The sequence below is a fragment of the Phyllostomus discolor genome, chromosome 6, assembly GCF_004126475.2.
Source record: "Phyllostomus discolor isolate MPI-MPIP mPhyDis1 chromosome 6, mPhyDis1.pri.v3, whole genome shotgun sequence".
Lineage (NCBI taxonomy): Eukaryota > Metazoa > Chordata > Mammalia > Chiroptera > Phyllostomidae > Phyllostomus > Phyllostomus discolor.
Window position 1 is genome coordinate 22,490,310 of NC_040908.2, and position 72,089 is coordinate 22,562,398.

General features: G+C 39.1%; 1 protein-coding gene across 4 annotated transcripts; it reads right to left on the minus strand.

The window, feature by feature from the left end:
* Window positions 1-9,929: 9,929 nt before the first annotated feature.
* ATL2 (atlastin GTPase 2) lies at window positions 9,930-58,739 on the minus strand. Of its 4 annotated transcripts, none has more exons than XM_028517561.2 (14): window positions 58,590-58,739; window positions 35,782-36,026; window positions 26,141-26,275; window positions 25,608-25,712; window positions 22,850-22,900; window positions 22,489-22,545; window positions 20,995-21,087; window positions 18,280-18,418; window positions 17,370-17,497; window positions 16,243-16,299; window positions 15,164-15,235; window positions 14,068-14,499; window positions 12,534-12,548; window positions 9,930-11,958 (listed from the first exon to the last, which is right to left on the minus strand). In XM_028517561.2, exons 1-14 carry the CDS (start codon window positions 58,705-58,707, stop codon window positions 11,839-11,841), a joined length of 1,767 nt encoding a protein of 588 aa, XP_028373362.1. In that variant the 5' UTR covers window positions 58,708-58,739; the 3' UTR covers window positions 9,930-11,838. The 4 variants fall into 4 exon arrangements, with proteins under 4 accessions (XP_028373362.1, XP_028373364.1, XP_035883769.1 ...); XM_036027876.1 differs by lacking the exon at window positions 58,590-58,739 and adding an exon at window positions 58,068-58,326 and having other exon boundaries at window positions 11,832-11,958; XM_028517562.2 differs by lacking the exon at window positions 9,930-11,958 and adding an exon at window positions 11,989-12,452.
* Window positions 58,740-72,089: the final 13,350 nt, after the last annotated feature.

Sequence of the window (72,089 nt, forward strand, 5' to 3'; positions counted from 1 at the left end):
TTACATATGGGAAACAAACGTATTAATTGACTTTCATTCTTTTTATAACTTTCTACTGAATTTTGCTTAGTATTTTAGCTTCCACACATTCATAAGTGAAGTCGTCCAATTTTCTTTTTCTTATCGTTATCAAGTTTTAATATTAATATTACTTGAGTGCTATTTCTACCCTTTTCTGTGGCCTCACATAGTTGTTTTTATTATTGTTTTTATTTATTGATTTCAGAGAAACAGAGGAAGGAAGAGAGATCAATTTGTTGTTCTACTTATCGATGCAATCATTGGTTGATTCTTGTCTGTGCCCCAACTGGGGATGGACCCCAAAATCTTGGTGTATCAGGACAACACTCTAACCCACTGCACTACATGGCCAGAGCTTACCTAGCACAGTTATAATAATAGCCTGTCACACTCTTATGGATGCTGGCACAATACCCGTGGTTCAGAGACAAAAGACAGTGCACTACAGTAATAACAGTAATGAGAGATCATCATTTTTGTGCCAATTTCCGAAGCCCAGTTCCCACAGGGCAATGTGAAGAGGTCCCACGACACCTGCACGGGCAGTGGCAGGAGTAGGAGAGGAGCCGTGAGTTGAAGGAACCTGATCATTTCACAGTGGTCACTGAGCACACCTGTTCTTTGCTCTGGAGCGAGACACACTCCCTGTCTTCCAAGGTTGCAAAAACCCTGTGCTTAACTCTGAAGGGAATCACTACACCTACACTCCACAGTTGTTCACTCCACACACATCCTTGAAAAGATAGTCCAGAGCAAGGAAGTATCGGCAGCTCACTCCAGATGTGCAAAAAGGTAAGAGACGCATGGAGAATTATTTCCCAACAATAGCTGAGGCAAAAAGGATGAAACGTTAGTACTTGGTAATTCTTAGGTAGTGAGCATATAATGTTACTACATTTTCCCCTGTCTTCTTTTATATTTTTAAAATATCTGTACTCTCTAACCCCCACAGAAAGAGGGAGAGGGGAGGGAGGGAGGGAAGGAGGGAGGGAGGGAGGGAGGGAGGGAGGGAGGGAGGGAGAGAAACAAGAGCTGTCTTCCCCTTAGGGGATGCTGTGGAATTCCTGAATTGGATGGTGGGGCAGACAGGGGAGGGCCCTTCTAATTCAAAGAATTTACAACATTGAATGGTCAAATATGAAGGCATTTGAGTTCCTTAGCTATTCCTCCTTATTACCACTGTGTTTGAGCAGGTTCATAGGTGGACCAGGAAATCACACACACACACAATTCCCCAACGACTCATGGCTAGGATTATCCACATCTCTTAATCTCTTTGGTCTTTTTTTTTTTTTTTTAATGAGGTCCACAGAAGGACCGTTACTTATGCTCTGAAAGTATCCGTATATTAAAAATGTCATGGGCACAGGAAAGACAATAGGGAGCAAGGGAAACATGACCCTGTTCCACAGAACTGACTATCTCCTGGGAAAGATAAATAAATTCAACCAAATAATAAAATGCGATTGCCTCACAGATTCACTAGAAACTGATTTAGCCCTTCCCCTTCCACATCTATTGATACTTGACCACTAACTCGCTCTTCAGGGAGCCCTAGCCGGACAGAGTGGACACGACTTCCTGTCTGTCCCCCGAGGAGGAAGGAAACGGGGCGCGGGGAACGGGCTGATTCCCAAAAGATCCTACAAAGCACTGGGTGATGAAGCATCTGCTCGAGGAACTCTCTTCGCTCCTGCTCAGATTTTCCCTTTCATAGGAAATTCCAACATCCAGCTTCATAATACGTACAGCATACTTACTGCTTCAAAGCACCCAGAAAATCTAACACAGCATTAAACAATCCAAAATTAGAATATTCTCTTGAGGTCTTCGCCCCAAATACAACACCCTACATTCCTGGCCCCTTCCGATGCCATTCTTGTGCCCATAATAACATGTAACACACACGCGCACACACAGCATTTGCTTTCTCGACATTTCTAAAAAGTTCCTCTTGTTCTTTCTGAAAGGCTAAGGATGTAGGAGGCAATCCTCTGTGAAGGGGAAACAAGATTAGCTAATGAGCATAAGGGTCTCTTTTCCCCATTCTCCCAACAGCAATAAAAACACAGCTACTGTTCAGTTTAAGCAAACACCTAAATGAAAATTCAGATTCATAGAAAACATTAAATTAACATTCAATCCATTGAATAGTCTTTCTTTCTGAAAGTATTCAGAGTAGACTCCCTTTACTTAACAAGCTCCCCTCACAACTATTCCAGAAAATGTTTGGGCCGGGCGGGCGGGGCGGAGGGTTCACAGATTTTTAAAGCAATGAGCAAAATGCAAAACCAGACTCCAGTTTCCTTCAAAAGCTGAAGTAGGTAATAACAATTTCCCTTCGCTACATCTGAAATGCTAAACGGCCACAAACGATTTTGAAAAATGGACACCATCTGCCCCCTGCTGTATTCTAGGTAAATGACAGGGTTTTCTCGTTTATTCTCAGGAAATGGAGCCAAGTTTGGCCCATACTACTGGCATCCTTTTCTAGAATATAAAGGCTGTGGCAAAAGGGATGGTGTTTGTGGCTCACCATTGTGTCTTGGCAAGTAGCATAGTCGGAATATAGCAGGTGTCTGCGTGCCAGATGAGTGAGCACACAGGTGAGGAAGGTATGCTTACATAATGTGTTTGCTTAGGCACGGCGCCAAGAACACGTGGGCCCAGGAAAGAAAACACTGCAAATATCGGGCTATTCTCTGTAAGTGTTTGAGATAAACTGGTGGCAATCAAGCATGCCTGGTGTTCTCTAACAATTCCACTGGCTAAACAAAATAAAATCAAAGTATTCAGACTTAAGGATAAAGGTAGATTTTCTAAATGTTACTTACGGCCAAGAAACAAATCTTTGAGAATTTAGGATCTAAAAGACATGAGATAAAAGACAAAAATGTATGACTGTCTCCACAGTGGCAGAACTAGTTGAGAGATCGTCACGTTCTCCATGCCACCTTTCATCCCTTTCTCCAGAGACCCCTGCTGCTACCGGCCCTCCAGGGACCATCTGCCCTCTCCCCAGGATTCGGGAAGCAAGGATGGGACAGGCCGGCCTTGTCTTCAGTTGGGGGTGGATTTACTGAATACGAAAGAAGTCACATTATAGCAAAGATTTCGACATTTGATATGTGTATGTGCCTACCCGAGCAGCTTAGGCTTTATTAAGGAGTCAACAAATAAGTATATGCAAAACAGTTCTAAAGGGAATATAATTAAGTGCCGATGGATGTGAGACAGAAAATGTCCCAGAGGAAAATGTTTCCACCCGGGAAATCTTTTAACCAGTTGAGACTGGCGGTCTCTTAACCCCGAAACTCAACAAGCAAATAAAATGGGGGAAGAGGGGGGGTTCAGGGAGAGCATTTACCATCTGAGCTGAGGTCGTTGTTGGCCCTGGGTAAGAAGGGAAAAGAGGATTGGTGCATACGAGACAGGCAGGCAGGAACGCACTGTCCCATTTAATGGTGGAAGTTAACAGAGAACCGGAGCAACCCCGAGAAGCAGAGGGCCACCTCCCGCTCAAGTCCCACAGGGATAAAGGGTTGGGTCCCTGCCCCAGGTAAAGCCAGACAGAGCCCTGGCCTAGGGCAAAGGGAACAGGGAATGGGTAAACATCAGCTGAGACCTCATTTGTTCCTTTGTTGGTGAATTGCATGAATACACATGCTAATGCTCTTTTTCTTTGCCTCTCCCTTCCCCAACTCTTTTACATAGCCTCTGTTGATTCATTTTACAGTTCATTCACCCATAGTTTCCGGGGCGTTAAGGCAGCATTGTGTTTAAATTAGAATGAACACCACACCAAAATCCTGAATCGAAAGAGAGGAACGTGATGAGCTGAAGCTTTGGGCTTCCCCTGTGGAGGACAGGTAAGGGGTAGTCGCACTGTGCTGGGCAGATGGAGATGTAACAATGGAAGAAGGGCATGTGTGGATGCTGGGTGGCCAGAGAGTGGACATCTGTCCATCTCCTGATCTTTTAAACACCCTCTCCTTGCCGTGATAATCCCTCACGTATTGATCCTCCCTCCCTCCTATAGAATAACTTTAAGTGCATTGAAATTTGTTAATTAATGCAACAGGTATCATAGATTCTGCCAATCAGATACACATGTGAGACTTTGTTTCGAAGGCAAGTTTTCTGAGAAAACAGAACCGGCAGCCCCAGCAGACCTCTGGCTGGCCTGGAGGCGGCCAAGGCAGTCTGGTTGCAAAGTCGGTGGCGACAGCTGTTCCCACCACCCACCCCCAGCCCGGGCCACGCATGGCTGCTGCTCCACTGTACAGTCAGGTCTGAGGTGTGGTCTGGGACTTGTTGCTAGGAGCCCAGCCTAGCCTCTCCAAAAATTCCGCAAAGTTGGAATAGCGTTTGTGAAGCCCTTCCTACTTAAATTAGCTAGAGAGGATTCTGTTGTTAGGACGGAGAAGTCTGGTTAGGACAGAAAAAGTAGAGCTACAGGCCTATGGACAGTTGGCTTTGCTTCTGTCAGCCTCACCTTTGTCATCTCTGAAAACCTCTGGGCCTTGCGGTGAAGATTGGAAATAATACACGATACCTTCTCTCTAGGAAATACTCATATCATGGCTTACATAGTCATCAAAATATATCCAAAATCTATTTCCTTTCATCTGACGGAGGGTCATCACCCCTGGGTTGTTTCAGTGACGCCCCCCACCCCCCACTGATCGTGCTTTTTCACTCTGCCCGTCTGCCTGAAATCTGTTCTCACAGCAAAAACCAGAGTGACCGCGTCAAAATGGAAGTGAGCTCCTATTACCCATCTGCTCACAATACCCTAATAGTTCCCAGCTTTCCTCCTACTCGACATTCCTTTCAACAGCCTGTGAGACCTGCATGGCCTGGCCCTCTCGCCACCTCAGGGACCCCACAATCCCAGGCAAACTTGCCTCTCTATCCCTTTAACGTGACCATCACACCCACTCTTCCAGCCTCAGCACTACCTGCCTGTTCCTTTTGTCTGGAATATTCTTCCCTAACACAAGGTAGGATGAAAGGAGGCTTACAGCTGTGAGTACATGAAACGCAGTTTATTCTTATTACCTATTATTGTATTATTTTTCATACAAACAACTGTAAACCTTTTTCCGCACCCTGTATATCTGCATAGCTCATTCTCCCATTTCCTCCAGGTCTTTGCTCAAACATCACCCCGAGAAAGGCTACCTACCCTCACCGCCCCGCTTGAAACAGTAAACCTCCCACCCCACACAGGCCTCATCCTGATCCTTTTTTTCCTGGAGCACTTACCACCTTCTAACAAACCATATGATTTACTGGGTCACATTAATTTTTGTCTGACTTGCCTACAAAGGCTGACATGTTTGTCTCTTTTGTTCACTGACATTTCTCTCATGCCCATAACTGGGTCTAACATATGATACCCAAGAAATATTTGTGGAATAAACAGCTATGAAATAAATGAATGGATGAATCACTTCTTCAACTGTTCTACTACCTCCCTGCAGTCCCCGTTTATCTGTGGGGAGTATTCCCAGACCCCCAGTGGATGCCTGAAACTGTGGGCAGTACCAAACCCTATATAGACCATACTTCTTCCTACACATCCATACCTATGATAAAGCTTAATTTATAAGTTAGGTGCAGTGAAATATTAACTTTAACAAAGTAGAACACTGCAAGGTCCACTGTAATGAAAATAATGTGGCCTCCCTCTCTAAATACCTTTCTGCACTGTTGTCACCCTTCATGTGAGATGACAAAACACCGACATGATGAGGGGAAGTGAGAATGATGCAGGCGTCATGATGCAGCCTTAGGCTACTGCTGGCCTTCTCACGGTGTCAGGAGGTCATCAAGCTATGACGACACCGATGGTTGAATGTCAGAAGCACACGATGTCGATAACTGGGGACACTGAGTATTTGTGGAGTGTCGCTGACCCAAGTAACTGAAACTTCAGAAGTGAAAACGAGGCCAACAGGAGACCGCTGGACACCTGCTGCCGCCCCGTCGTGGCCCTTCTCAGGCCACTTGCTGTATTCACCTTACAACACGCACGGGCAGAAAGTGAAAACCAAAGCCACAGCACGTTCCTCAGGTTCCTACATCTGTAATTACAACTCTATGAAGAATAAAAAGCAATTGGTTCTCAAATGCAATTTCATTTTGGGGGGCAGGAAGAAGGGAAGGGTTTTCATTTGTCGATGCTGAAAGTGCCCTGACTGATGAAACCTGGAGACTCTTTCTGGTTGGGCAATGCTGAAATGCATTTCTCATCTACCATGCAAATGTAAGCCCCGTAAAATATGTTCAGGACATCCACCAGGATTTTGGTCCACATTTTCGCCCCATTCTCCTAACTCCAGACAAGGATGTCCCTTTAAAGACAAAGCTAAGGCTTACCTGTTACATGGGCTTAGCCAAGTTCAAAGGCTTAGAAATGGTAGTGCTGGGATCAAACTTCAGTTTAAACTTCAAAGCCCATCTCCTTTTCCTGGCACTGAAATTGAAGTATTCTCACAGTTCAAAATTATACAAATGTTTAGGTAGTCTTCACATGAAGTTTGTGACAGGGAAGTCTGAACTACTATCTTGATGACCTTTCTTGCTCTGTGGGTAGCTATGGACTCATTTTCCTCCAGAATGATGTTATTTAGTATATAAACTTACTTCTTAAAATGCTACAATTCTTAAATAACCGTCCAAGTGAATGCACCCCCCTCTACCACATTTCCCCTATAGCTACAGCCTGCCTTCAGCATCGTCATCAGACCACTGGCCAAACAGACCCAGCGGATGGAACCGTAAGGCTGGCAGCATGGAGTACAAATGTTCCAATCCTGTACCTATTTCCTAACCACCTTCACAGTTTACTACTTGATTCTCTCACCACTACTGTGGTAGAGGGAAAAAATGTCATAAAAAGTAGAAAATAGCTGTCAACAACCCAAGGTTGAGTGACCACTCCTCAAAATCTCACCTCCCCTCAGAAGAATCAAAGCAACCACATGAGCACCAAAGAACTACATGAAAAATTATCATGTACAAGGTAGTTCTATTTTTGTGTAAAATAAAAAATCAAGAGTATGTCTTGTGCACACAGACATGGCAGTGAGCACAAGAAAGGTTTCAGTAGCACATAGGCCAAATAAGGTGCCCATGGGGTGTACATCGAAAGGACAGGAAAAACTTCACTTCTTGCTTAATGTTTGTTTTTTAATGCATTACAGGCAATTTTCATCTACAGTATTAACAAAATCTTGTCTCCACCTTTTAGTACTTTAGAGCACAGCCAAAACAGAGCTTTCATCTTGCTCTAGGGACATTACTCATCTGCATCTGTAAGTTTTATTGATTCAAACCCCAGCAGGTATGTAGCTGAGTTCAGGGTTTGCGAGCCTGAGATGCCCCAGACACCTTCTCTACACCTCACAGTACTGTTGAGTGTAGAAAGTACTGATACATGTGGAAGTGCGTTATTGAGCCATACAAAGGCTGTGGTCCCCTTCCTAAGCTCTTTTACACACACCTTTAGGTACTTTCACCTGGTCAACAGCTAGCTTGAGCTCTGATGAACCCAAGTCACAAAGCTACAAGAAACATAATATTGGGTTGGCCAAAAACTGTGTCGTTTTTTCCGTAAAGTAAGACAAATTTTTCATTGTCACCAATAACTTGATTGATTTGAGTATTTTGAGTATGTCAGCTATCTCCCAAATGGTGGAACATTGATTGTTCTCAATTACCGTATTTTTCGGACCATAAGATGCACTTAGGTTTTAGAGGAAAATAGGGAAAAAATTTTTGAAGCAAATATGATAAAATATTTAATAACATAAATAACATAATATTTCACCAATGTAAATGTAAAGCTGCATTCAAACCATAAGACACATCCTCCCAAATTTGGGGGGAGTGCGTCTTACAGTCTGAAAAATACGGTAATGTCTCACTTTGATCCCTATCAACTTCAACTGGTCTACCTAACCACCGTGGAGCATCATTGTCCAGGGAGAAATCTGCAGCACGAAACTTCACAAACCACTTTCAACAGGTTCAATCAGTCACAGAACCTTTTCCATACACTGCACAAATCTTTTGTTTTTTGCATTTCAGTTATTACCGTTCTTGAAATAATAAAATAGTATGCCAAAAATGTTGTATAGTTTCTTTCACCTTCAGTATTAAAATGGCTGCATGAAAATTCACCAATCTTGGTGGTTTTTTAAATGCAGATATGACCACTGTCACAATACAATCTAACAAAATTGTTTCAAGTGAAGTTAAAGACAACTAAGCAATCCCAGAGCCATCGTAAGAAAAAACTAAACTTTTTGGACAACCCAATAGTTGCATTAACCTAAAATATGCCAATGGTAGATCAATTCCTCAGGCTGAACTCCAGCAAACTGCAAATGTGAAGGGAAAACACCCTGGGGTCTAACAGAAGACTTAGCCACAGGCAGTGTCAATTCTGTTCTGCTTGTTGGGAGAGCCCTAATTTAGCTTTGTTTTCCCAGAAGCCAGCTGCAAATTCTATGATTGAGGCTCCCACTGAATGTGAGTGAGACAGAACTGGACTGGTATACCCTGGCCAGGCAAGGGACGGCGGGGGGAGTGGGGATGGTGCTGCCAGGAGCACAGCTGCCTGCCTTCCAAGCTGATTTTCATCACCACCCCCAACTATTACACAAATGGAAAAACACTCAGGTGTGCAGAACAATTCTGGTCCAAGCACAGGAATCCAGGCCATGAATGAAACTGCTGAGACCCAAAGTGCCTGCAACGGACACAGCAACCTGTGCTGGCAGACAAGCAGCTGGTCAACGAGCTGATTCCCCAGTCAAAAGACTGAACTGCAGAAACGACTTTCTGAAAGGCCATTTTGAATGCTTACATAGTGCCCACTAACAGCATCAGTGTTTTCTCAAGTTTTATAGTATATTTTAATAGGTTCTTAACCAAGTTAAGACAAACTTTTTTTCTTAATCCCGTAATAATAAAACAATGCAATTAACACCAACAGCACTCATACCTACAAGGGTAAAGTCCCTCCTGTCCAATTCTGAAGTACTGGGTTGGCCAAAAAGTCCATTACATTTTTTCTGTATAATGGCTTTAAATTCATCCGAGACAATTTTGTTAAGACTGTATTATGACAGCTATAATATTTGTGTGCATTTTTAAAAAATCTAATCAAAACTGGTGAATTTTTGTGCAGCTATTTTAATATTGAAGATGGAAGATACTCAACATGTTCTGCATATTACACTTTATTATTTCAAGAAAGGTAAAAATGCAACTGAAACACAAAAAAAGATTTGTGCAGTGTATGGAGAAGGTGCTGTGACTGATTGAACATGTCAGAAGAGGTTTGTGAAGTTTCTCGGTAGTGTTGACATTTTGGCCAAATTCTTTGCTGTGGGGCTGTCTCATGCGATGGAAGATGGTTAGCAGCACCCCTGGCCTCCACCCATTAGATGCCAACAGAGGGAGATAGCCTACATACTCAGAATATCCAAATCAATAACGTTATTGGTGATAAAGAAAAGTATAATTTATTTTATGGAAAAAACCACATGGACTTTTTGGCCAATCCTAGAAATAACTAAAGCAAGCCCAGCTCAGGGTTCTCTGAAAATACAACCCTCAAAAGTGAAATACACTGTTCAACTCTGCAACACACAGTTCACTGAAGCGACGACTAGCGATCTTTGAGAAATACATACACAAGGCATGCTCAACAGCAGGGTCACAAATGAACTGTCCCTTCCACAAAAGTAAATTGCTTGTCTTAACTAGGAAGATAAATCATTTGTCATAAAGTATTTCTTTGCAAAAAGCTACCATGTAATGTAGATTACTAAAAAATTATACCACAGAAATATACACCAAAGTTATTTTCAGTCAACAGTTTTGAGTTTGTCTTTAATCCCTTTTATTGTTTCTTGCTTAACAATGTTCAGAATCTTCCAGCTGAAACCAAAGTGCTTTCTGGGAATTCTTTATAAAAGCATATCTTCTTTGGAGAAAACACTCTTTCCAACAAGAAATACTAAGAAATCCAATGGTCTAGATTTCACAACTCTTTAAAAAGAAAGAAAAAAGCTATGTGTCTTTAATTTCATTAAGAATTGCTATTATACAACAAGCTTTTTATTTTTTCATTCATAAAAACAGTCCACAGCATTCATAAAACAGGGTGGTAGAAGAAATAACGAGAGACACTTTTCAGGTGGATTCTTTATGTTTAAGAACAGATGAGTTGGTAGCAATTGAATACAGATGGAAACAAGTACAATCCATACAAAAACAGCAGTTGGAAGGGGGAGAAGAGTTATCAACCAAGGTAAATTCAGAGCTTTCAGGCATGCAACTCAACATCTGAATTTTCTTCACTTAAAAACCAAAGTTGGTGCTTTATTATGTGTTTATAAAGAGGCTACAAAAGTATTGCAAAAATGTTAGCCTTACATATACCACAAAAAAAAAAAAGAAAGAAAGAAAGAAATGAATAAATCCCCAGCTACACCCAGGCTAATCACAAATTCTCCCTAACCAAGACAGACACAGAAAAATAGCTTTTTACAAGCTGGGCTTCAAGGTACAATGCCTTTGAGCTCTCACTTGGGTGTTTCCTGCTCATGCTCTTTTCAATATAAACAAGTATGATTTATGTAATGGAATACATACTTGAAGAATTCCTTAAAAAAGAATCACAAGTTTCATTTTATATATACAACAAACTTTTAATTATGTACTGAAAATAAATTACAGGAAATAACCTTAAAATGCAACAGAGGACGAAGTCACGATAAACATTCCCATTGAATTCCCTTGGGGGGGGGGGGGGGGGGTTGAGACTGCAGTGCTCAAGGAAGATAAATATCACAAATATATCAAAAACCTCAAATAGTCTATGCATTCACACACTGACGTGAGCCACAAACATTCCTTCACAGGGACTGTACTTATTAGCCTACCACAGAACCAGGTTTTGCCATAAACTACAAAACTTTTAATACAAAATTGCTATTTATATATTTATAATTCATATACATGCCCTATCTGTGAGTTTAGAAAATAAAAGCTACCCACTGTACAGACACTCTTAACTCATAGCTGTAGGCAACATTTTTGGATGGAATTTCTCCCCCAATAAGATTAATGGCATATTTTATGTACATGAAGACTAAACCGCATAATGACAGTTCAGTTTCCCAGATATGCATCTCCTTTTAGGGCAGGTTTAAAAATTTAAAAAGGCAAGAAGAATGTACACCTCAAAATCACTTTGTTAGCTACAAGAGTTGTCATGTAATTTCCGGGGAGTTTCTGATACATGCATGTATGTAATACTGGTATCGAAGGCAGTAAAGCAGTATGTACTTTTAATGTAGTGGCTCAAGAAAGGCTTCATTGTCATTCCGATCTGATTCTTGATAGTGATTCATAACTTCTCTAAAAATTAAAATTCAATGGGACACTGTGTTAAAAGACTCTAAATAGATTTCTTAAAATATTTTCCCTGAAATATCCTTTTACATAAGACAAAATTCACTGACGTCAGATTAAGTAAAAAGGAAAAGAATTAAAAACATGGCACAAATGTGCGTGATAAACCACTGCTCCTCAGCCAATCTCCACGCCTCAGGAGCCACGAACAGAATGCTTAAAACCAACCAACAATTTTCACACTCTGTGGCAGCCATCTGTGAAGCCGGTTGTACTAAACTACTTCTACAGTTGATTGTAAACTTTGGTTTATTCGTATCTGAGTTCTCATTGTACAGCAAGCATGAGAAGGGGAGAGTGGAGTCCATGAGGAGATGACTGTCAGTCTGTCTTTAATCTGGCTTGATGAGACACCTGGTCAGTCAGGCCTGCTTTGATAGAGTTTGTTACAGACTGCCTTATGTTTTCCTCCATCAAATTATCACCCAGGGGCTTCAACACCTGTGGTATGAGAAATGTGCAAAACAAATAAAAACATGAGGTAAAAAAAGAGTTACATATAAAAATAGATATAAAAATTCAATTCAAAGCAATGAAGAAAATAACCAGGAATGTGGGAAATAAAAAGATGCTTCTCCCAAAAAAACAAAAGTCATGATGCTACAAATAATGCAGTTAGACATTTTATAACACAACAAAAACCACTTTCCTCTTAGTCAAACCATTCACACTCCCTATGAGATGGATGTGCAATTCCATACCCTATGTGCAGCATCAAATCTGGTATGTATACAGCATTTATGCAGACCGGCCCAGGCGGTCCTGCTTATTGTCCTACATGTGTAAGTGTGAACACTTCAGAGAGAGAAAAAAGTGTAAAATACTGTCTAATTTTTCTTCTTGTTATTGTTGGACGACAGTCTCTGTCGCTGTGCTGATGAAAGAGCACGGTGGACCATTCGACGTCTAGTAACTTCAAACACTTTGGAAAACACCTAAAACATGGAGTGATTTGTTAGGAGAATGGCTCAGAGAGTTTAAGACTACAAGAATTTGAGACTTTGTAGGTTTCTCACCTTCCTGGGACTCCTCTGAAGCAAAAGAGAATGCAAAAAAAAAAATTTAGACAAAGTTTGTTGACACAGCACAGACCTTCTCTGACTAGTGATCACCTTACCTCAACTACACTGAAAATATTGTACATACTTTAGATTCTCCCATTTAACTGTCTTGTAATGCTGGCACCTCTAAAGTCCTAGAATCTGTGCTGTACAGGAGATGACTGGATTTCACAGGAAGACATTATACAATTACTGAAATTCATGTTGCAGAAAATGAGTAATGGTGCAAAGTTTTAAGGTGGACAATACTTTTTTAAAAAGTGACGTTGTAATAGCCTTTAATCCATCTTCTACTAGAAGATACCAAAGGAATGTGAAAAGTGACATTTTTGAGATAAAAATTTAAATATAACAAATAGCCAAACACAAACTTCCAAATTAAATCTGAATAAAACTGAGCATTTTTCTAAAGAATACAAAATTCAAATTAATATGTGGGTCACTTTATAAAGTAATAATGGCATTATTACAAGAAAAGCCAACATTCAACTAAACTTCCAAACTTTCTTAAAAAATGGTTTGCTTCCTCAGTCTTTGAATTTAAAGCCAAAACCAACATAGACCTGCATATTCTAGATCTTCAAATAAGCCCAATACTTCAACAGCCCAAAAATGGTATCTGAAAATGCCTATTTTACTGTCCATCAGTAATAACTGTAGCTTTCACCCTGGTCCTTGATACAATGCTCAAATATTTCATGACGACCACTTTAATGATCACATCCTTAAGTGGAATTTTCCGTACACAGGCAATTCCAACCCACAGTTGGCCAATAAACAACACGGCTTTCCTTAGCAGATATTTGTCAGGCTCGATTCTGATTTCTGGTTTGAGGTAAAAAAAAATTATGATGTGAATTCTGGTTGAAATAAAGGTTATGATTAAGAGTTGGATCTCTGTAGTGCTTTGCTTTGTTCACTAGTATTTCCATAGTACACAGATCAAAGCAAGTTTTTTGGTGTAAGAAACCCCTACTGGATTGTTCCTTGTAGTACACCAGTAACTTGCTGCCATCTTCCTGGGAGGCAGTGAAGACCTAAATACCATCTACTATTTTTCCTGCAAAACAAGCTTGCATTGCTTCTTGATGGTATTTGTAAGAAACTTTTCTTGCTTTCCTAAAGCACTGAACTTCCAAACTTCTTTTCCTTACCTTCATAACTCTTTCACCAATTATATTTTCTTCTCTTAGGAAGAAATGCTTAGAGATGTGCCCTGCCCACTGTTTGGTAGAGTCACCTCTATGATTAAGAATCTGTGCAAAGGATATTAGAGCTTTCAGCCAACCAAAGCACGCTGTAGTTACGACTTTAAGGGAAAAAAACACTCTCCTGTTCACACTTTATATTCAGATTATACATCCAAACGAAACAGAAAACCCCTTTTGATAGTCCTCATGACAAGGAAAAGTGGGTATGCAAATACTGTGCAGGGAGGAGGGGGAATCATAGAGATTAGTCACTGAAAAACCAAGAGATAGATACCAACCTGTTCCCACAGTATCTCAGCAATCTGATCAATCATTGTTCCAATCTCTCTGAACTCCCCAGAGTATTTAACATATGCCCAAGTACAAAGAGAGGTCAGTGCCAGCCCCATGACCAGGTTACACAGGACGGCTATAGAGGTCAGGCCAATGAATCCAGTCAGTCCTGAGATTATATACATAGCAAACATGACCGCAAACAGTGTGGCAGGGGTACGAGCAGCATAGAAGATATTTTTCCCATCGTTGTGCTTTATAAAATTTGCATAGGTTTCTTCGATTTCGGCCTCAAGCTGGTCCTGATAACGACGGCAGAATTCATCTCCACCCATTTTTTTTACTGAACGAAACTGTTTAATCGCCACTTGCTTAAGATCCAGGTGTTTTCTCTCCAGATCTGAAGGTGCAATGTAAGGCTTGTCGCCACCACATACCTGTACAGACACAAGTACAGTACGGCACATTACACGCCAGCAATAAGTAACACTTGAAAGTTCCCTTCTCATAGTGTTTAGTCTCAAAAAGTCAAACCACCTATATGGTTCAGTTTTAAACTTGTTCATAATACCGCAACACATAACCATAACCTATCTACTGATAACCTATATCTTTAACAGATGCAGGCAAAATAAGTTTTCCAATAATGACTAATACAAGTAAAGACCAAAACAAATTACACTGCAATCTGTACCTGACTTCACTTAACCCACCTATTAGCATAAAAGTTCAAAAGACTGCTGGCAAGAGTGGGTAAAAGATAATAAATAAAAAGGTACTTTAATGCTCAAGTTAGCAAGCTTAGCATAGACATTGCTACTGTCCTTAAGCTAATATTAATTACATCAGAAGCTACTAATAAAGCACCTGAATCATATGCCAGAAAATATTTCAGTATGGTTTGTAAAAAAACTTACTACCCATATCCCATACTCTATGTGAATTATTTTCTTAGTTTACTTCTAGCAGAGATGATAACAGGGAATTAAGAAATGACGTAACATAAAAATGCATAAGGAGTACAAATTATTTCAATTATTTTAAATAATAAAAACCTTCTATATCTCACTCTAATGTCAAATTTAAATTTTAGTTACAAACCTGTTCCATACTTTTAGAATAAATCTCTCTTGCTCCTGCTACTGCAGCAAGATTATTAGCTTCAGCTGTTGCCTAAAAAATAAAATGTGTGCCAATTTTATGCAAAAAAATAACTGACGATTCTGTAAATCCTGATTAACACAGTAAGTTATATACAATGAACAAGTCAGAAATGAACCAGAGAAAATATTACCAACTTTCAGTTTTCCCTTCCAATGGAAGGAAATACCAGTATAAAAGATAATAGCATTTTTTTCTAGTAAGACTGCCTGCCTAATTTTGTTTTGCTTAGGTTTGTTAAAATGGGTTTATAGAAAATACCACATTTGCTCAGGAAATTAAACAGAATTAAATAGATATAACACTAAAATATGTGAAGTCTCCAGATGTAAAGAATGAAGTATTACCTATGCAGTTCTTTTTTTTTTATTTTTATTTTAATTGTTGTTCAAGTACCTATATGGTTCTTTATCAATATTACATGAGACATTTTTAAATGTACAACATTGCCTATTGGGTATTAAGAAAATACTGTTTAACATACTATAAAACTGAGAAACTGCCCCTAGTAGCATTAGAAGCAGCTCTAAATCACTAATACAAAGAGAAAATCAGCCTTATTTCAGACAACGTTCACTGTCAAAGATTCAGCGATACAGAAACACTTGGCTCCAAGAGGCCCATTTTCAGCTGTCTCCTGCAACAGAAATTCTGCTGCGCTTTCTGAGCAACTGAAGAGAAGGCACTGCGGACTCTCATTTCTGGCGGCCTGTGTGTAAGCAAGGTCTACAATCTGTGGTTACAAATAAGTCACATAAAACCTTCAGGACCCAGTGTACAGATGATGTGTTGTAGAACTGTGCACCAGAAACCCCTATAACTTTGTTAACCAGTGTCACCCCAATATACTCAACAAAAAGGAGATTTAAAAAAACTTCAGGAACCATGACATGTATTGCCTTAAATATCTAAAATTTATGTGCATGCAAAAAAGCACCACCCCATTTCCAGCTTTTATCTCTAAAGCAAAGGTTTTTTTCCTCCTTCATGAATAAATACGTGTACAACGCACACAGTACCTGAAGCATGGACTTTGGATGTGGAAGTTCCTCTCCTTGATAAATTTTAATGTAAGCCTGAAAATACAGAAGGCTCATTGTATTGGTAAATTATGCAACTTGTTTCTATAATCTCAAAGAAAAGAAAAAGTATTAAATATAAAATTACTCACTCTATTAAAAGAAAAATCTAGGCTTTAAAAATCACCTACTCTCATCCCAACAAAATTAACCCCATGCTCAACATTATTAAATACACAGGTTGCTAAATAATATCCTAGAGAAATATTTCTAAATATAATTCTAATTTGCATTAAAGTTTTATCTCATATTTAAAAGTTATATATCAAATGTCATTTACTTTATGAAAAAAAATCCATAATTCTCCTTTACTGCCAATGTTTCAACTAGATATGTTGAAAACATTATAATTCAGTATTTTACTTTACCAGCCCTAATTATATTTCAGTTTAAGAAAAAATTATAAATTGTGGTTTAAGAGTAAGAAGGCAAGATCAGAGTTTTACTAAGTCCTCATAGGAATCTTTCTACTGACTCTAAATTAATTTCATAACTAAACAAAGACAGGAGATGTAAAAATGATCAAGTGCCCATAAAATGGTCACAAATACACTCTCACTTAACTGTTTTCCCTCCCACCTATCCATAACTACTATGAATAAATACAACCCTTTGAAAATGGTCTTGCTTTGCCAATCAAGCTATAAAGAGGAAAAGAGGAGAGAAAAAAATCTATGAATAATTTATTTAAGCCCAGAAATCAGTTTTGATACTTTCAGCTGCTCTTATCAAGTCCTCAGAACTCTGGAGGAGGCTTTTGTGAGCACTCAAGGTGGAGAATCACGCTCCTGATCCCTACCACAGAGGTGTTACAACAATGTGGTGAGTGGCTCTTGTCTCCGTGTCAGAACGAGTCAGGTAATTCTATACCAAAATCACTGTCTAGAAGATGTAAGTTGTCTGCTAGAATCTTAAATGTCCTTAAGTACTGGCACACTCAATTCAAGGCAGAAAAATAAATTATAAATGTTACGCTTTTGCTTTAAAATAATTTCTTGTACACACAGATGAGTGTTAAGTGAGCTACATTTCTAACTTAAAGTTACTTAATGTAGGAGTTTTCCTACCTTAAAGTATTCCACCAGAGCTCTACAAGTGACTTTAGATCCACTTATCTCTTTTTCTACCAAATTTTCAGGGGCAAGCAGCAATGGAACCAAGTTCCGAAGTTCTCGTTTAAAGTCTTCATCAATATCTAGGAGACATGAAATTAGGCAACGCATTAGTCCAAAAAAAGTGATGAAATCCCCATTGGTAAGAGTTCATAAATTCTGTTTCGTGAAACAAGAGTTCACAGTATCTATTACCTAAGTAGATGCATTTTAAAAACTCATCCAAACATGTCATTATCTCCCAAAAATAAATATAATCCCTCATCCCCCCCAAGAATTCTTTCAGCTCAAATAATAAATGAAACAAATTGTGGACTACCGAAACTAATTCCACATTAAGTATTAACTAAACTATCCCCTTCAAAAGGCAAATAATTCACGAAATTATATTAAATTGTAATATTAGATTGTTTTTCCAGCTATACATTAAAAGTTTCACCTATCCTCAAGCCTTTTACCATCCTTCTCAAAATAATCCAAAAACAAACACAAAAAAGTATACTATCACCACAAAACAGAGAGGCTTAAATCTGATTGCACCAATATAATATGCTGGGTAAAGCTTTTTAGCAGAGAGTAATCAGATAAAATACTGAAATGTTCTTTGTCTTCAGAATTTTTAGGACATCAGTGCTGAGCAACAAACAGACCACATTATAAAATGCTAATCAATATGCTGGCTGTTTGCAAAAACCAATGGGAAGCTAGAAAAACCACAGACAGCACTGTAGTCAATCACATCGTTAAGAATGCCACCAAAATGTCCTGTAGTAGAAGACGCAAATTTAAAGCACCATGTATTTTTTAAAAGCTTTCAGCCCCTAAAAAAATAAGTTCTGATTTTAGCAAGAATGGGAATTCCCACCTTTCAATCTCCCATCAAAATTAGGATTAGTTGCAACTTTAAGACCAGGATGTGGCAAAAGGAAGCAACCAAGATTTGAGAAACAACTGTGAATGTGCTTCCTTACATTCTGCAGCTCTTCGTGCTGATTCTGTTTTACCTGAGGGCAGAAGGAGACAGAGTGAAGATGCAAACGGGAGAGAAAAAAACCTTTAAAGAAAACACACACATACTCACATGCATGCACACTTAACTCAGATGCTATTCCGATAGGTGTCTAACAATATAAAATTTTACTAGACCCATTTCTGACCACTTTGGTAGGATCCCACTTTATCTTAAACCAGAAAAGATGTTTTTCCCCTACGTTAGTTGCCAAAGATATGAAAAAATAAATACTAATAACTAATTGTGGTATCTAACACCAGAATAACAAGTCATGATTGTGATTTACAAGTCAGTTAATAAATTAAGAATTTGCCTTTAAAGTACTTATAATGGCAAAGAGACAAAGTATTAACCTTCCCACAAATAAAAAGGTCAGCCCCTGAGCAAAATAAGAGGTGAGGTGAACGGCTCCAGTGCAATCCAAAGAACCCTAGAAATTTGTCAGGATTTCAGCATTCACTCCCAATGATGATGATTAATGCTAATGCTAAATTGCATTATTGGGGAAAAGAGATTGCTGTGTATTTTCTGGAAGAAAACCTTAACTTCAGATTTTTAATAACTACTTATCCCAATATAACTGATATACTCTCCCAAAGACTCTTCCCAAAAATCATTCTTAAAAAAACATACCAAAAGTACACCATTCACAATCAACAAAACCTGGAAACTGCCTAAATCTCCATTTAGAGTAGAACTGAAAAATCGTTGCCTATTCATAAATGGAATAAATGCATAGCAGTGAGAATAAATGAAATAAACTACATGCAACATTATGGATTAATCTCAAACATAATACTGGACAAAAGAAGCTAGGCACAAACAAATACATACTGTATAATTCTTTTCATAAAAAGTACAAAAACAAAGCCAGTTAGAGGTCAGGATAATAGTAGCGAGGTTGGGTGGGGTGGTCAGTGGATGGAGTGGGTGTTTCTGGAAGCTGGGTCACATGGCTATGTTTAATTCGCACAAACTCATCAAACTGCACACTTATAATCGGGCACTTTTCTATATCACATCAATAAGACATTAAAAATCCTTGCTGGCTTCAAAATATGTAGTTCTGAGTTTTGGTAATATGCCTGATGTGCTTGCTATATGTTAATTCCTTCTAAAGAGCAGGGTCTGAAAATGCCTTTCAAATACTCAAGATTGAGGAACTGGTTTTAATCTCATTTTAGGAATGTTGTACTTGAAGTTTTTGAATGCAGTTGGGAAACTAAATGCGTCATTGAATAGGCAAACAAAATTTTATTAACAAAGAGAGAGAAGAAAATACTCCTACTTATGAATAACAAGACCTTGATGTATCTTTTGTGTGTGTGAGTAGATGAGTAGTAGCTGACCAGAGGGTTTCCCAAGTAATTCCATGGGAATGAAGGATCGTGTTGGTGCAATTATTTTCCAGGAAAGCCTTAGTGTGGCACAGTGCATGGGCCAGGAGTCTGGATATTTGGGTTCTAGCCCAGTTACCAATAATTAGTTAAGGGACTAAAGGCAAGTCACTTTTATGGGTTCCAGTCTATGTTACACATAACTTAAAAAAAAAAAAGACTGAACTAGATGGTATTTAAAATCCCTTTTCTAGCTCTATATGCTCTCTACGAGATAGTATTCCTCGGAGACAGAACCTTACATCCTCTGTGCTCAATGAGTGCACATTATACGAGGGGTACCCTAAAAAAACAGTATTATTTTCTGCAGGGCAGGCCCCTTGTAGTACAGGCTTCCCCCACTAGGTGGGTGTTCTAGGAACCCATCTGTATCACTGTACCAGCTGGCATTGTTGTGAGAAGCTGTGTTCGACTTCAGCGAGTTGTTTTTTGAAGACTCTTTCTACACGTTTGTCCATTTCAAGATGGGTGATTTACTAGTGCACCTGCCCACACCGCACTGAGTATTCAGCAGTTTTTGAACAAAAATGGCATAACACCCCCCTCATGCCCCTCCCTCCCTATACACCCAATTTCACCCCCAGGAGACTCTTTTTGTTTCCCCAGATGAAAAAAGTCCTCAAAGGGAAATGTTTTGCCGTTGTGGAAAAGGTGAAACAAAAAACAGCAGAAGCACTGAAAAACATCAAAATCAATGAGTTCAAAAACTGTTATAAGCAATGGAAAAAACATCTCAATAGGTATACTGCATCATATGGAGAATACTTTGAAGGTGACTAAAATTTAAAGATGTAAGAATACACACACATTTTATAAATAAATTCCATTTTTTCAGGGGGTCCCCCCTAAGTTTAGAAGCTCAGCTGGGCCAGAGAGGAACATGCATTCAACCTCAGCAGATCAAAAGGTCTCCTTCAAACTTTTAGCCTTTGAATATTGATTGACTGAGGGGGCAGTTGACTCTGAAGAGAAATGTTTGCTCCTTAATTTCCATTTGTGGTCACTGTCCTCTGTTCATAAATCACACATGGAGCCATCTGGGCTAACTGGGGTGCTCAGTTTAGTCCAATGACACCCAGAGATCAGCAGTCTAAGTAAGCAGCTGTCCAGGCAGCCCACCCTTTATCCAGCGTGACACTCACACTCTCCTCTCTAAGAAATAGGGGCTTACCTGCAATCTCTTCTCAAGGAATTGTTTTCCACCTTCCAAACCATATGAATGCTCATAAGGATAACTCCAATCTCGAATCAAAAACATTAACGTCTATATACAGGGGGAAAAAGAAATCATTTCTTACAAAATTTTACCCAAAAAGTCACTACTCTAACAATTAAAGCCTCCCTTACACCCTTTAACAATCCTTATCAAAAGTTATAGTAACAAAATGATTAATACCATTCATAGTTAATAGCAAGGACATACCTAAACCAATACTCCAGCCCCTATACCAAGCAACTGACTCCATGTGAGAACCTCGCTATATACAAAGAGTCACCACAAGCAATAATACAGGATTTCTAAAATTAACAAAAGGCATATCATACCATATAGATCATAATATTAAGTCAAGGCTGTTTAACTAGAAGACCAGCGAACCTAATTCTAGACCAACTAATTCTTTTCACAGAAATTTTGAATATTCGCGCACACTTAGGTTTCTCAACCTCAACACTATTGACATTTAGAGCCAGATAACTCCTAGCTGTGCACAGTTGTTCTGTGCACTGCAGGACGATACACAGCATTTCTGGCCTCTATGCACAAGATGCCAAGAGCATTAACCTCCTCCCCCGCAAAATGTGATGACAAAAAAATGTCTCCAGACACTGGTAAATGTCCTGTTGTTGGCAAAATTACCCCAGTTCAGAAAAAATAAACCAACCAAATAGAGTGTATTTCAACCATACACACAAAATGAGGCCATAACCTACCCAAATATTTCATAAAAGTGATCACTTGAGCCAGACAAGACTGAGGCAGAATCAACATAAACCCACTAAGAATCAACAGTAATGCTACCAACACAGGAAGGACTTCACACGCTGATGAGCAAGCGGGTGGAGTCATTCTCACCTCCTGTAACACGACTGACCAAAGAGTACTAATGCCAACTTATAAATTACCTTTGTTTTTAATTAACCTCTCATTTTTTAATTAACTCAACCAAGGTTCTATCCTGACTTACTATTCTGTACCTAGCATTTAAAAAACATGGCGATATAGGAGCTGGAGATGAGGCAGAGATATAATAAATTGTATATGAAACCAAAATAAAGAATTAACAGGACTAACCTCAACTTGTAATGTAACACACAGAAGAAAACTATAATATTTTGTAGTAGTTTATAATGTTAAAAAAAATTTAGGTGAGGATCATAAATCTTGGAATTAAATAATATCTAATTAAAAGAAACATTAATCTCGTAATCTAGGTAAAAGTATTAAGAATCAACCTATAGTCATTTGTTCTATTTCCTATCAAGTTATCCTACTACTGATGAGTTGGTGGTAACATTACCATAAGTCAGCATCAATTCTGCTGCATCTACTGCTAACAATGAGTTTGTTGTCATATCCTCATGTTTTCAGAGCTACAAGATGAGATGGCTCAATAGCTGTTTGGCTCATGGGTAACTTTTAAGAAATAATAAAATATTTATTTACCTGAAATGGTTTCTGGTAGATTTCTTCCATTGCAAGTCTACCGTACTCTGTAAATAACTATTAAATCAAGTTATTTAAAATAATGCCTCCAAAGAGATTGAAAGAAGACTTCTGTAAAGTTGTTCTACATCAGATCACTAGATGTCAAAGCCTTTAAAATCATTTGAAAGTCCAGCATTTAAATTTCTAACAGATTGGATATACATTAAAATTTAATCAATAAAAAGTTTAATATATAAGAAGTCAAGAAGTCATACTTCAGTTTAAAGTCACACAGTATTCAATCTTCTAGAGGTAAAGTCACAATAAAGTAGGCATTAAATTTTCAATACTTGGCATGCATCCTTTAAGACATACGTACTTGCAAGTGCTGAAGATCGTCTTCTTGAATATTCTGAGACAAATTATATACCTATTAAAAAAATTGTTTTTATTAGTGCTTTATTTTGAACACCCAGCTGTGTAGAGCTTTACTTGTGGAAATGAAGGCTATTTTGTCCCTCACACAAATGAATCACCGAGTCACTGTTACCCAGTGGCACATGAGAAGGATACTCTCTCTGTTCCTAATGGTCAGGATAGAAGATTAAGAGGGAAGCAGTGACCCTGGCTGGCGTAGCTCAGTGGATTGAGCATGGGCTGGGAACCAAAGTGTCCCAGGTTCGATTCCCAGCCAGGGTACATTCTTGGGTTGCAGGCCATAACCCCCAGCAACCACACATTGATGTGTCTCTCTCTCCCTCCCTCTCTCTCTCTCTCTCTCTCTCTCTCTCTCTCTCTCTCCCTCTCTCTCTCTCTCCCTCTCTAAAAATAAACAAATAAAATCTTAAAAAAAAAAAAGAGGGAAGCAGTGATGGTAAACTATAAAAGCCATGAATACATGCATAAAGGGCCTAAAAAATGCAGACATTTTAAAAAATGTATTATATAGTAAGTTTCTTTTTCTCTTTCTCAAAGTTACTTTAACGTTATGAAATAGTCTTTTTTTCTTTTTAGTAAAGAATGTTTCCACAATTATTTTTCTAAGTTAATAAAGGTGAGGGGCATAGTTCTACAAAGATAAATTCCCCCCGATACAATCATAGTACATAGTTTATAGTTATTCAGTGGGTATTCCAACCACCATCAATTCTAGCATGGTTCTCTTTTTACTTAAGTAAACTCATCAGCCTAAATAACATGAAAATTTTACCAGTCTATGGTAAGGGAAAAAAAAAACAGTAGGTGGCACTCTTGCCCTTTCTACAATGTTTAAGGAGGCTGTCCAAGGCACAGAGACCAGAGCTAGTAATGGAAGATCTACGTACTCTCAAGGGAGAGAAACTGCAGAAAAGATTCGCTAGGTCCAGTCCTTCTAACTCAGGTTTTTAAAAGGTGACCTAAGCCACCACAGGAAAAAAATGGATATCCACAGATGTCACCTCTGCTAAGTAGTTATGTCTGAGAAAATAGGGTTACTCCAAAGACAGAAAGAACACTTTGTTCCAACAGCAAATGAGTGATAATCTGGCTGAATCACTTGGAGGTCAAAAATATACACAGCCCTGGACGGGCAGCTGAAACAGTTGGAGCATCACCCTGTACACCAAAAGGCTGTGGATCCGATTTCCAGTCAGGGAACACACCTAGGGGGCAGGCTGATCCCCAGCTGTGGAGTGTACAGGAGGCAAAAAATCGACATTTGTTTCTCTCTCGAATCAATAAACATATCCTCTGGTGAAGATTTGAAATACACACACACACACACACACACGTGTGTGTGTGTGTGTGTATTGCCAATATAGGTCAGCAAAATTAAAATAATTTTCTCAGCTGACTAACTTTAGAGTATTTAAAAAGTCATTAATGACAGAGGTGATTAAACCCTAGATTTAAACTTAGAACTGAAAACACAACCAACCTATTTTTACCCATACTGACCTTAGCATTTAGATAAGAGGTGTAGATCCTCTCACTGTCAGAGCCAGGATGCAAAGAGCAATGAAAAAGCGGATTTGCTTATTCAGATCAGTACTTAACATAGTGTATTGTACTTCATAGGTGCTCACTAATTATTTGTTGAAAGAATAAATGACCAGAGGATCAATCTGTCATTGATCTATCAGCCAGACAGCTTACGTAAGGAAGGTCAGAATTCTAACCTCAAAGGCAGCGAAGAAAGCAATAATAAAAAATAACTTTGATCTTCCTGAATATTGATAGTTTACAAAGCACTTTCTTACACACCGTCTCATTCGGATCTCCTAGCTGACTGTACACAACCACAGGTGAGACAGGCAAGATGGGTAAAACCCTCGTTTTACAGATAAGAAAGCAGGTGAGTGGCCGTAAGTGGTTGGTTGTCCAAAACCTGGCCAAGTAAAGTTGAATAAATAAACAAGAGAACACCAAGGTACAAGTTTTCGGACAGAGAAGTCCCCCATTATAATTTAAGGTAAGCCACAAAGCCAGCTGATCTGAAAGGGTATAACGCGGTACTACAAACCAAACACGTGGCTTCTGCTTACCACAGGGATCAGTTCTGCCAGCTTGCAAGATCAGAGAAAAAGAGGCTGAACGAAATGAAAACAAAAGACCCAGGAGGCTCCCCAACAGCAGCACTTGGTTGACAGTGACAGACATCCCCAGCCCCACAATAAACAGAAGCCAGGCTGAAAAGCACTCCTCTTTTATCTCATAGTACCCAAGACTTCTTCCACTCTGACAACTCGGTACTTCAAACTGAGGAAGGCTAGAAATGGGAACTTAGAGACTGACTTGTCACATGTCCAGACTTCACTGGAAAGCAGAACAAAAATTCCAAGACAGTGTGACAGCGTCACCTACCACCCAGTGCTGAGAAGAAACATTTCTTGCATGAGGAAGAATACATTATCTGGCAGCCATCTGACTGAATCCAACTAAGAATAACATATGATGAAAAATCAAAGGGACTGGCTATCGGTTATTACTTCCTTGGTAAGTACTCCAAGTACAAAATTTCACATTGTGAGCCAGAACAACAAGCATGAAATGTAACAGCTCTCATTTCAGTCTTTTTTTCTCCAACCAAAGGCATCTGGAAGAAGAGCGAAGGTTCGTGGGAACTAATCACCCCACAGGCCTCGTGTCCCTCTCACCTGGACGGAGCTCGTCATGGTGCTCAGAGCGAACACCGTCGCGCAGTCTTTGATGGTTGACTGGCTATCGAAGGCACCCTGAGTGTCCATTAGCAGCACAGCCACCTGGGAATTTAAAAGTTTGAAATGCTAAGTAAAATATTTTACAAAGTTTAAATACTTAGTAAGAATTTGAAATACTAATAAGTAAAATACTAACTAAAACACCAAACAAAGAATGTTAAATGCCAAAATCAGTAATTACATCAAGAAAAGTGCTCTAAATATCTCAGTTGTGGCCTAATAATCCATATACAGGGTAGGGCAAAAAAGTAGGTTTCCAGGCGAGAGTATGTGAAACAGAGTTGTTCTTGTATTATTATTTAATTATTGTATTATTTTCCATATGAACACCTTGTAAACCTACTTTTGTCCCACACTTTATGTTAAAATTATCAGACATTAATAGCTTTGTGTTGTTCTGACCTGTAATACCAGAAAATAAGAGAGAATACAGGAGAAACACATAGTAAAAAGAATAACTAGACTTTTACTTTTGTTCCATTAGGTCTGTCGATCACAAACACCTCATTCCAGACTTGTATGCCTGTGGTTTCTCTTTCGCAACCACCTCGCCATGTAAAGCCAGTCAATGGTTCGTTGTTTCCACCAATCCAATTTTGAGATTCCTGTTAAAGTCAAGCATAAGCATAAAATAAAGCACAAATAATTAAGAACCAAACAGAAATGTAAGAAATCACTCATTCTTTATTTTTCCAGCTGAGGAAGGTAACCCAGCGAGAGTAAGACACTCTGGAACACCACACAAGCAGTTACAAAGCAGTGTCACATCTCATCTGAGTGTCCGTCTGAGAGAGAGGTGGTCTCTCCCACACCTGAACTTTCTCACATCTGCTCCCATGTTCACTCTCCATGCTTCCAGACAAATGGGGTCACAACCACTTCTGCCCACTTTGGGAAGATTTCCTGTGTTTAGAAATCATAAAAAATAGCGACCATCTATTTCAACATTTCTTATACAGATAAGCAAGACTAAGTTCCAGACAGAATGAGTGTCAAAAATAGTATTGTTCTCTGAGAATAGCTTATACTAAAATGTTTTCACACTGTCTTTTCTCTTTAAGAAAATAGCAACTTTAAAAATAACCACAAGACTTGTTTGGAACCCAATTCAAACAATCCAACTGTAAATGGCTTTTTTCAAATCCTCAAGGGAAATCTGAAACCAGAGTGGGTATTATTTTAGATGGTTTTAAATCAGGATAAAGTTGATTGCTTGGTGTGATAATGGTATTAGGGTTGTGTTAATAATGATAATAGAGTCTTTATCTGTTAAATATGCAAGTATTTATGGTGAAAGGATATGCATGCCATTTGCCTTAAAGTGTTACAACAAAAATAAAAAAGAGTAAAAGAGCAGGTTATCATTAGATAACAAATGAAACAAGACCAGTAAAGTATTGACTGGTACACTGGGGTTCACTATATGTATATTCTATTATATGGTATTAAAATTATCCATAATAAAATGTTTTAACTAAAACCATAAGGCTAAACTGTCACAATTAAATATTATGAAATAATTTAAAAGTTAATATAGCATAAGGTAACTGATCTAGAAAATTAAACCTGGAACATAATAAGTGAGTAACTTTGACAAATATCAAGATCCCTATACTTTAGTATACTTAAAGCCCACATACCCTTTACTCAGAGCATCCCATAGGAAAAATTCCTTTGTTTCATAAAAACATTTCATGAGCTTGGATACACAGTCCCAAACAGATAACAAAGCTCAAATTAGGCGTGGGGAAAAGATGCCAAGGTAGGGTCAGTGAGGGATGAAGCCACTATGGAAAGCAGTATGGAACTTCCTCAGAAAACTAAAAATGGATCTGCCTTTTGACCCTGCAATTCCCCTGCTGGGACTATATCCTAAGAACATTAAAACACCAATACAAAAGAACCTTTGCACCCCGATGTTCATAGCAGCACAATTTACAATAGCTAGGTGCTGGAAGCAACCTAGATGCCCATCAGTAAATGAATGGATCAAAAAATTATGGTTCATTTACACAATGGAATTCTATGCAGCAGAAAGAAAGAAGGAGCTCCTACCCTTTGCAACAGCATGGATGGAGCTGGAGAGCATTATGCTAAGCGAAACAAGCCAGGCAGTGAAAGACAAATACCACATGATACCACCTTTGACAGGAACCTAAACAACAAAACAAAGAAACAAGCAAAATATAACCAAAGACACTGAAATAGGGGACAGACTGACAGTGACCAGAGGGGAGAGAAGAAGGAATTTCAGGGGAGAATGGGTATGGTTTACAGGAACAAATTTAAAGAACACATGGTCAAAAACTAGGGTTGGGTGGTAATGGGAGGGATGTAGGGAGGGTTGGGTGGGTGGGCTGGAATGGGAGTAAAAGGAAGAAAACTGTACTTGATTAAAATAAAATTAAAAAAAAAAAGAAAAGAAAAGCAGATAGAAGGGGGGGGGCAGTGTTAAATAGGCCATCACCTAAAGTGAAGATCAGCTTTAAACCTCAAATTACCTACAATCATTTTATTCCACAAAACTCCCAACCCCAGGTTACCAATCCTATCAAGCACAAATGTCTTGGACACTCCTCTTCACTTCTCAGTATCTTCAACTTAAGGCCCTCATCTCTCTCTCTCGGTCACAAGGCTGACACATGACACAAATCCATTCATTCACACTATATATACTGCTATATGGGCTTGTGCTTCATAGGCACCCCTCACAGAGATGAAAAAGATTAATAGTACCACCTAGAAAAGCCCAACAGTGGCCCTGCCCCAGAATTATAATTTAGATTCTCCAAATAGGCCCCTCCATTCCTTCCTTCCCATACTCAATTTTATCAACAAGGAATGTAATCATGCCACTGTCCTGCTAGAAAGTCATCTGTGGCACCCCATTACCTACAGGACCATCCGGAGAGGTTTCATATAATTCACCTTCAATTTACTTGTCCTTCCTCTGCCCCTGATACTCCCCATTGGATCTCCCCAACACCCATACCCACACACCCACACCTTCTTGTTTCTACCACACTAAAAAAAGTCACTATTCCCCCATATGTATGGGGTCGGTCCAGAAAGAGTCCAGCCATTGTTAATATAATGAGAACAATATGCATCACAACAGTGTAACCCAGCAGCCACAAGACTAGGCTGGAATGCGCATGTGTGAACAATAACAACTTCACTGTACTAGTCAGTTAAGGGCAATAGATGTCATTGAGTGAGCATGTGTATTGTGTGGCCATTGCATTCAAAATGACTGAGCAAAGCAACATATCTGCATCAAATTTTGCGTTAAGCTTCAACATTCCTCCACAAAAACTATTTGGATGATTCAGAAGGCCACAGCCGTGGGCAACTGGTGACTGGCAGCTTCATCATGACATGACGTCTGCCCATGGGTTATGTATTGTGCAGAGTTTTTTTAGCAAAACGTCAAATCACCCAGGTGACTCAGCCCCCCTACAGCCCAGATTTGGTGCCCTGTGACTTCTGGCTTTTCCCAAAACTAAAATCACCTTTGAAAGGAAAGAGATTTCAGACCATCAATGAGATTCGGGAAAATAAGATGGGGTAACTGATGGCGACTGAGAGAACTGTGTGAGGTTCCAGGGTGCCTACACTGAAAGTGAGGAGGCATCATTGTCCTGTGTACAACGTTTCTCATATCTTCTTCAATAAATGCCTCTATTTTTCATAGCACATGGCTGGATACTTTCTGGACAGACCTTGTGTGTTGTTTAGCATTATCAATATCTGTATCTTTGTTCCACCTGTTCTCTGCCTACGCTGAGCCAACAGTCAAGCAGACTCCCACTTTTCTGGACTCTTAAAGCATATTACTGACGCTGCAGGCGGTCATCTTCACATGGTTTTGCATGGTAGTTCTTGTGTGAGTCTTGCCAGCAGGGGCTGCACACTCCTCCCCCGTCTGCCCCGGGGCTCCTACCACAGCACCGTGCCGTGTTCTAGGCTGCGCGTGCGGCACCCCACTCCACAACCACGTCAAAGTGGTATTAATGAACTCATTATTTTTGAACGGCCCAACCTACAGAAATAATTTTTAAAAACCTACCCTTAGACAAATTTATTTTTATTCTACATTTTATTTATTTACCTTGTTTCTCTATCTTCTTTTAAGTTCTATGAAGTTGTTTTGTCCATTTTGGGGTGTTTTTTTTTTCAAGAATATAGAACAGTGCTTGGCTTTCAGTAGATACTCAAAATTTATTTTCTCAATAAATAAGTACCTTTAAAATTTTTATTATGAAGCTTCAAGGTGTCCCCTTTTTTGCACAGGCAAGAGATATGGGGGGGGGTCCTTTTTATTATTCCTAGAAATAATACAATTATATAAATAAGACAGTAAAAATAAAATTTAAAAAGTATAGATGACTGAAATCATAAGCTAGCATGTTTGTTAACATTAACCTCTCCAAATTGTATCATTTTTTAAAAATCTACTGACTATATATCATGTCTTCCTAGTTTGCCATTTCCTTAGTAATGGAAATGTTTAAATAACATTAAATTTATTAGTAAATAAAAGGACAAAAAAGTATACTTGAGAAGGTAGCTAATCAAAATTAGTAAGTTTTGGTATCTCAAAAACTTAAGTCCGCTCTTTTTCTAATATATTGAATACTGACTAACTTTCATAAAATACATTCATATTCATTCAACACATGCACTGAGCCCTACCATCTGCCAGTCACTGTTCTAGGTTCTAAGGACAGAGCAGTGAACAAGAACATTCCTGCCCTCAAAGAGCATTCTAGTGAATTCTAAAAGCAGCCTCACCATAGCAGATACTGTCTGCTGTGTTAATTTTCTAAAAGCAAACCTAGAACTTGAAAAACAGTAATCTGGTGCCATTTACTACTGGGGAGACCCAAAACAGCCTTAAAATTTGAAATTCCAAAAATAACCTTATTCCTCTAGTCAAAGAAAACAAGAGAAGATTCTTACAAAATAAATCTCAATTTCAAAAAGCAATCTGAAAACACCTGTACTTTAAATGTAGTCAAATCCTGTAGTATAAGCTTCCCAATGTAATATAATTAGCAAAAATGAAGAATCCCTACCTATTCTAAATAATAAACAAATTTATTTCACCACAGAAAAGATAATATTCCCTAGCAACAAAGTGAAACAACAGCTAGGCAAACTTTAAAACACAGAGTTGGTGGCCCAGTCAGGTCTCCATGTATCAAAGCATCAAGACCTCCCTGCTCTGCAGGCCCACCAACCCCAAAAACGGGAAGGCTGGAAGAATAAAGGCCCATCCAGAAGCTGTAACAACGCACCACAGATAGGAGAAAGAGACAAGAAGTAGGAAATTAAAGGCCCAATAACACTACAATAAAAGGAGAGCCCCCACAACAACACAGCTGAAACTCTTATCCTATTTAAAACCAGGACCTAAGGCAGGAGACAGATTAACACTCAAAACCCAAATTCGTGGACAGAATGAAGAATAAGTGGTATACACACTCTGATCACCAAGCATCATTCAGTGTTTTCATCTGAGTATGTAAATATACTCTACAGCCCTACCACCCTGAACTTGCCCAATCTCATCTGAATACGTAAATACTCTCTCTACAAGTCCCTGAACACATTAAGAGACATTAGACTCTTAAAAACAGTTTAAAATTGTCTAACATCTTAACCACCCCCCTGTCCAACTCCTCCCTTTTGGGGTTGGACAAAGAGATGACATTATGTGTAACCCAACTCACAAGTTCAGACAGAGGACAACTATGAACTTAGGTACAAACTAACAAAGAATAATTTTTAAAAATATGTTCTAGTTAAAAGGTGTCCCTGACCTCAAAGACATTAAGCTAAATGAAATAAGCCAGACACAACAAATATTGTATGATTCTACTTATATGAAGTACCTAGAGTATAAGTCAGAAACTCAGACAAATATAAAGAAAGTGTCAGAGAAGGATTAGAAGGTGAAAATAAAATCTTTTATTCTTTATATAATTCTTAATGGATCTAACAGACAATTGTGTGTTCAAAGTACTAATAGCAAAAATGAATTGGGTAGAAGAAATGAATGGCAGCAATGTGATGAAGGACAGGAGGGATGCACTGGGAATACTGTCATAAGGTACCTGCACTAGTATTTTAGAATAGCATTATTCTAAAGTAAGCTTAGATTAGTTGTAAATGTATACTGCAAACTTCAGGTAACCAGTACAAAAAACATTTAAGAAGTATAATGGATATCCTAAGGGACAAAAGAAAGTGGAATCATAAAATGTTTGATTAAAACTATCCCTGACTGGCATAGCTCAGTGGGTTGAGGGTCATCTCACCAACTTCGATTCCCAGTGAGAGCACATGCCCGGGTTGCAGGCCATGTCCCTGGTGGGGGGCATCCAAGAGGAAATCAACTGATGCTTCCCTCACACATCAATGTTTCTCTCCCTCTCTTTCTCGCTCTCTTCCCCTCACTCTAAAAATAAACAAACAGCCCTCGCTGGTGTGACTCAGTAGACTGAGCGCCAGACTGTTAACCAAAGGGTTGCGGGCCAGGTCCCCAGTATGGGGCATGCTAGAGGCCATCTCACATTAATGTTTCTTTCCCTCTCCTTCACTTCCCCTCTCTCTAAAAATAAATAAATGAAATCTTTAAAAAAATAATAAAAATAAAATCTTTTTTAAAAACCTATAAAAGCCAAAAAGAGAGAAGATATAAGATTAAAAAAAAAACAAAGAACAAGTGCAACAAACAAAAATAGTTGCAAACATAAGAGATACTAATCCAACTATATCAATAATCACTTTAGATGTGCATGATCTAAATAAACCAATTAAAAAACAGAAACTGCCGCAGTAGATTAAAAAAAAAAGACCTAACTATTTGTTGTCTACAAAAAATCCACTGTAAATATAAAGACACAGGTAGGCTAAAAGTAAAGAAATTGAGGACAATATACCATGCAATCACTAATCAAACAAAAGCTAGAGTAGCTATATTAATTTCAGACAGAGCTGACTTCAGAACAAAGAAATGATCAAGATAAAAAGTTGTATTACATATAATATAGGAGTCAATTCTTTAAGAAAACCCAATAATCCTTAACATGTACGCCAGCTAACAACAGTCAAAATATGTGAGGCAAACACTGAACTGTGAGGAGAAATAGACGAATCCACTATTATATTACCTGGAGACTTCATCACTCCTCAATCAGTAATTGACGGATCCAGCAGACAAAAAATCAGTAAGGATATAGTTGAACCGGACTATTTAATTGAAATTACAGAACACTTCATCCAATAACAGAATACACATTCCTCTCCAACTCACAGAGAACATTCACCAAAATAGATCACATTCTAAGCCCTAAAACAAATTTAAAGAAATAGTTATAATGGAATTAAACTAGAAACCAGTAATAGCTGATCTGGAAATAATTTGTGGCTGGAAAACCCCCAAATAACTAGAGTTTATATAATATACTTTTAAATAACATATGAGTCAAAGAAGTCTCGATAGAAATTTTTAATATTTTGAAATAAAAGAAAACAAAAATACAACTTATGAAAATATGTGAAATGCATAAAAAGCAGTGCTTAGAGGGGAATTTATAACATTGGGTTCACACATCACGAAAGATGAAAGATCTAAAACTAATCACCCAAATTTCCAACTTAGGAAATTAACAGCAATACAACCTAAGCAAGCAGAATACAAGTAGAGCAGAAATCAATAAAATGGAAAAGATAACAGGGTACCAGTAGGATAAAATAATCAAAGAAACCAAAAGCTGTCCCTTTTAAAAGATCAATAAAATTGATTTGAGACAGAAAAGGCAAATTAATGATACCAAATCAAAGAGGAGTCAAAGATACTAATTCACGGTCATCAAAAAGATAATAAAGAATTCCACTGTTGCCCTGGCTGGCGTAGCTCAGTGGATTGAGTGCGGGCTGGGAACCAAAGTGTCTCAGGTTCGATTCCCAGCCAGGGTACATGCCTGGGTTGCAGGCCATAACCCCCAGCAACCACACATTGATGTTTCTCTCTCTCTCTATCTCCCTCCCTTCCCCTCTAAAAATAAACAAATAAAATCTTTAAAAAAAAAGTTATTTTTTCATCTGAGGAAAAGCATGTCCCAGCACTAAATCAGTACAGCTATGTTATTCCCCAAAATCAAACACCGTTTAATGCAATTTTCAATTAAGAGAGTAAGATTACTTATATCAGGAATTCTATATGGAAACCTTTTTGAATAAAAACTAGTAAAGATATTTCAATTTAGAATCCACTAACTAGGTATGTAACCTCACTCAGACCCTCATAACCTTTCCTGCAATGACGTCACTGACTTCCCCAGCAGAGGGGGAAATTCTATTAGCTAGAGACTGCAAATACATAACACATGTGTGGGCTGCTACTCCACCTCTGAACAGCCCCTACTGATTGATCAGAGATGGAATCAGAAGTGGCACCTGACGTGGAACTTATCTGTCATTGCTATACAAGTGATCTAAGTCAGCCTCCTTCCCCTTCTAACATTCTACTGTCTGTGACCTACTTGAAATCAAATACATTTGCAGTGAACAGCTCAGACAGAGATAGATACAATATATACAAACTAACTTAAGGAGTTTGAACCTCAAAATACAGGAATTCTTACCAACTTTAAATGTACAGTGTTCTTTTGTAAGAATATGCCATGATTTATACATTCCTCTATTTCGGATGTGAAACTCTGGGGGAAAAAATCAAGTCTAAATGGGGAAACTTTAAAATACTGTGTCTTTCTCAATTTCTGATACATGTAAATAGTGTTAATATGAACTACATTCCTGATTCCCAGGCATATCTGAACGTGCCTGAAGAGACCCCTATGAAAAGAACGATCTGAAAAGCAGATGCATGCCCAATTACAGATTTACACAGAACTCATAAAGGTAAGCACCTGGACAACTGTTTAGACAACTACACAATTCCGTCTGTGTAACTTTTAGCATCTACGTGTGCTTCTAAATATCAAACACCCGGTGAAAAGCCCTTCCCACTAAATGCTCTGTTCCAGTTCCCTCTTGATTCCTATCAAACTCCCATTCCCTCAGTCCAACTTTCAACTGTTATAAAATAAACATTCCAAGTCATGTAAAAAAATTTCTTTTGCTTTTTTTCAGGGAAAAAGTCTAAGCTGGAGGTGGGGGAGGTGTTTGGAAGGAAGTAACAATTGTCTGGTACCACCAAAAAGTGAAAATGTATAGAGAAAGGGAGATTACTGGCCAAAATATAAAGCACGTGCTTACTGTGGGCCAATTATCGTGCTAGGTGCAGGAGAAGCAGTGTTCAAGATAAGGCCAACTCCCGACAGAGGTTAAAACTAGCCAGAAAAAAATACATAAAAAAGTCATATCAAACAAACAAACAAACAAAGCAGTATCAATGAAACACATGTCCTGTGCCTAGACAGTTGGGAGGAGGACATGACACAGCTTTAGACATCAGGGAAAGCCTCCTAGGGAAAGATTAGCCGAGGGTAGAGCGACATTTGAGAAATAACAGGACACACTCGAGGAACTACAAAAACCACAGACACTTTACAAACAAAGGCAAGAGAGGAGGCTAGAACACAGAAGGCCATGGAAGCCACTGTAAGGAACTGGACTTTATCTCAAAACGTTACAGTCACTGAAGGTGACTTAATTGAGGAGCATGGCTGTACTTTTATGAAAGTCTCTCTCAGGCTACGTCCCCCACTGTTGTGAAGGTGATCAAGAGGGCAAGGTGTATGGAAATAACAAAAAGGGAAAGTTGAATAGGACACTTCAGGGACTCTGGTGAATACTCAGACATCTTAGGTTAGAGCTACAGATGCCTAGAACACAGATGCTCCATCATATGCATCAGTATGTACTATAAGCAAAAAGGAATTATGGAGATAAAGAAGAATGAAGTGATCAAACAAACTTGTATTACTGTCATAACTGAGAAGTCTTATGAAGAACTATTTTTTTGTAAAAGTAAAAACACAGCTCTTACTGTTTATTTTTACTATTAGTTTTTAAATAAGATTGATTGGTTGGTAGTTTGTTGTTTTTAACTGGGTTCAATTTAAAAGACACTATTCACCTTGTTGTACATATATCTAAGCATGAAGTCCAGGAGAAATGATTTCCCTTTACGAAAAGCTCCTGCCACGGACACCACTACTACGTTAAGATCACGAATGTGCTCCTGTAACAATATCTGCTCCAAAGCTTCTTCATCAAGCTCAAAGTTATGGTCATCTTCACGAGCAAGAACAATCTGTACTGGACATGCTTTCTTCATAACCTCATCAGAGTTTACTAGGTCATCATCTTCATAATTCTCACCTAGAATTTTAAAAAGAGAACACATTACTTGAATTCCTGCATTACAGACTTTTTCTAAAGGATCACAACTAAAGTAAAATTTCAGTTATTTCCCACACCACACCACCCCCGTTTTCCCCATTATAATCATTTGAAACAGTTACAACTGATGTTCAAATACATTTTGGATTTCTCATTCCCTCTATAATAGGACCAAGAATACCAGTAAGATTTCCCACTATATACACAGATAAACAGCAATACTAAGTATGCCCTCTATCTCAATTAAGCCTTTAACTTGAACAGCTAAATGTGAACAGTAAGTAGCTGTTCTAAAGTTGAAGTTTCTGTTCTCAAACAAAAGAAACACCTAGCTAGTTTCAGAAGTAATGCAACATGTCTGGATTTCCTCCTCACTTCATACCACGGAGCAACAAGTTACTCCACGGGAACTTACCCTCTCCCACATCAACATTTTTAAGAGACTCTCCTCTTAAGCCTGTCTACCGGTGCCAATTTCCAGTCTAAGGATCACACAGACTGTGTGCAATGCACTAACAGCCCCTCCTCTCCCAGGAGACAGCCGGTCCACTGAGGAGTGCCACATAACCGCTATTCTCAGAACAAAGATTACACACCCACGTTAATGAATCTGTAATCTCTTTACCGGAAAAAAAAGCTAGCTTATTTGATTTGCAAAGCCTTTACCTCCACATTACAAGGCACCTTTTAACTGTACACGTAGCAAAATCAACACTACTTCAACATGTGCTGCAGATGGTGAAAATACAATATAAAGAACAAGAGATTTCAATGGCATACAGATTTAGCTGGAGGAACTTTTGCATGCAAAAAAAGGAAACTTTCCAGGAAATGTACAACACAGTTAAACTTCAATTTAATATAGTATTAGGTGAATTCAGATAATTCACAAAACAAATAATTTTAATAATATTATTTTATTAACCCAATATATCCAGTAGTCATTTCAACTCAATCAATATTTTAAATATTTACATTCTTTCATAGTGCCTTTGAAATCCACTGTGTATTTTACAGTCACAGAACATTTTAATTCAGTCACTAAGTGTATATTTAAAAATGAATGATCACTTAAGAGATTTTATAAAATTTACAACCAAAAGTAGCTTCACATATACAAGATGTTCCAAACATAAAGTTTTCCAAAAACAGAATCAAATTCCAAAATAATCATTTTCCATTCATATTTGCACCTATACTGACAAAACTCCTTCAGCTTTTCCAAATATAAATAAAATTCAAACTTTGGCTCACATTACCCATATAGATTTAATAGGCACATATTTGACTTGGGCTATGTATGTTTCCTTTTGTATGAACTATCTAGTCATAATCTAGATCTCTTTAAGAGTGAAAGTAGTGTAAATTACAACCCAGAAGTCCTTATTTAATTCTATGGTAGCAAAGTATCAAATACTTAACAGTATTTTGCAGATAGTTTTTAAATTCAAAAAAGATTATGTGCTACTCTCATATTTAAGAGTACATTGAGATATTTTACATACAGTGCATAATTTAATGCTGAGAGCTCATGAAAAAGGTTAATAATTGCTATACATTTCCTTGTGTATCTTTGACTTACTTCTTACAGAACATTAGGTCAAAGTTTCAATGTAACATTAGAAAGCAAACTGTTTCCCAAAGGAACAATGTGGTTCTCTCAACTGAATGGGGTGAAGAGCTGCAACTGGCTATAAACAGACCACAAACAGCAAAACTGCAAGGCCCCACTGCTACCTCTCCATCAGCACAGACTGACAAAGCCTCAAACTGAAACTGCTTTACTTTCAATAACCCTACCCTGCTTTTGTGGGCTTTATAATTGAGTCCCACAATATGGATTAAAATTCAAATTTATAACTATAAATACTATGACCAACTCAAAACTAAAGATCATTGACAATCAGTTGATGTTAATTGTCTAGTTAGAAATATGGAGTTGTTCTTAACACAAATATATGCACTCTGCTATTTTTTGTAAATTTCTTATGTTTTGGAACTTTTTTTGCTTTAATTATGATCTCAGAAAATAAACCACCATAATGTCAAATCTTTAAAGTTAAAAATTTAAGTTAATTTTTTAACTTAAAAAATTTGACATATTTAGAAATAGAAAATTTGTGCTATCATGTTCAACAAAGCACAGTTGTGAAGGACAAGGAAGAAAGAAGTATACGTCTCTGGGTCAGTACGATTAGCAGTAACTTGTTAAATATGACAGGCTGGTTAATGATGTGGGATAATTTGACAGAATGTACATATCTGCAAATCCATAAAACTGAACCAAAGAGGCCATTTCCTTACAGAGGCACGATCTACAGTCTTCAAAATATCTAAAAATCGGACAGGTGAGCTGGCAAAGGAATAAGTTTTTAGCTCAAAAGATAGTTTGAGAGGTTTGGGAAGAAGAGAACTGACTGGCAATGAAATTCAGTGTAAAGTATTAAGTGCCATTACAAATGCCTTGAAGAATTTTCCAGTCATGTTACCTAGAAGTTAAGAAGAAATTGCTATTTGAGATCACTATCAGCAAAACAATTTCTCAAAAAGTGAATGCATTAGTAAAGACAAGAAAGAAAAGGCAATGCAGAATTTCAGAGCAAACTTGACCGGTTAGAATTTCATGCAAAGTGGCTCAGCAACAAAGGAAAAGCAAGGAATCACTGAAAAAAAAAAATCTTCTCTAGCATTTGCTATCATGATTTTAACACATCGATAAGAAAAATATGAACTAGATGACAATAACTCTGGATATAATTCTAAGGTCTTTAAAATAATCTACAATACCTATGCCTGCTATAACAAATTCTACCAGGGAAAGAGGGTATCCCGAGCTGCACTTTATATCGCTCTTAGAAGAACCTCTGAAGAGACTCTACGAAGCCTCCGTTAATTGAGCCAATTAAGAAAAACTCTTTAAAAGGCTGTATTAGTATTATTAAGTATATAACCATTAGTAAATAATATACTTACATTGAATATCTACTTTATATTCCTAATAAATGTTCTTAAAAGATTGTCCAATATTCTTTTCATTTATTTTCAGGAACTATGATATACAATGAAACAGATTTCCTAAATCAAATTCCCAATTAGAAATAACACACACAGGAACTATAAAGATCTGTCTGACTTAAGACTGTTTACCCAGGAACCAATTAAGTAGTGCTTCAGGTCCTGCATAAACAGAACCCAGGTAGTCTTCACTCTCTAGCAATGGGAACTTCAAAAAGGCAGCAAGGCACCATGACAAAGACTACTGGGTGAAAAACTGATGGGATGTATCAGCAATTTTCAACCTTTTTCATCTCATGGCACACATAAAATAATTACCACAATTATACAGCATATTAAAAAATATTTTTGCCGATCTGACGAAAAAATAGGTATAATTTTGATTCATTTACACCAAATGGCTATTGTGTTAGCTGTTGTCATTTTTTATTTGACAATCCAAAGGAAAGAGGCCACCCTGGCTGGCATAGCTCAGTGGATTGAGCATGGGCTGCGAACCAAAGTGTCGCAGGTTCAATTCCCAGCCAGGGTACAAGCCTGGGTTGCAGGCCATGGCCCCCAGCAACCACACATTGATGTTTCTCTCTCTCTCTCTTTCTCCCTCCCTTCCCTCTCTAAAAATAAATAAATAAATAAATAAATCTGAAAAGAAAAGAAAAGAAAGAAAAGAGGTCAGCGCCCCTGAATAAATAGTCAGGTATTTGCATGGTTTAAAAATTCTTGAAGTACACCAGTGTAAAACTACTGTCTTATAAACAAGTATAGGTATCTGGTTTCTTAAAAAGTCACTTTGGAGCAAAAAGATTAAGTAATTACTTTATTACTTTTTGTAAAAAAATTTAAATTATACCAGTTTTTGTCAGATTGCCAAAAAAATTTTTTTGGTGTGCTGTAGAATTTCAGTAAATAGTGTATGTGTGCCACGAGGTGAAGAAGGTTGGAAACTGCTGCTCTAGCTCTGACAACAGGGAAGGAGATGCGGGAGGCACGTTCACCACCCCCACAGAGACGGGGTCAGTAAATTCCACAACACAGGAAATCCCACTGGACACACAAACATGAACAAATAAACTGCACAGGGAAAAAAGAATCTACAGAAAAGAGACATAAGAGGCTTATCAACTAAATGCAGTATTTAAGCAAAGCACCTACAAAAAAATTGAAACAATCAGAGAAATATAATCAGGATATCTGATATTAAGGAAGTATTTTTCTAGTGTGATAATGGTACCATGCTATGTTTTTAACATCTTTAATCTTTTAAAGACACAAAATATACAATCTACTCTTTGCTTCAAAATAACATGGTGGGAAGCTGGCTATGAGAGAACAGATAAAACAAAGTCTCCATTATACTGACAATAGTTGAATCTGGGACATATGTCTACACAGTTTCCTGTACGTATTTGAAAATTTCCATAATAGAATGATTTTTAAGTAGTGAATCCAATAAAGATTTTATTAGGAGATGAAGCAGACCCAAATACAAAAGATAAGCGATATAGGCCAGTGCTACTAGAAACAAGAGAAAGCCTCTCCGATATCCTAAAATACTTTCTCAACCTTTCTTCTACTTCCACAGCATTTAGGTTTCTGTGAGGGGCAGAAGGGTGCCAGAGGATCCAAAAAAAAAACTGTTTTCGGTATATACAAGACAAGTGACTGTAAAATCTGTGCCTATCCCCCCATTCACCTCAACTCACTTCCCCCAAAGTAGTTCCACATACACATCAATTCTTACCTCCTAACGTCTGCAAGCAAGAGCCCTGCTCTAAGAAGCTCATTAGCAGTTGGTAACTAAAAGAAGGCACTCACTTTTTAGCAGGGAAAACTGAAAAGAATCAGGTTTAAAAATCAAATCCATTAAATAACCTATGAAGAAAACTTTAGGCCCAAGTGGCTTCACTGTGATTCCACCAAACATTTCTAAAGAAGAAATTATACCAAGTCTACACAGATTCCTACAGAAAAAAAGAAGGAAACATTCCCCAATTCATTGTATGAAGCCAGTATTATTATCCCAATACCAAAACTAGACAAAGACATTATAAGAAACAAAAACTACAGATCAATATCCCTCATGATGGACATAAAAATCATTAATCAAAACCCAGTATTCGAATATATAACAAACTTCTACAACTCAGTAAGGACAATTCCATTTTTAAATGGACAAGAGATTTTAACAGACTTCAAATAAGATATATGAATGGCCAGTAAGTACATGAAAATATACTCAACACCATTAGATGTTAAGGAAATCAATTAATACCATAATGAGATGCCACTACATCCTCATCAAAATAGCTAAAATTTATAAGACTGACAAGTGAGTTTGTGGGAGCAACTGGCACTCACATATATTTCTGGTGAGTATAAAATGATACAACCACTTTAAAAAACTTTCTGGCAATACCCTATATATAGTTAAACAAACACCACACAACCAGCAATCACACTCCTATGTACTTCAAAGAGAATTAAACATATGACAACAAAAGAAATGAACATGAATGTCCAAAGCAACTTTACTGATAATGTCCATAAACTGGAAACAATTCAAATGTTCACTTACTAGAAAATGAATAGGGATACTCCTTGGCAATGGAATGAACTACTGAAATACACAATGACACAAATCTGAAAAGCATACTAAGTGAAAGATGCCACATGCAAAATATTGTACTGTCTGATTCAATTCTAAAAACAGCAAATCTACAAGTACCAGAAAGCAGATCAGTGACTGCCAGAAACATAAGGTAAAGGAAGAGAACAGACTAGTGCAATGGACTGAATGTTTGCGCATCCCCCAAATTCATATGCTGAAGTCCTAATCCCCAATGTGACAGTACTTGGAGGTAGTACCTTTGGGGGATAATTAGGTCATGAGGGTGGAACCCACATGTATGAGATTAGTAGCAGATTTGAGAGAGATGATCTCTCTCTACCATATATATACAGCAAGAAGACAGCCATCTGCAAACCAGGAAGACGGCTCTCACTAGACACTGAATCCGCGGCACTTTAATCTTGAACTTCCCAGTCTCAGTAACTGAGAAGTAAATGTCTGTTGTGTAAGCCTTCCAGTCCACAGTAATTTGGTATAGAAGCCCAAGCTAAGCCAACTATAAAAGGGTACAAGAGAAATTTTTGAGATGATGGAGATGTTCTATACCATTACTGTGGTGATGGTGATTACAAAACTATGTAATTGTCAAAACGCATCAAGTAATACGCAGATATCAGTGGATTTTATGTAAATTAAGTACAGCAGATTTTGAAAAAAATTATCAAATCCAGCCTACTCCCCTTAGCACTTTCATTTATTAAATGAGCAGGACGAAGGGATACAACCAATTTATTAATCATTTTCCAGAAAAAAATCTAATTAGCATTGTCCCCTTCAAGGGTAATTGCCCATGAATATTATGCTTCAGTGTGATGAAAAACTGGGGCTGTCTATCAATTCTGACACTGTTCAAGTTCAATTTAAAGTATTTTCTCTTGACCTGCATGCAGGATCTGTAAAACATAATTCTGAATGTATTCAATGGTGACAAATTTACTCCTTTATGAATGAATTCCTGTGAATCTAGTACTACATCATGCCAAAATATTTTGGTTAAAAAATAAAAAGGAATTATGAAGTTACTAATACTTTTTTTCTTAAAGAACTCAAGAGATAGCTTTTTATCTTGGCAAAGGACTTCTCTACTCCTACAAGTGTTTTAAATGTAAACATCAATAGAATATGCAGACACTCCCTAGAATACAAATGTCAAGAGAAGACATTCAAGTTCTAGCACTGCAAGATCCTCAAACAATCTAGTTCCACTTAACATTATTTCACTGTAACACTAAGGAGAAAAAATGTATCCATGCAGGGTTGGGCCCACTGTCTGCGTGGAGTTCTGCACATTCTCCCCATCTCTGTGTGGGTTTTCTCCAGGTATTCCAGTGTCTTCCCACATGCCAAAGATGTGCACGTTATATGAATTGGTGTTATCTACATTGTCCCAGCCTGAGTGAGTGTGGGTGTGGATGTGAGTGACCCTAAAATGGAAGGGTGTCCTGTGTAGGTGTGTAGGGAAGCTTCATGCCTTGCACTCTGAGCCATAGGGATAGGCTCAGGCCACCTGCTACCCTGAACTGGCATAGAGCCTTGGGAAATAATAACCTTGTTTCTATTTTTTTTTTTTTTAATTTTTAGACAGAGAGGAAGGGAGAAAGAAAGGGAGAGAAACCAATGTGTGAATGTGTGGTTGCCTCTCACACACCCCCTACTGGGGACCTGGCCCACAACCTAGGCGTGTGCCCTGACTGGGAATCGAACCGGCAACCCCTTGTTTTGCAGGATGGCACTCAATCCACTGAGTCACACCAGCCAGGGCTCTTACTTCTATTCTTTTTAAAATGTATATACAACTCACATTTATTTCAATGTATACTATTCAAAGTGCTCTGGTTCTTTCTTTTGAAGTTTGGTAATATGTTCATGACCAGAAATGTGCCATAGGAAATTAACTCGTTTATACCAATTAGTTTATGGTAAACTTGGCTTTGCTATCCATAATTTCACTGCAGTTCCAAGAACCAATCAAAATTAATAAGGACTTACTGTACTTAAAATAAATCTAACATCACTCACAGGGGTTTTGGACATTATGCAGCCAAACTCACTCACTATTAATTTAAAATAAAGATCTTTATTTTAAATGTCTTTAAAATAAAGATCTTTATTTTAAAGATAAGGAAAACACACGCCTAGACCACTGTTGAATGAAGGGCCAGGTCTTATTAATTTAGTATTATGTCCTCTATAGCAGTGCTTCATAAACTTTTAACATGCATATGAAAGACCTGGGGATCTTGTTAAAACACATGTCTGATTCAGTAAATCCAAGGTAGAGCCTGAAACTGCACATTTCTAACTCCAATGAAACACCAACCCTGCTGGTCCTCAGAAAATAACAGGGTACTCAGGATCACAATACATTACAGGTGTTTGGTATATAAATATTTTATTTTATTCTATGTAGTTTCTAGTGATGTTAAAAGTTTTCACAAAGAAAAAAGCTTTCAAGCTAAACTAAAACCTTCCGTTCTTCCTGAAAGACTGTTAATGCTGACACAATTAACCACTCCATCCTAGCTACTGAAGACTCTGAACAGAGGCAATGTACACAGACATCCCTACTTTAAAAAGGTGAATGTAAAGAATGCTTTAATATGATGACATGATATACAGCTAGAGTTGAAAATTACTGGTATGGAATCATCATCAGTCACCTGAGTGAGCTTTTATAACAGTGCTGGACTTCCCTCCCCCCACCCCAGACACCTGTAGCCTAGAATAAAAACATTGAAAAAGGCACAAACTTGGACTTAAATAAAGTTTGTTGTTGTTGTTTTGAGCCCTGGCTGGTATGGCCCAGTGGACTGAGTGCCGGCCTGTGAACCACAGGGTCACTGGTTCAATCCCCAGTCAGGGCACATGACTGGGTTGCAGGCCAGGTCCCTGGTGGGACCAAGTGGGTGCTCAAGAGGCAACCACACATTGATCTTTCTTGTCTTCTCTTCTCCCTCACATCCACTCTGTCTAAAAATAAATAAATAAAATAAATAAATAAATACACAAACCTCTTTTAAAAAAGGGTTTTGGGTTTTGTTTTGGCTTGGTTTGGTTTGGTTTTTTGGTTTTTTATTGAAAGACAGAAGGGGCTATTAGCCAATCAGGCAGGTACTACCAAAAAAAAAGTTTTAACTGTTTGCTCCTAGAAAACAATGTTATTAAGAACTTATAAAGTTAAATTTCTCTCATACAACACTGGAACCACAATGCAAATTGCCAAAATAAAAACTTGATAGATTCCTAAAGAGGAACTATTACCAGTGTTAGATAGCAGGTATGTAGGGGAGGAAGAAAATCACTCCACCCTTTTAGGTTTTTCCAGCTGGTCTAATTAAATTGACATGAGACATTAAAAAGAGAAAATAACCAAATTTAATTACATACACATACGGGAACCCCACATCCTGACAGGTTCAGAGACAGAAAAGTAAAGTGAGGTCTGTATGGCACCCTGAGCCAAGCAATGAGGTTAAGAGGCCTTGAGGTTTCAGAGGGGAGGAAAGTTGTTGGCAGGATGGTAAGAACAGAAGTTCAGTAACTAGCAGCCTGCCCTGCCCTGTAAGTCATAAAAGGCCATGTCTGGTAATAACTCTCTAATGTGGGCAAGGCCCCACAGTGGGATTCTTTGAGATAGTTAAAGAGGGGTAGGGTCTCACCTACCTTCAACTCAAAATAATCCACAGGCCAAAAAGGCACATTTTGGGGAGGCCTGTTTTGAACCCCTTCAGGTAATTTCCTCTATTAGCTTTGCCCCTTTGGCCAGCAAGACCACACTAAATCACCAAGTTTTAAAAATGCTTTTCAAGAGTACATAATGTAGTTCATCTCCTTCCTTAATTATTATCAAATCAGAACATAAATAAAAAGTTGTTTTCCTATAAGGTTCACATATTACTTTCCACTTGAAATCCACTGTTTCCATAGTAACCAGCACTGATGTAACAGAATTTCTGCTGTTCCCATTTAAAGAATACTGAGTCATAAAAATGCCTTTATGCATTTATCTAAACAGAGGAAGAAAATTGTAAAACATTACAAATACATAAGCTCATCATCAAATACTAACCAGTTCTTAAAGAATATTATTTGAATATCAGCATACTTTGCGATAAGAAAAAACCTTTGAACTAAAGTTAATTTAAATTAAATATTTGAAATGAGGTTGGAGTTTACAAAGTCAATTTTGTTGGCTAGTTAAGAGATGCTAAAATGAATATGGCTCAGAGGACTCTGAGCAACAGGACAAATTCAGAGAAATTCTATTTAGGCTCTGCAACTTAAAAAGTCCTCATTAAGGTTCTTCTCTATTTTCTTCTAAAGAAAAGAAAGTCTTGCAGAAAATCTCACCCAAGTCACCCCAAGAGTCTTGTATCTGCTCTTTTTGAGGGGTCGGAGGGCATACTTTTATTCCCTGATCCAAATATTTAAACAGAATACACAGTAGTTCAACTTTTTAAATTTAATTTCCAGGTAACTTCTAGGGGTATCCAATCTTTTGGCATCTCTAGGCCACACTCCAAGAAGAGTTGTTTTGGGCCACACGTTAAGTACACTAACACTAAACAAAAAACTGAAGAGCAAAAAAAAGGTTTTAAGTAAATCTGCTTAAATTTCATGTTGGGCCACCACATTCATAGCCATCCTGGATCCCAGGTTGGACAGCCCTGATTGGAATTTTTTTTTAAAGATTTTATTTCTTTTATTCTTTAGAGAGGGGAAGGAAGAGAGAAAGAGGGAGAGAAATATCAATGTGTGGTTGCCTCTCTCACACTCCCTACTGGGCACCTGGCCTGCAACCCAGGCATGTGGCCAGACTGGGAATATAACCGGCAACCTTTGGTTCACAGGCCAGCACTGAATCCACTGAGCCTCACCAGCCAGGGCCTGACTGGAATTCTTACACATATGCACAGGAAGAAAGAGACAAAGTCCCTTGTTTACTGAAGTATTATTTGTAACTGTAAAAACAAACAAAAAACTTTGGAACAACTTAAATATCCACAGATAAATAAAAAATGAAATAGGGCTGCGAACCAAAATGTTGCAGGTTCAATTCCCAGTCAGGGTACATGCCTGGGTTGCAGGCCATGACCCCCAGCAACCGCACATTGATGTTTCTCTCTCTCTTTCTCCCTCCCTTCCCTCTCTGAAAATAAATAAATAAAATCTTTAAAAAAAAATGAAATAGTTGAAGAACTGAAATTAACAAGACCTAAATGTGTACACATGGATAAACCTCAAAACCAATGTCATATAAAAAATCAGGCCACAAATACACAACTTAAGCCACTTACTAAAAAAACGTTAATACAGCACAATACTATATATTACTTAAGAGAAAAAATACGTAGACATGTTAAGAACTACTTAAAAACCAGGAAACATATGCCACTGCAAGATAGGCAGGTATCTCTAGCGAGTGTGGCTCAGTGGACTGGGCGCTGGCCTGCAAACCTGGAGTTCTCAGTTGGACTCCAGGTCAGGGGCACACGCCTGGACTGTGGGCCAGGTCCCCAGCTGGAGGCCTGTGAGAGGTAACCAATCAGTTGATATTTCTCTAGCACATTGATGTTTCTCTCCCTCTCCTTCCTTCCCCTCTCTCTAAAAATAAATAAATAAAATCTTTTTAAAAAATAGGCATATATCTGTGGAGGGGAGGAAGGCAAGAAATGTTGGGAGAACCATTCAACTGTACAGTAACATTTTCCCTTTTTTAAAAAAGATTCTAAACAAATATAGCAAATAGTATTATTATTAGACCTATCTGGGGCATCTATTACAGTTTTCTGTCATTTTTATAAGTTTGAAAGGTGTTACAATTGTTTTTGTTTTTTTTTAAAGATTTTATTTATTTATTTTTAGGGAGGGAAGGAAGGGGGGGGGGGGGGGAGAGAGAGAGAGAGAGAGACATCAGTGCGGTTGCTGGGGGTTATGGCCTGCAACCCAGGAATGTACCCTGGCTGGGAATCGAACCTGGGACACTTTGGTTCCCAGCCCGCGCTCAATCCACTGAGCTACGCCAGCCAGGGCTGTGTTACAACTGTTTTTAATGAAGCATTTTAAGTTGCTTCAGGATTTACTTCCACAGGGAAAGGAACTTATATTTATTAAATGACTCTCTGACTTCATGCCTGCCACTGTGATAGGAACCCTCTCAACAACCCTGAGGCTTAGCAATTAATTATCCCCACTTCAGAGAGATGTGGATATTCAAAAAAGTTTAAAATTTCTTTATTGAAGATGTTACAGCTAAAAGTAGTATATGCAACAAGATTTCTATCTAGGCCTTTACATTGGGCCCTGGCTGTTTCCTCTATACCAAACTGCCTTTAAATGTGACAGGATCAATCGCTGTTCCCCAGTGGTACAGCCATAGAAAAAAGGCTAAATCAGTCCTATTTTGAATGATGCTTTTCACTTAAATCCCTGATATCAGCTCATCCATTCTTACTGTCACTAAAAAAAATGACAAATACTACTTAAAGGGTCTTATTTTGTTTGGGAAAAGTGAATTGATAAACATCCAGTATTTGAGATTTCTAGATCCTTAAAGATCTGGATTAAACAGGATTTCTGGACAAAAACTCGAGTAACCAAAAGAATCAAAACTACAGATACACATAACTCTTCCTAGAGAGATCAAAAGGGAATAAACTTTGCTGCAGAATGGTCAATTCATTTGTAATTTAATTATACATGTGTCTACAACTGAGTTACACTATCAATATTTAATTAGGTACAGCCTCACAAATAAAACAGTAAGTCCCATGCACACTAAAAGCTTAAGAAGCACCTGGGTGGCTTGTTTAGAATACAGATTCTTAGACTCTACCTCCAATGTTGATTCAGCTGACCAGGTATAGAGCCCAGTAATCTACCTTTCGTAACAAGCACCTCACTAAAACAACCAAGGTCATTTTGATGCAGGAGATAAAAAGAAAACAGGAGGGGAGAGGGGCATGGGGAATAAGCCTCGATCCCCTGAATAAATATTCACTGAACACCTACAACATGTTTCTTAGAACTGCAGATTTGGTAGTAAACAAAACAAACATACAAGCCCTTAGGAGTTTTTTAGATCCTAAACGTGAGGAAATAAAGACAAATATATGACAAAAGCTGGAGTTACATGCTACAGAGAAAAAGTAAAGTACATTAAGAGAAATGGAAGCAGAGCTTGCCATTTTATACAAGAATGCTCAGCAAGCCTTCTTTAATAAGGAAACAGTTGAGCAGAAAACTGGGAAAAGTGGTTATCTGGAAGAAGAGGGGAAGACATTATTAGTAACTTTCTCATTTCCTCAAGATAATTTACTGTATAAATTATTTTAGGTGTACCTTTTACTATAGAAGAGGGGAAAAGACAGTTATGTTATTCAGAATACTTATTCTGTGTTACTAACTACATATCATCTCCATTATCTTCAAAATCACTTTGTGGGGTAGCGTTGTTTCCTTGTTTATATAAAATAAAGAACAGAGGCTCAGATTAAACAATTTGCAAGGACATAACATTTTTAAGTAATCAATATGAATGCATATCCAGGTCTTTGTACAAAAATAGTCAAACTGATCATCTTTCAACTGTGCCAAGTGAGCAAATTTGTTAAATCAACTCAAAGGTGAATTCTTATGTCAAGATTTCCAGAAAAATTTTTTAAAAGTTACCAAAATACAATCTGTTAACAAAAAGAGGGATATATCGCTCATCTTTATTTTTTTACCTTTTTAAAAAAGACTTTATTTATTTTTAGACAGAGGGAAAGGGAGGGAGAAAGAGAGGGAAAGAAACAATGTGTGGTTGCCTCTCACATGTCCCCTGCTGGGGACCTGACCTGCTCCCCAGGCTTGTACCCTGACTGGGAATCCAACCAGCGACCAGCTGGTTCGCAAGCAGGCGCTCAATCCACTGAGCCACACCAGCCAGGGCTCTCTCTCATCAAATGTTAGCATACAGCTATTTTTCCCCTTTACTTTTTCCAAAAACTTCCTTGTCAAAACTTATTCATCCAGTCAGCACCTTGTTTATATAGTCCTCCATTTAGGAAACAATTTCTTTTTCCTTCATAAACTTTACTGAAGGGCAAGTTTTACACTGTAGACTTTTAAAATGTAAGATGCAGTAAAATTATATTTGCCAATCTTTGGTAAGATATGCTCATATATTTATATGTAAGTAAACGTGCAACTCACCATTTCATATTCATTGACACAACGCTTGGTACACACATACAATGTGTCATGAATAAGTAAGGAAGGTCCCCACCACACCTACCTCAAGCCAGTAATTAGGGAGCAAGACACTATGCTAGACAGATACTAGAGAAGTACAATAATATAGTCCTAACTCTCGAGGGTCTACCACAAACAAGCATAAAAGGACAATATAAAGAAAGTGCTATAATGGACTATTTAAAGTAGGGTTATTAATGAAGATGTCCTGGAGAAGGCTGTATCCCTCTGAGTCCTGAAAACCAGACTAAGGATAACCTTAAAAATTTAAGCTAAGAGTGGGGGGCATTATCCTGAAGAGAGTCAGGGAAAGTTTGGAAGCAGAGGAGTGATAAGATCAAAATCCTGTTACAGAGATAAGCTGAAAGTGATGAGTGAGTAAGCTGTGCAATGAGAGTCTAAAAACAGAGGAATCAGATACAAAGCAACTAAAAGAGACTGCATATAAGATGAGAAGCTCAAAGTCAGGAGGTGACAGCAGAAAGGGAAAGAAATACATGCAAGAGTTTAACAGCCTTCTTTGGGCTAGGCAACAAATAACATTAAAGTATTCCATATTTTTTTGGAAGAGACCTTCTCTTTTTCTTGTAAGTCTCTATAAAACAACAATGTACTAAGTTTTTATCTCCAAAAGTATTTTTGATACAATGACTACAAACTTTTTTGGCCCCCAAATTAACTCTGTATTAAGTTAAAAGATTTTAAACCCACAGAAGAGCTACTGAAATTTGGGATAACCAGTTAGAGAAGGAGTCATTAAACACCACACACACACACACACACACACACACACACACACGGACCCAAGCTTAAATTTAGAATAGGGTTTTCATGACAAATCTCAAACAGGTATCTATCTGCCAAGACTCTGGAAATAAGACTCTGAAGTTCCATTTTGCCACAACTCTCTACCTCAGATGACTCATTAAAGCAGCAGTTTAAAAAGAAGAAGAAAAGTAAAGTATACACTCAAATCCCAAGGTTGGCTCAATACAGGCAAAATTCCTACTAAGAGAGCAGTAGTTTAAGAAGGGAATAGTGACAAAAGTAAACAAACATCCTTGCAGCTAAATAAAATGTGGGTAATTTGAAAAAATAAAAGGGATGAGAAAGTCAGAGGTTCTCACCATACTCTCCTTTCATCCTTGTTCTAGTTTGGTAATTTTAAAGTACACGTCAGGACTTCTTGTGGTAGGTAAACACACATGCTCAAAAACAGGGAAACGGATCTCCAACTTTTTAAGAAGTCACATTTGAGGCTATTCAGACAGTTTTACAGTTTTTCTGGGTATTTAAATCAACTCTCTGCTCAACTTAGGTACAGAAAAACAGCCCATACTCCTTTTTTATTAAACATGTTCTAACACCATTTGCTCTTTCAACTGCCTCTACCTAATTGCTTTTAAATACTTTTTTAAGCAACCCTTTTAGAAAAATTCTTAGAAAGTAGAGACAACTGTTTAAACTACTTTGTAAAAAGCTTACTAACATACTGCCTATCTTTATTATCTTCAAACGAGTCATACACCCTACACTCTGCTAAGACCCACCTATTTTTCAAGGCCTGACAAAGACCACTCTCTGTAAGTCTTCCTCAACATTAGCACACAGTAATTACTACTTCTGAAAGTATAAACTTACTGATAAACTGTATTCACAAATAGGCATAAGGTCTATCTGACCTCCCGTTCCCATGAAAGGTTAGAGCAGGGGTCAGTTCTGTACTTTTCTACATAGGTGTTCATTACAAGCAACCACAAGGCCCTTTTAAAAGGCAGGAGCTCAGTGTGCCAACTTATAATATTAACAGAAAAAAGCTAGCTCTTCTCTAAGTATGGTCCTCCATCTGCCCGCCCTCCCCTACCCGCCTCTTTACTCCTGTAAGAACACTGATTCAAGCCCCTTAAGGTTCTCCTTTACCCTGAAAAGAGGATAACTTTCTTTGAACACTCAATACATGCCGAGTGCTTTTAAGGCCTTACCTTTCAATCTTAAACTTCTAAAGAGAGAAAGTGTGTGCATGTGTGTGTTTTAAGTCAAGGAAGCTAAAGCGTGGTGGTGGCAATCTGAACCCAGCACCTAAACTTGTAGTTTCTACTACGCTACTGGACACTGAAGCAAATGCCCATACTCTGGCTTTAAAGAGAAAGAGGAATAAGCAGTATCTCACAAAGAATTTAAAAGTTAAAGAAGTTTTTTCAACTTAAAAAAAAAACCCCTCCAGTGGCATACCTAAACATTCAGAAGAGATTAACACTAAATTAATAAATTGAAAAGTTGCTATTCCGTTTAAGAAAAACACTCATATGGACATGTTTTAAACTTTTTACGCACACTACTTCTCCAAACAAACCCACAAAATTAAAAAGCAAATATGAAAAGGAATTTCTTCTATGCAAAAGAGCATTTACAAATGAGTAAGAGAAACACTGAGATGGTCGAAGAATATAAAAATGCAATTAAAAATAATTCACATTCGGTTACCCAATTAAAATTTCAGTACCAACTGTAATCAAAGAAGTGCAAATGAAACAGTAAGATCCCCATTTTTACCTGTGTTGGCATTTATAAATAGCAACACCCACTTGTAAACAAAGGTATTTTGTAAACAAGCACAAACCTAACCCTAATGGGAGACAGAATAACTGGATACAACTTTTCTGAACAGATTTGCTGAGTTTGTTTTCAATGGCGAAAATATACATGCCATTTGACCCAGAAATATACTTTTATAACCTTATCCTAAAGATCAAGACTTATGTACAAGATGGTTAGCCAACATTTTTCACAAGAAATAACCCCACATCCAAAAGGAGGATTAAGTAGCACTACAATGCCACTTAAGAAATCATGTCACAGAGATTATTTAATCACATAGGGAAACGTAATATGAAATGAAAAAGTAAATGACAAAATTACAGTAAGATCTCAGTTTAGGAAAAATTAAATTATGCATTTAAAAAGGATATAAACTAAAAGATGTACACTAAAATGTCAGTAGTGGTTAACACTAGTTGATATGTTTACCTTCTTCCTTTTTATTTTGTTTTCCACATATCTACAGAGATTATTGCTTTTGACATTGAAAAATAAAACTTTTACAACAAAGTATATGAATTACCATATTACCATTAGGTAATGAGCTGTGATCACAAACCCTGTTCAGTCACAAGGTTAGCTGTGACTTATAGGGAGTAATCTCTATCATAGCATCCAGTTGTAAGACATCTGGCATCAGCTACATTGTTGACCTTTCCTCGACCTTCTAGACTACTTCAGAGTTTTTTGAGAAACAATATCCAAGTGCACGGCCATTTCCTACAAGAAAAAGCCTCTCCTTTCTAAACAAAAACTCCACATAACAAATTTATAGTCATATTTATTTTTAAATTAAAGTGCTGGTGAAAAGAAAACAGCAATTCTGAAGATCTGATTAGTAACTGACTTCAAAAAAAACTGAAATAAAGGTAATTTTCCTGTCAAAATTTCTCTCCAACTTATTTTTAAAAAATCACCCCATTCTGATAAAAATTAACTTAATCTAACCTAATATATCATAAACCCTTTCATTCAAATATAGAAAGAACAGCTTGTTTAGTGTGCAAATTTCATCCCCTTTAAAGAGTTTAAGGAAGGCTTTAAAGCTTCTAAAGTGCTGTCATAAATTATTTAATAATCAAAAAAGTTTTAAAAGACCTGTAAGTTTGCTAGGGTTGATATTCACCCTAACCAGGAGGCATGGAGGGGGTAGGGGTATTACTGAGGTAGAACTAAAACCCAAGCCTCCACTTTGAATCCATTCCGAATGTCACAGGAAGCTTACAGAACGCAAAAGGAAGTCTTTCGTTAAATAACTATGTTCTAATCACTACCTGTGACTCTACTGTACATGATTACATGAAGGGGGAGTAAGATTTTTATGAAATTCACAATTAGTATAGTATCAAGTAAATCATTTTTAGGCATTCCTGTGCATAACAGACCCTAGTTAAATTCTGCACACTTACTGTTTAAAAAGCACTCTTATTGGAAACTGCCATGACCTTAAGTAAAAAAATTAATTTATATTAAACCCTCTAATTGAAATAAACAATTTCAGAAGACTATTTTGACATATGATTAATTCTCTAAAATGCAAGTTTATTAAAATGAAGACAGCAGAAGAATGAATGTATATTTTTATCTTATAATAAGAACTGAACAAAGGCCTTTCAGTCACCTATTTTATAAATTAACCTTTAGCTCAAAGTCTCATCTTAGATAACCACACATTACAGTAATAACTACCATCAATAAAATGTTCTCCAAGTACTTTTATCACATTTAATATGCACAATAACCCTAATCATTAACACATTATCTCCATTTTACAAATAAAGTTAAACATTTATCTATCACCCTTGCCTGACCTAAACCTTTTGTCCACATTACAGAAAAAAGATTAGAAAAGAATTTCTGATTTCAAATGTTCACATAATAACAAAGTAGTCAAGTTGGCACAATCTTGCACATATATTACTGTGTCTTCAGCACAGACAACTTTACAACTTACAAAACACTTGTACCCTGTCATCTCATTTGTTCCCACAACAGTTCTGTTAAGGGATTATTATCACTACCCTATGTGATAGGCTTCAAGGCACAGACAGTTTACGTGAAGTCGCTCGGCTTTTTAGTCTTCATTTTTTTCCATACACTATCTTTCTTCTCTATGACTAATGAAACATGACCCCCACAATCTGAGTATCATGCAATAAAAAGATGAAATGTAGTAGAGGTCCTAGATAAGCATCTTTCATCAGGGACAAACTTCACCAAGTTAATAGAGTTACTAGTTATTTTGATGCCAACCACAAAAATACAAATTGTCTGAGTAATTTTTATGAAGCTGGTATGTTAGCAAGGGAACCACCTAGATTGTACTTGTACTGGCCAGAAGACTAAACCCCAAGTCAGCTGTGAGTGCAAACTCTCTCCTTGAGGTGTACAGGATGTGTAAATTAGCCTTTCATGACCTCGCAATTGTTTCGAATAGACATTATCTGCCAATAAAAGACTTCTAGCCATTTGCTTGAGTGGATAAGGGTGGCTACTTATACACACGCTTTTCTACAAAAAAAAAATCTACCGAACTTTAGCAAATATGTGTACAGCCAAACACGCAGGGATGTGCTTAGCAATAATTTGAAAAATCATTTTTAAAATAGTTATCTCGGCTTTGCATTTGTGAACACTTCAGGCTTCTCAATGTCCACAAGAAGCAAAATTGTTCTACTTCATCACTTCTCCATCTATCTACAACATCTACCTTTTCCCTTCCTACTTCAAAATTTCCCACTTTGCTTAGTGACTTGCCCCATCTTCAATTTTTAACAGCCCTGTCTTCTCGTCAGTACGATTTCAGACTTCCCTCGAAGTTTTACCTAGCCATCTCTAATTACACGGCAATCTTCAATGAAGAAAAGCCTCCACCCTCCTCTTTGTCTGGTGAGGAGCACGAAGAGCCTCTGAGTAGTTTCTGTGACTGCTGACAAGTCACAATCACTCCCTCCAATGGGAATAACTCGATTCCCTCATGGGAAAGTTTTAAGAAATAAAACCAACACAAGATGTTTAAAGTGCTTTATAAAGTAACAAGTATTATCGTACTGCCATATTTTCAGATTGATTTTTTTCCCAGCTATTCATTCTCAAAGCTATTAGAGAAAGCCCTCAACTGTTCTTCTGTATTATGGGTGCCAAGAAAAAAGGAAAAGAATAGGAAGAAATTTACATGAGTAATGAATTCACTAGGTGATCAAGTTCAGTTATTCCATATTCCCCACCACCTTCCTTAGTTAAGCAATGCTCAAGAAAGTATATAATACACCTGAACTTTGAAACTCCAAAATAGCTACACAGACTACAATACCATTACACTTTAAAAAAGAAAAAAGAAAGAAAGCTGTTTCCTAGCACCTACCCCAGAGAAAACCTCCTTTGGTAAAGCTGTAAATCACCATTACAAAAAAGTTTAAGTTCTATTCTCATCCGTTACATTTCTGGCTCTTAAATTTGAAAGCTGCCAAACAGCTTTGCTTACAGTTGTGTGTCAAATACATCTTCCAATGGAGCATAAACAACTTTTTTAAATATATGTTGCTCCTAAGTATCACAATTTTTTTAAATCTCTTGAACTACAGCATCAAACTAGGTGACAATCTCTCAGGTAGCTGCTCTCAGCAGCTGCTTCATAACCAAAAAAAAAAAAAAATATATATATATATATATATATATAGTGTGTGTGTGATTATATATATATATATATATATATATATATATCACAATTTGGGGGAAAATTCTAACAATTTCAAGAAATTACTTTTACTTGTGAATATTCAAAAACTTTATCCTAAAGTTATACACAACAACAAATGAAAAAGGAATTCCAAAACAGGTACACTCAACTTAAGGCCAGAACCTCAATTTAAATTCATGGTTTATTTTCCTTGTAATAAATACCTCTTTACTGTAAGACAGGTCCTCCTTCTTCTCCCCCACCCCCCAAAAGAATAATTTTAAAAGATTTCAAAACACATGACTAAATAGGTTTAATCACATCCACTTATTCCTATCATCCTACGAAGTCATTAAAATATGAGTCTTGGTGCTTTATAAAGATCCTACATCCCTAAAGAGTAAGCATTTCTCATAAAAGAGACACAAATCATCTTCCTAAGTCTAAACTACTGGAGTTGCACCTGACTCACCCCAACCTAGCTCTTCAACTTGACTTCTCCAGAAAGCAGAGGGAGACAAAGAGTTCCTACAGTCAAAAACAGACAACTCCCTACTCATTCACAGCCTATTTGCTCTTACTTTAAACACAAATCTTAACAAGTTTATTTGGTTTTTAATGTAGTGATGGGTGACTCAGAGCAAATTAGCAGGGGGAGGAACTGTTTTAGGTATTCATTTGTTAGGAATGACTATTAAGTGAAGGCTAACTCCAAAAGAAAGAAAGAAAGAAAAAAAGACTAAAATCTGTGAGAAGAAGACTGAGCATTTAATAAACGGTGAGCCCTGTTCATCAAGTCTTAAGAATTACATCTCTTCTCAGAGTACCACAGCGTAAAAACAATGTTCACAGCCATGACTGAGTCATAAAGCTGTGCTTCTGATTAGACAAGTACATAAAACACGTTGACACTACATCTGAAATGGTTACCTTAAAAAGACGGACAGACAGACAGACAGACAGATACACACACAGCCCTTAAGATCCAAGAGATAAATTAACTAATCTACCAGTATTCCAAACGCTTGAGAATTTCAACCAGAAGAGATCTAAGACAAAACGTCTCTTTCCTTTTTCTCTGTGTAAACAGTTCTCATATGCTCTGGTTGGCAGGTAATAACAAGTAAACTTTATTTCCTGTTCTTTTTCTTTAGCAAAATCCTACAATTTGTCATCACCTTTGACAACATGTTCCACACGTCCAAGGGCTACCGTGAATGATAAAATGTATTTCACATAAGCTATTAAAGTGAATCTTCCAGTTAATATCTTATCAATGTGCTTTACATTTCATCCCACGAGATCTTAATCAGATTTTGGGAAGAGAAAATTCTGAGAAACACAAGTTCCTACTTAATGCAGTTAACAAACTCTTACCTATGCCATGGTCGTACTGACCTAACTGTAAACTTTTATTATTTACAAGCCTTTGTAAAACATCATGCCTTTAAGTACCATCAAAATTCTCAATCAGAATTCCATGCGTACAATTCACACTACAGTGAAAGATCAAGTGCTAAACTCCTAAAAATAGGGGTGCTATCTGTGCGAAGGACGCAACGCTCTGTTGGCAACGCGAAAGCGTCTTCGAGGGGGCACGGGCACTCCTTGTACACATACAGTAGGAACTGAATTCAGCAAAACCCGGCAGCCAAAGGTCAGGTGACTTCACACCAGACACTTTTAATGTGATCGGGCAATCAAGGGCTCATACCCCAGTTTAGCAACTAAATCTGGACTCGCATCCTAGCCACGCGCAACGATGGGTTCGGGGCCGAGGGGCCCTGGGACGCCGGCACCCGGGCACAGCCCTGGCCTGCGGACTGCGGATCCCTCCTGGAAGGGTGTCCTGAGAGGTTGCGACCTGACAGCGAGGTGTCCGCTCTCCCCGCGCGCTCCCCATCCTCCTCCGCGGGGCTCGTCATTCCCTAGTTACCGCTTCCACCCTTTCCGCACGAGGGACAGGGAAGGGTGACAGGTCGCCCTGCCGCGTCCTAGCTCTCTGGGACCGAGCTCCGCAGCCGCTAACCTCCCCGCGCCCGGGTCTTCGGCCCCGACTCAAGGCCGCCCCCTCAGGTCGGGGCGGACGCAGCTTGCAGCCACGCGGCGGACGGGCAGGGGGCCGGACCCGGAGCAGACGCGCGCGCCTCCCGTGCACCCGACAGCTGCGGGAGCTGCGGCCCGCTGGGCGCCCTTTCAGGACGCGCGCGCTGCGAGAGCACGGGCGCGGCGGGGGCCAGGCCCGGCGGCCCGACACAGCGGCGGGTGGAGAGCCGAGCCAGCCCGGGAGGACGACCCCGCCGCCGGTGGCCGGAGCCCGCGAGCCTGAGCGGCCCGCGCCCTCTGCCCACCCGGGCCCTACGGCCTCCGTCCCGCCGGCCCTTACCTAGGAAGGTCGTGGACGAGACGTGGTTAACCCCGGTGCTCGAGTCGCTGGTCCGCCGCCGGCGCCGCAGCCCGGGGCGCGGCTGCTGCTTCGGCGACACCTCGTCCCCCTCCGCCATCTTGTACCGATTTAAAATTAACTCCCCACTGACGTCAAACGCCGCCGCCGCTTTATCAACCTCCCGGGAGCTGGCGGGGCGCTGACGGGTCCTAGCGCCGCCCTCAGCCAGTGCCTCCTCGCCTTCCCCACGCCCTCCCCTGTCACGCCCATCGGCGCCCTCGCTCCGCCTCCGCACCCCCCGGCCTGCGGGGTTCTCCTGGCCTTTTCCTTCCAGGAGGAACTGGGCGACTCTCCAGCCACCACCGTCTCACACCCCTATTGCCCTGAGCTCCGTACCACACCCCCTTAGCGCTGGGCTGGTGTGTGTAAACCCAGTAGGTAAGTCCTTAGACCTGAGCCCCTTCTTCCCAATTCAGTAAAACAATGCGCTTTACAGCTCTTCTCCCTAAGAGTTGACTCGTGCCCTACACGTGAGGCTGCTTTCCACTCCTTTCTGTCCTTCCTTTTTATTCACACGTCCTCCTCCACAGCTATTCCCCTCCTCCCTCGATACCATCCCGCCCCCACTCCCCAGTAATTGCTTGTGCCCTGCTTTTCCTCGTGATCTTTTCTCGCACAAGCCCCTAACGTTGCTTCCCCTCCAGAGACCATCCTACGATTTGTTCGATTTGTTCGCGCACAGCTCCATCTGCTTATGAGGCCCTTCCCCTCTGTTCTTAGCTGTGCATACCCTTGCCCTCCAGGTACTAGCATCTTGCAGGGGCAAGCCACAAATCACTCAAATCAGAAAATGACCTGTAGCAGATTCTTTTCTAACTGTGATGAACTTTCTTGTAGGGATCCAGTGACCTCCTGTAGAAAGATAATGTCAGTTTTAATTTTTTTAATTGATTTATACAAAGAGAGGAAGGGAGAAAGAGATATCAATTCATTCATTGTTCCACTTACTTATGCATTCATCAGTTGACTCCTGGATGTGTCCTGACCCATATGGAACCCACAACCTTGGCATATGACAAGGATGCTGTTATCAACTGAGCTATCCTGTCAGGGCCTCCGGTCACTTTTAAAAATAGCCTGTGGAGACTTCTGTGGTCCCTAATCTTTTGGATTTTTACCGTATCAGCAGCTGCATTAGAAATTCCTTTTCTCTGGGACAGACTGAGAGTTGCCAGAGAGGGAGAAAGGTTGGGGAACTGGGTGAAAAAGATGAAGGGATTACGAAGTACAAATTGATAGTCACAAAAGAGTCATGAGGTTGTAAAGTACAGAATAGGGAATATAGTCAATAATATTGCAATAACTATGTATAGTGCCAGGTGGATACTGAAAATATAGGCAGTAATACTTTGTAAAGTATGAGGTCTGTCCAGTTAATATCCATCCATACAATATGAAAAATAGAGACATACAAGAAGATACAAGAAACATTGTACATAGGACAATGACCCTGTGGTTATCTTTCAAGTAGGCACCTTGATACCTCACAGTTCTCCCAAACCATCAGCTTCCCCAGCATATTTTCCTTAATCTCATTAATGATCTGAAATCTCTTCCCTTTCAAAGGTTTAAGTTTTGGGAAAAGCCAGAAGTCACAGCACCAATATGGGCTGTCGGGGAACTGAGTCACCTGGGTAATTTGATGTTTTGCCAAAAAACTGCACAAGACATGATGCATGAGAAGGCTCCATGTCGTGATGAAGCTGCCAATCACCAGTTGCCCACAGTTGTGGCCTTGTGAATCATCCAAATAGTTTTTGTGAAGAAATGTTCAAGCTTAAAGCAAAGTTTCATGCCAAATCGTTACTCTACTTGCTCAGTCATTTTGAATGTGATGGTCACACAGTACACATGCTACTCAACAGCATCTACTGTGTGCAACTGACTACTACAGTGAAGTCAACATTGTTCACCCATGTGCATTCCAGTTTACTTCTCCTTGGCTGCCAGGTTACATCAATGTCATGCAAACCGTTCTTGTTATATTAACAATGGCTGGACTTTTTCCAGACAGACCTTTGTGTATGGCTATCTAACCATTATGCTGTACACCTGAAACTGATACAAAATAATATTGATGTAAACAGTAACTGAAAAATCTCTCCATGCACAAAAGAAAGAAGAAAGGCCATTAGGCCATTTGCAGACCCAGCAAGATGGTCATTTGCAAGCCAGAAAGACAGCCCTCACAAGAAACCAACACTAAATGGCACTTTCATCTTTCACTTCTGTGCAAGAACTGTGAGAAAATGCCTACTGTTTAGGCCACCCCATCTGTGGTATTTTGTTATGGCAGTTCAAGCTGACAAGTGAAGAGTGCATCATTAATCCAGCTATCATAGTGGGCAACTGAAGTGTAAGTTTGCCAGGAAACTTATCTCTACCCAAAGGGTGAAGAAGCTGGAATGTCTGCACATCAACTCATAACACAGTGGCTGATGCCTGCTCCCATAGGTTATCAACTTCTCTAAAAATTCATCTAGACACAGAGGAGCTTCCTGAAATTTAAGGGGTGGAGTGGGGGGAAGAGGACCTCAGGAACACATATGGATATCACAGCTAGAAACTTGGTGCTATTGGTGAAAGGATTGACTGAGGTCTGGTGTCTTTGAAACTGCATGTAATGTACTTACTCCAAGGCAGTTTCAGAAGACCTCCCCAGGGATTTGACCTTATTGAAATCCGCATCTACTTTTCCATCTGCATCTCACTTCCTTCCCCTGACCCTTTAACCTAAACACAGCAACCTCTCACTAGGGCATGAGGTATGTGTTCTGTACCTCAATCACACCAAGTTTATAACAGTAAATTGTTGCAAAAGCCCTTCACACGAACTTTGAAAATCAAATGCAGAAGTCTATGAAGTTAAGTAAGAGAGAGAGAGAGAGAGAAAGGAAGAAAAGAAAGAAGAAAAAAGAAAAGAAAGAGGAAGGGAGGGAGGGAGGGAGGGAAGAGAGAAGAGAAATCCCCTTTCTCTGGTGAAGACAGGTAGAACAGGTGCCCAGCTCACTGTCTTGTTCAGGTCTTCTCCCAAGTCTGAAACTCAGCCTTCATCCTGCATGATCTCTACCAGAAAAGCATCAGTGTCATCAAAATTTGCAGGGTTCCATTCTACAGGTGTTTTTGTAGGGCTGCTTGTTTATTCACCTGTTTTCTGTGTATGGAAAGGGGTTTGGGCCTCCTCCTGGACTTTCTAACTCCCTGCCTCCTGGTTCAATACCCCTGGGGCAGCCTAAGCCCCAAGCCATAAATCTTGCTTGATGATAGAGTTTCTTCCCTATGTGGCATCTATTTAAAATTGTCCACAGTCTGTTTTATAAAAGGTGTCATCTTGGGCGTGAGAGAAGATGCAAAGATGAGTAATTTTGCTGTCAAATAATGAATTTCCAGTTAGAATTTATAGTTAATTTCCCCTGGCTGGTGTAGCTCAGTGGATTGAGCGCGGGCTGTGAACCAAAGTGTCGCAGGTTTGATTCCCAGTCAGGGCACATGCCTAGGTTGCAGGCCACAGCCCCCAGCAACCACACATTGATGTTTCTGTCTCTCTCTCTCTCTCTCCCTCCCTTCCCTCTCTAAAAATAAATAAATAAATAATCTTTAAAAAAAGAATTTATAGTTAATTTAGCACTGAATGTACCTCATCAGGGACTCCCCTCAAGACAGTTGGTCAATTGGTGTCCTAACTGGTGTCCTTTCTACTACCATAGTCCCCCCTTTATCTTCGGGAGGGGTACATTCCAAGGTCCCCAGTGGATTCCTGAAACCGTGGATAGTACCACACCCTATATATACTATATTTTTCATATACATACCTACCTATGATAAAATTTCATCTATAAATTAGGGACAGTAAGATATAAGCAGCATCAATAATAAAATAAAAGTTATAACAACATATTGTAATAGAAGCTATATTAATTGCTTTGGGGCCATTAAATAAAATAAGGGTCCCTTGAACACAAGCTCTGTGATACGACAACAGTCAATCTGATGAGCTGGACGACTGCTAAGTGACTAGGAGGACAGCATGAGATGTCGTCACAATCCTCAGAAGGGCATGCAAATTAAAACTTATGAGTAGTTTCTTTCTGGAATTTTCTGTTTAATATTTTCAGACCATGGTTGACTGCAGGTAACTGAAACTGTTGAAAGCAAACTGCAAACCAGGGGCGACTACTGTATTAGATACTGTTTATCTCATGGGCCACTGCCTCTGTGCCCTGGGCAGGTCCACCGTTCCTGACTCCAGTGCAGTGTACAGAAGCCAGTCATAAGTATATAGTCAAGAGATTAAGCATTATCTCATGGTCACGTCAAATCCATATGTTTAAAATGCCTTTCTCTGTTTTCCCCAGTCGGTCATTCCTCTTCAATTTCTTATCACAGTGAAACTTCAGTTCTAGTACATCTACATCCAGCAAGTCTCTTTTCACACCTCACACAGACCCCACCACCACAAGAACGTGAGATTCAGAAGCTGAAAGAGTTGTTTTGTTTAGGGTGTATCTCCAACACCTAAAGCAATGTGCAGTACATAGAGGGACCTTGAAAAATATCTGTGGGAAGGAAAGAAGGAAGGGAGGGAGGGAGGGCGGGCGGGCGAAGGAGGAAGAGTTAAATTCTGATTCTACCACTGATTCTCTTCATGTTTCTACACTTTCAGGGATCAAGATGAATAATGCATTGAGAATGTTTTCTAGACTGTAGAATAGCTAACATTTGTGGACTGTTTTACTGTTTTAGGTACTGTTCAAAGTAAAAAATATATATATATATATATATAGAGAGAGAGAGAGAGAGAGAGAGAGTCATTTAATCCTTACAACAATCTTAAGAGGTAAATGCTGTTGTTATTGTATTGTCATCTTACAGATGTAAAAACTGAGGCACCAAGAGGTTAAAAAAAAAGCTTGCCTACTTGGCAGAACTGGCATTGAAAGCAGGCAATCTGGATCCAGAGCTTATGCTCACATCCACTGTGATTGGTAACAAATTAGAACAATACTGAGAAACCATTTCCCACCCATCAGGTTAGGCTGGCAAAAATTCAAAGTTTAGGATTAAACTCCGTTGGCAAGGATATGGGGGAAACCAGGCACTCATACGCTGCCTTCTCATCAGGAATGCAAAATGGGATAATCCCTATGGAGAGGAATTTGCCAATATCCAACAAATGTCATTCCCACTTACTCTTTGATCTGCCAACCTCACTTCTGGGTGTTAACTCTGAAGACACAACTCCAATAACACAAAAACATACATTTGCACAAGATTATTCACTGCAGCACTCTTTGCAATTACAAAATATTGACAACTGTCTAAATATCCAAGCATAGGTGATCAGTTAAATAACTAAGATAAATATGGAGCACTTAATAGCTATTAAAAAAAGCAGAGGTAGATGTCTATGAACTGACAGGGAATAATTTCCAAGAGATGTTTTCAAGTGAAAAAAAACAAACTACAGAACAACATAGGTCGTGTGCATCCTATGAGCAAAATATTTTATGTGAAAAAGAGAAATAAGAAAATATACATATGTCCACCTAACTGTCCAAAACTAAACTTAGAAAATGAGTTTGCCATCCCTGAGGTGGGTTTAGGGTTAGGTTTATGGTTAGGGTTACTGTAGGGTGAGAGTTAAGGTTTGAGTTTGCATTAGGGTTAGGGTTATGGTTAGGGTTTGGGCTACGTTTAAGGTTACAGTTAGGTCTTGGGCTAGAGTTAGGGCTAGCTCTAGGTCTAGGGCTAGGTATAGGGTTAAGCAGAAAACAATAAAGTTAGTTCCCTCCAAGGAGTGGAGTGTGGCGGAATGAGGCAGCAGGAAGATGGAATAGGGTGGCATTTATCTGAATGTACCTTTCTGTGCAGCATTGACTTGGGGGGGGGGGGGTGCGGGAACGGGCTTCTTCGGGACACATCTGGATCATGTTCTACATGACCAGAAAAATTAAATCAGCAAGAATGGGAAGTGGGAGCTAAAACTGAAAGCAAACAGAATAAGATCTTAACAGTATTTTAAACAAATAACCACAATGAAGAGGAAAAAAGGAGCCAACTGATCCAACAAACTTACATACTATTAGATGATAAATATTTCTCTGCCTTGATCAGGGTGGAGGGAAAACATCAAACAAATCCTGAGTTCTTACTGGTCGGTTTGTTTTTGTAGAAGTATGGGCAAAGCAATTCCGAGCCTATTTTACATGTACTACAGAATTTTAAAATGTGTAAATATTTGGATGTTGAGAGCCGGAGTTCTCAATGAGGAGGAAGGAACATACAAATAATGAAAGGGGGAAGACAGAAGGAACCCTGTGGGATGGATTAAACTGGAGGTATGGATATGGACCAAAGGCTTCTAAAAGCATGTGTGTGTGTATGTGTGTGCAAGTGTAAAAATGTGTGTCTATATATGTATGAACGTGTACAGGTATATACATGTATGTGTATACATGGATATATTTCCTAGCTCTAAGCACAGAAAAGAACCATAAACAAAGACACCAAGGCAGCAGTGATCATACCTGGCGTCCCGTTCTGATTTCCGATACCACCCCCTACTAAATGGGAACAGGAGTCTTTGGAGAAATGGCTGATTCTAGAACTGGGGCAGGGTAGGTGCAAGGTGAACTAGGAGCATCATTTTTGTGGTAGAAATTAAGGAGGAACTCAAAAATACAATGGAGCCTATCTCAAATATACAAAAGTCAGTTTGAAGAGGCTCCCACTGACCAAATTCAGAACAATATAATTTGAGCACTAAAGCAGCTAAGGGCAATAGTGAAGTACAGATCTTTGGAAAGACAGGTATCTATCAGTGCATATTAATAATAGATAGATAGATAGACAGACAGACAGACAGCTGGGTGTGGAGGGAGGACTCCTGTTTACAGTAAAATGCTGAGGGTTGACTGATTAATGTGGAGGAAGCACTAGAGTTGGAAAGGCATCAATTTGCAACCACAAGGGCAGAGATTGGTTCAGACAAAAAATCATCGCTGGATACTAAATTAGGGAACTATACCATATTCTAGAAACCCCTTTTCAACAATAACAATGAAGCAGTGAATACAGCCACCAGGAAACAGAAAATGTGCTGGTAATTTAAAGCAGACACTGAGAAACAGGGCAGTGAATGATACTCATCCAGACAGCCTGTCTGGACACACCTAATGCCCCCTCCCCCCCCCCAACCACTACCCTGCCCTCAGGAATGTCTTTGAAGTCAGTGGGAAATGCGTGTTTCACAGAACAAACTGCGTATCTTAGCTTCTTTTAAGATTCAGACAGTATCTACATTGGCCTTATTACAATCAGCGTATTTTATTTGTAACTGGAGAGCACCCTCACTTAATTCTAAACTCCCAAAAACTGACTGGCTGGTTGGCAGGCAAAACACTCCACCTTGACAAAGCCCTTAGAATTAATTGTCCTTGCCGTGATGTATTTAATCCTTGGATTCATTGCCACTAGAGTAGTTTTATCATCTTCTGACAGCTAACATTTCAAACATTTCCCCAGCCCCTCGCCATTTCCCCTCACCCTCAATATTGTTGAGGTCTGTCCTCAAATATAAATATTTAGAATGTGAGTTCCTTCATTCTATTTCCCATAACAGCTCTTTGCTGAAGCTGAAATGCCGGCGGATAATGCTACTGCCGCCGGATCTGCCTGGCAAATATTTATCTTTTGAGCTTCTCTTTTTGTTGTTTTTTTTTTTTAAACTGTGTTTCAAGCTTCTCTTGATCACCATCCAAGAAAGTGAGATATCATAAAACATAATGAAATGATTGTGTTTTAAGACATTATGTTTTGGGGTAATTTGTTGTATGGCAGCAATAGGTAACCAGAATACCTGCACATGCAATGACAGCAACGTGTGAACACGGATGTGTCGTGGAAGTGTAAACAAGCACAGAGCAATAACAAACACTGACTTCAGGACTGTGATGACCACCTGTTGGTAAAGTTACGTGCGTGCTTCTGCTGTCTGGAGCAGTAGCCCTTCATTTTCATTGTTGTTGCTGTTTTGTTTTATTTAAAAGTAATGCAAATGGTACATGGCATTTGCTTGCAGGATGTGTGGCCATGGACATGCCCAAGCATCCATTGGTGACCACCGTAAATTGAACTGTCAGCCGTGCAGCTCCTATCAGGAGCAGATCCAAGATCTGTGGGGCCTAAAGCATCTGCAAGTCGGGGGAACTTCTTTAAGAAAGCAAATTAAACGTGAAAGTAAATGTTTATTTAGAGTGACAAAAGAAATCCCAAGAAATCCCAAATTTTATAAAGTTAACCTTTATACAGACACCACAAACATACAGAAAATTTGTATTTTTATGATTAAATTCATGGCATACCTCACTAATACTTTTTGTCTTACTTCTTTGCCTGTGTAGTCTTCGACGGGTTCTTTGTGTCGTACCATTTTAGGATATCATTTTCTGAAGAGAAAATAGAAAGATGATTTAGTTTTTCCTTCAGCATAGTTAATAAAGTTTTTACTTATTGGCAGCCTCAAAAAGTCTCTTTTTGCTCCATAACATTTTATTGATGTCATGTACATTTTTAGGATTATTGTCAAATTTGCAAAAATCTCTATCAGACCTCTTTCATGTAGGAACTTCAGATTTCAGGACATATCCAGTTTTCTGTCTTTCTTTCTTTCTTTCTTTTTCTTCTCTGGTTGTTGGTGTTACTTTGAATTTATTGGAGTGACATTGGTTAAGAAAATGATAGAGGTTTCGGATGTACAATTCTATAACACATCATCTGTATATTGTTCTGTTCACCACCCCGAGTCAAGTCTCCTTCCATCACCATTTATCCCCCTTTACCCTCTCCTCCCTCCCCCCACCCCACCTTTCCCTCTGGTAGTCACATGCTGTTGTCTTTGTCTATGAGGTTTGGTTTGGTTTGGTTTTTGCTTAATCCCTTCTCTTTTTTCACCCAGCCCCCAGCCCCCCTCCCCTCTAACAGCTTGCAATCAGTTCTCTGTATCTATGAGTCTGTTTCTCTTTTGTTTGTTAGTTTATTTTGTTCATTAGATTCCACATATGAGTGAAGTCCAATGGTACTTGTCTTTTCATGACTGGTTTATTTCACTTAGTACAATGTTCTCTGGGTCCATCCATGCTGTTGCACAGGGTAAAATTTTCTTCTTTTTTATGGCCAAGTAGTATTCCATTGTGTGAATGTACAGGAGCTGCTTTATTTACTCATCTACTGATGGACACTTGGGCTGCTTCCAAATCTTGGCTATTGTAAAATATCACTGTAACAAGTTTTCTTTTCAGTGGCTAATCTCAAACACCTTTTGAACTCAAAATGTACAGGGTGTTTATAATTGTATATACTGCATTATGCAGTAGATTCTTAACAGGCAAGAAGTACCATTTTAATCATCATTGATGGAGACAAAATCCCCTTTCTACAATTTTATCCATCTAATGATTGGAAAGAATTTTCCAGAGAGTAGTTTCTATCTCCATACTTCTCGAATATCATTTTTCCTCCAATCACCCCACACATACTGCTGGTGCTGGGCACTGCAGGACACTTACTTCGGACTGGCCACGCGTTCCTATTGCCTTTGAGTCTGAGAACACAGGGACAAAGAGACAACGGAGGCAGGAGACAGAAGGGTCTGCCCTTTTAGGGCTTAAATCCAGGAAGTCAGTGGTAAGGGGACTGAAGGGAAAACAGAAAGCAGAGTGCGGTTTGTGCCCCCCTTCCCCTTTGGAACTCGGGTGGGGGGACTGCTCCACAGAGTGGCCTTGCTCCTTCAAGGAATTGTCACAACAAATTAAAAACGATGGTGCGTGGGGGTGAGGTGGAAATGGTGCTGCATTCTCTCTTCTGAGACTTGCTTAACTAGGTCGGAGGGCAGTACTCACAGCACAGGACTAGGACAGTAGCTGAGCTGGGGACCAGAGGCCATCGTTATGAGCACAGTGTTCACTCTAAAGCAGGAATCACACCGAGGGTATAGGTGAGAATCAGACAAGTGACCTGAATTCGCAAAAAAACAGTGCTGGGTCCTGGACATGCCAAAGAACAAAGCCCAGGTAGGTCAACTCCAGCTCCACAGATGAGTGGAGGTGCCCAGGGACCAGATCAGGCAGGCCACCTCACAGCGCAGCCCCACAAGGCTCCACACGAGAACCCTGGGATCCAGCTGTGCATTCCAGGCCCCTCCCCTGCCAGTCACCCGCGTGAACTTTCCACTTTGTTTGCAGCCCCCCAGCTGTTACTAGAAACGGTGGAGCCTAACATGCCAAAAGCAGATTTTTAAGCCACAGGGGAAGATCCTTGGAATCTGCTACTAAGACTTAAAACAATATTAAACACTTTTGTGTCTGGCCATTCATAGTACCATAATAAGATAACATAGAATATTACTTTTTTTTCAGTTAAGCTTTACAGTAACTTTAAAACAGAGATATTATTACTATCTCCATTTACAACAAGAAACCTGAAGCCAAGGGAAATTAAATAATTTGCCGAAGGTTACCTAGCTTATAAAATAGGGGAGCTGGGCTTGGAAACAATGGGTAGAACTTGGAAGTTCACACTTGGAATGACTAAGTTCTGTTTGCCTGGAACAGCTTGAGAAACTCCAGATATATGATACCAGTAGCTTCTTGGGGTTAGCTTATCTCACCCCACACCCACAAGTCCCTTTCTTGTCACCACGAGACATCAGTGTCCAATCACAGAAGATGAAGCCATCGATGCTCCAGTGTATTAAGTGCAGTCTGCTTCTCGAACCCAGAGCCCAAACTGCTTTATAGGGGGTCACACGTTGCTAGAGAAACACCACATCAGCTATCACTAGCCTGAATGCCACGCGGGGCCACGCTGGCAGCGGCCAACCATGCCCTCCATCTCATACCTATTCTCTGCTGCATTCCAGAAGTCTCTGGAGCATCTTAAAGGCATATTTTAATCCATGAAAATTCACCATTAGACATCTGCACTTGCTATGGAAAATCCAGAAACTGCAGCAGCAAGAGCTTTGGATTGCAATTTCAACACTGTGATCAGAACCCTCGAAAGCACATTTAATTTGTGTGTACTTTCATTTCCACAAAACTGAAGGAAGTGCAACTCACCACTGTTGTTTATAGGCTGGCTGGTGTGTTTCGTCTTGAGCAAGTGCTCATGTTCGGTGTACTTCTCTGCCCGGCCTCGCCATCTCCTTCAACACCCCCCTCCCCCATCAGCGTCTGCTTTCCTCGGGGTTCTGGAGGACAGAGCCATATCCTTGCTGGTGCTGACAGTGCCCACGGAGACAGCTAGGATCTAGGCCAAGCGTGCCGACAGCTGACGCTCCTAGCGCCTCTGGTCTGCTGGGTACCTCGGCTAAGATTCCATACGGGGGCCTCGAGATCAGCCTGCAACCAGCTCTGCCACACTCTGCTCTGAGCGGTTCTGCGTGTGCCTTAAGATTCCCACAGTCTCTCCTGAATAGAGACTTTACAATTTCTTCTTCTCGCTTCTTGCTGGACATGTCTCAAAGTCTCATGAAGCCAATGCCTCTGCTTTTGGTCTCAATCCTGTAACCAGAGGTCTCCAGCAGCTCCCAAAAGGGCAGGCAGGGAACAGATGCTGTGGCTGTCCTCAACCACTCACTTTTCAGGCCCTAATCTTACTGGTTCTCCCCCTAAGGGCACTGGATGTTTGACCAACCCTGCACAAAACATGCACGCTAGTGATAACTGTGCCTGCAAAGCTGAAAGGGACTCACTTGAAGGAGAAATATTGTCCTCACTATCTGTATTTTGGCCTGAGCTCAGGTAGAACAAAATTGCCCTGTAACAGATGCTAAAAATAAAAATACTTAGGAATTTCAGCATGGATTAAATGTTTTCTCCTGTTCTTATTTTACCCCTGTAGAACCAAAAATATACATGTGCATCTGGCAAACAGCATGTTTAAATTTTAGTTCATGAGCACATTTACAGCTGAAGGTCATGACCAACAGCACCCTGTATCCTTTATTGGGACTCTCTCCTAACCTACATGCGTGCTTTATTTTATTTCACCCTTCATTGATGGTGATTGATAGGATTTATTACATTTGGGTGCATGAAGGAAAATTATGGGCAGCACATCCTGACTGTAGGTGGGGGGCTTGTTCTTAAACAAGTTATTTCTCATGATAAAAGTCGAAGTTGTCTAAAAGAACATAAAATTTTTCAGTCTAACATATTTCCTAAAGCTTATGTGAGAACTGAGGAGTTAGTTGCCACTTGGGGCGCAGAGGGGGTTCAGCAGAACAGGCAGAAGACACGGCTGTTGCCCAGAATTAAGTCAGGAGAGGCGCTCCAGAAAGCCATTGAAATTCCAGGTGGACACTCGGGGGAGGGTGGAAGAAGAATAACAGGCCTTTGGTGGAAAGACAGGAAAAGGGATAGTATGGGATAAAGGAGCTATTGTGACCAGCCAAGAATGGCAAAGAGACAAAGAGGAAGTTAAAGTTGAGAGGGTGAGAAAATGTCCATTGTGGGTCAAGAGGGAAAAGAGAAATTACGCAACAAAAATTCAGGAACCAGAAAGAAGAAATAAAAAAGAGAGAGAATAAATGGAATGCATGAGAGTCCCATATGAGTCTGGGGAATCTGCATCTGCTCACTACATGATGGTATTTCCAAGCCCCACGAGTAAGGGAATGAATGAATGAGAGCTTGGTTTCTAGTCTACCCTCTTCGACATCCACTAAAGCAGGGGTGTCAAACTCATTTTCACCAGGGGCCACATCAGCCCTGTGGTTGCCTTCAAAGGGCAGAATGTACAGAGCTCCTTGCCCCTAGTTAAGGAGTAGTTACATTTATACAGTCCTAAAATTATATTTGACCCTTTGAAGGCAACCTCAAGGCTGATGAGGCCCCTGGTGAAAATGAGTTTGACCCCCCTACTAAAATAGTCTGGCCAGCTATTCTCTCCCCAGCAGCAGGGAAAGAGAGAAGAATGCAGACAACAAAGGTGGGAGCAAAGAATAAAAGGTCATAGAAGCAAATACTTCAAGAGAGGAGGGACTTGGGAGGTGCTGCTGGGAAGACTGGCGAGATAAGTGCAGGATCTGTAAATGCAGGATCTACCGTGAGCTGGGGATTCATGTGGGTAGACTGGGCCTCAAAGGGTCTGCAATGGACTTGCAAATAGTGATATAGATTCTTAGGCACAGATCCACTGATAATTTACATTACTTGCACTCGATGAGAATGGATGGTTTAAATCTAAGGCTGACTGATTCTCCGAGCAGTGTACCTAAGGATATGGTGTTGGTGTTGGACACAAGCGCCCATCCTCCACAGACGCCAAGATAGCTCTTGTCTCCTGCCTGTGAGATGTCCCATCACACTCGCAAGCTTTCAGCAGGTTCCTCCACACGGAGACAGCTGTAACCCACAGGGGCTTCTTCTATAAACATAA

Excerpts from the sequence above, each read along its gene's own strand:
- ATL2 (XM_028517561.2), bottom strand. The coding sequence starts at position 58,707 with ATGGCGGAGGGGGACGAGGTGTCGCCGAAGCAGCAGCCGCGCCCCGGG. Across the intron at positions 26,276-35,781 it reads TTAGATATATGTACAACAAG|GAATCTCAAAATTGGATTGG; the intron begins GTGAATAGTGTC and ends TGACTTTAACAG. Across the intron at positions 25,713-26,140 it reads ACAGACCTAATGGAACAAAA|GTGGCTGTGCTGCTAATGGA; the intron begins GTAAAAGTCTAG and ends TTAAATTCCCAG.